Source organism: Nyctereutes procyonoides, unplaced genomic scaffold (genome assembly GCF_905146905.1).
Source record: "Nyctereutes procyonoides isolate TBG_1078 unplaced genomic scaffold, NYPRO_anot_genome, whole genome shotgun sequence".
Lineage (NCBI taxonomy): Eukaryota > Metazoa > Chordata > Mammalia > Carnivora > Canidae > Nyctereutes > Nyctereutes procyonoides.
In genome coordinates this window covers 14933804-15005892 of record NW_026575159.1, presented here as the reverse complement: position 1 = coordinate 15005892, position 72089 = coordinate 14933804, and the positions used below count along the sequence as shown (strand labels likewise).

The 72089-nt window shown below is 38.1% G+C and overlaps 1 non-coding gene and 1 pseudogene across 1 annotated transcript; one reads left to right on the top strand and one right to left on the bottom strand.

Moving 5' to 3' along the window:
- The first annotated feature begins 2760 nt into the window (after window positions 1–2760).
- Window positions 2761–2833, top strand: TRNAK-UUU (transfer RNA lysine (anticodon UUU)). The gene has a single exon. It is a non-coding gene; the product is annotated as a tRNA-Lys (tRNA).
- Window positions 2834–25546: 22713 nt separating this feature from the next.
- On the bottom strand, window positions 25547–70042 carry LOC129502389 (putative tRNA (cytidine(32)/guanosine(34)-2'-O)-methyltransferase; annotated as a pseudogene).
- Between the last annotated feature and the right edge of the window lie 2047 nt (window positions 70043–72089).

The following is a 72089-nucleotide window of genomic DNA, read 5'->3' as shown; positions in this document are numbered from 1 at the left end:
TTTTCTGAAAAGTGAAAAAATAAAAACCCATCATTAATTCAACCAAATAAGTGCTGTCACTTCTAATCTTCTTAATTACACAGGTTGAAAGGCATTACGGGAAGATTTGGCAACATTTGGAAAAACGACCACTCAGAGTTAGAGAAATAAGTCCAAATGATACATGATTTTCAGGGAAATTTCTTAAATCTTTCCAACAAGAATGGACATGGCCCATTCTTCATCCAGGCATGTTGACTATTAACGTCACAATCCATTTGCAATGGAAGTAAACGTTCAGGGCTAGAACAGATTGCTAGTGAAAGCTTAATGACCAGAGGTCTCAGAAAACTTGGCAACCAAATGCTAAGTATGCTTACTGAGGCTGGAGAAGAAAAGCTTTAATTAGTGGTCATCAAAGCACAAAGCAAAGGGTCAGCACACCTACTTAGCCAATGTCTCTTTGAAGTAAAACTTACTGGGCTGCTGATTCCCCACACATCCCTGCAAACAGGTGCCCATGCTTCCCATGCTGCTTTACTCTCCTTTTCCCTCTCTGTGTGTGAATAGTCTGCCAAGTGGAAGGAGACCTGCCAAGATGCTGAGCTTGAACCTGGACATACACTCCCCAAAACTTACAAGGCTTAACCCACCCACTCCAACAGTATGCTGATCCTAAACCAACCTATGGTGAAATAGGCCAAAATTGTTCCTATGTTCTACCTTTAACTTGGTGCCATTTTTTTTGAGACTGAAGGAATTTTATTTCACTAAATTTAAACTCTAGCCCAAGGAGATGACGCTAGATAAGTTTTTATAGATAGGCAGTCCATCAGTGGGATGGGAGTAGCAGTAAGAGTATCTGTCGGTGAAATGGATTGGTCACATAATATGCTAGCAGGATTGGCTAATTGTCCTTGTTTCAAATCATCTTCTCCATCAGCTTGAAACTTCATCACTAGAAATTAATTTACTTGAGTCTTAAAGTTTTCCACTCTTTAGGATACCGCTAGTAAAGTGCAAATACCTCTGAAAGCACTAGCACCCCAGGTTTCATCAGCTGCCCCTTCAGGGGAGTGGGATGCAGGCTGGATAACTGGTTTGGAGGAGGGAGATTACAATAGGAAAGACACAGATATTAAAAGATGTAGTAGAATGACAAAGGCACTATTTTCCTCTGCACCATTCTGTGAGAGAATGGGAGGAAGGCACCACTGTTTCCAACTTAATCTTCTCTACCTCAGTAATTCAGACTTCTGACATTTCTTGAATTCTAATCACCTGGCCTCACCTGAAGAGAACCTTATTAAAAGCAACAAGAACACCATAATGGTGGGAAGAAAATCAGGACAAATTTGAAGCATATTTAAGTTGGAGTCATAATTGGAAACTTTCTTGGAGTGAAGTTAGGGCTGGGAGTACAGGAAGGTAAGAGATGCCATGTGTGATCACTACATGTTTTCGTTTTTCTAGAAACACAGGTTTTAATTTTTCTGGGATAAATGCCCAGGAGTTCGCTCACTGAGTCCTATGGTAAGTGTACATTTAGTTTTTTAAGAAGTAGCCATGGTATTTTCCCCAAAGCTGGTAACATTTTACATTCGCACTAGCAACATATGAGAGATCCGACAGAATTTGGTGTTGTGACTATTTTCTATTTTAGCTGTTCTAACAGGTACATAGTTATATCTCACCATCATGGTTTTAATTCCCATTTCCCTAATGGCTAGCGATGATAAATGTCTTTTCATGTGCTCATTTGCCATCTGTAGTCTCATTTTAGTGAAAAGTCTCTCCATGTCGTTTGCTCATTTTCTAACTAGATTTTTTTAATGTTGAGTTTTGAGAGTTCTTTATATATTATAGTAATAAGTTACTTGTTCAGGTATGTGGCTTGCAAATATTTTCTGTAGGTCTGTAGCTTGTCTTTTTCTTTTTAAAAAAATTATTTAAATTCAATCTGCCAACATGATATAACACCCAGTGCTCATCTCATCATATGCCCTCCTTAATGCCCATTGCCCCGTTACCCATCCCCTCACCCTCCTCCCCTTCTGCCACCTTTTGTTGTCCCTTTTTAAATTCCTGAAATTCTGTGTGCCATTGATGTAATAAAATAGCACACATTATTTTATGGTAGTTGGTACCATGGGTACTGCATGAGGTTTACACATTATTTTCTTTGTATTTGGTCAACATTCCATTTGTCTTCATGCATAGAAAAACCAATAAATAACGTCTTCACTTAATGAAAAAACAATCACTGACTCAATAAAAACTCCTGGTTTGGACTGTGCAAGGCAGGTGCAGCCCCCCAGGGACTAAACACTGCTGCCTTCTTCAGGGTGGGATTTTGTCCCCATGGACTCCCCTTACTGGGCTCCAAAAATGTGTGATGAGCCACGAGCACTGTTTCAACTGCAGGCCACTCCCGTCTCTGAATGAGTTGGATCACTTTGAAACGTGGAGGAGAAAGCAAGAAGTGACCCTGCATCACCCCCCACCCCCTGGGTAGTCCTCAGGAACCCAGTCGGCAATCATTGACACTAGGAATAATCTTCTTCTCCCTGGAGTTGTGCACGGGACGCCTCTGCTGGGTGAACTTACACTGTGACAGTTAGGTGATCCGTGTAATGATTAGATGACCCAGGTCATTGAGCCACACTTTTGGAGGACCCTCGAAGTTCCTGAAACCTTGGATCATTCCTGCCTTTCCTGGTAATCCACATAGTTCATGGAATTTAGTTATTTATAAAATAAAGTAACCACCTCTTGTTGAGGGCCTGGGTAGCTCAGTTGGTAGAGTGTCAGTCTTTTAATCTGAGGGTCAAGGGTTCAAGTCCCTGTTCAGGCAAAACATGCTCTTCTTATTTCAGCCACTAGTAGAAGAGGGACTCTGCACTTGGCCCAGATAAACTCCGTCTTTACCGACTTTTTAAGGGCCTTTAGCTCTTTGATTTCTGGGGTTCCCCAGCTCTTCACCACATAAGTCCTGCAGACTCTGCGAAACATAGTTGATAAACTAAAGTTCAAACATGTTTTGAAATTGTGTTAGCCAACTGCTTTGGACGTTCATTAAAAAGCTTCTCAGGGGCACCTGGCTGGCTCAGTCGGTAGAGGATTTGACTCGATCTCTGGGTTGTGAATTCGAGTTCTTCGTTGGGTGTGGGGATTACATAAAAATAAAATCTTGAGAAAAAATAGCAACACTCTCTTTCTGGGATTTAAATATGCTGTAAACGCTCTGGAAGTGGGGTTCTCTGCATTTGTTCTGTAGACAGTACCATAGATTTTTCTAAGATTTTAAGTGATTTTTAGACAAAAAGTCAAGGTTTTCACCTGCTGGGTACTGTGTGTGTGAAATATGACTATATTTGCTTCATCATTGTTCCACTTGTTTCCACCATGTGATATATCCGCAGGAGAAGAACACCTTGTCTGAAAAACTGTGTGTGTGTTTTTTTTTATCTTCTTAATAGGGTCTCAGAGCAAAAAACAATATTTTAAGGAAACCCATTTTGATTTTTTTCATTTATGAATAATGCATAGATGTTTATGTCTAAAAACTCTTTACCAAACTTTAGATCTCAAATATTTTCTCTATGTTATCTTCTAAAAAGTTTTATAATTTTATATTTTATTATTTTTTAAAGATTTTATTTATTTATTTATTTATTCATACATTCATTCATGAGAGACAGACAGAGAGAGTGGCAGAGACACAGGCAAGGAGAGAAGCAGGCTCCAGGCAAGGAGCCTGATGCGGGACTCGATCCCAAGAGTCCAGGATCATGCCCTGAGCCAAAGGCAGACCCTTAAATGCTAAGCTGCCCAGGCATCCCTAATTTTATATTTTATATTTAAATTTAATCCTATTTGAGTAAACTTTTGTATGAGGAATGAGGCGTAGGTTGAAGGTTTTGTTGTTTTTTTGGGGGGTGCCTGTTGATAGGTAATTTACTCCAGTGAAACTGTCTGGGCTTTGAGATTTCTACCCTGAGAGGTTTTAAATTATGAATTCAATTTCCTTAATATTCAGAGGATTAAAAAATATATTCAGAGGATTATTCAAAAATATTTTTCATATTGAATTAGCTGTAATTTTCAAAGAATTGATCTATTTTATTTAACTTGTCAAATTTTCATGGAGTTGTTCACAGCATTCGCTTACCATATTTTTGATGCCTGAAGGATCTGTAGTGATAGCTATTGTTCCATTCAGATATGTCTTTTTTTCTTTGTCAGTCTCGCTATAAGTTTTCTATCTTATTGATCTTTTCAAAGAACATTTTTATTTCTTTGATTTTCTGCTTTGTTTTCCTCTTTTCAATGTAATTGCTTTCTGCTCTTGTATTTATTATTTCCTTCTTTAGGATTTATTTTGTTCTCTTTTTCCTCTGGTGTCTTGAAGCGGGAGCTTAGATTATTGATTTAAGACTTTCTCTTTTCTAATGTAAGCATTTAGTGATATACATTTTTCTCTCAGCCTGGGGGCTTTAGCTGCGTCTTACAACTTGTAGTATGTTTCATTTTGATTTCAATTCACTTCAGTGCATTTTTGAATTTCCTTTGAGACTTTTTCTTTGATCCATAAATTAATTTTAAATGTGCTATTTAGCTTACAAGTATCCTTAGATTTACCTTTTACTTTCTGTTATTGTTTCTTATTGTGATTCCATTGTCGTCATAGAATATATTCCATATGACTTAAGTTATTTTAAATTTTTTGAAATATTTTTTATGGCCCAGGGGTAGGTTGGGGTACATCCTTACCTCTTAGCAAAGGCAGAAGGCTAGACTCTTCACTTGACCTCTACTAGCAGGGACAGGCTGGAGGCAGTTTTTTCATGCATGTGGCTGAAATAAAGTGGTTATTGTCTAAGAAATGTCAATTTTTTGTCTTTCTAGGCCATCCCTTTCCTGATTCTTTGGCTAAAGAGAACAGATTTCTATAAGGAGATTGTTTTTTGATTGTTTGTTTTTTGTCTATGTTCATTGGCATTTCTGGGTTTCTAGTTTCTCTGGTCTCTAGTATCTAGATATATGAAGGAAATAGAAAGCCCAGGAAACTCACCACCATGTTGTTTCTTGGTTCCTAAGGTACCTCACTGGTCAGCCTTCTCTTGGACTTTTAGTCTTCAAGTCTGTGTTTTATATATAATGATCAGAATTTTCTGTTGTACTTAGTGGGAGGAATAGGAAAAACTATGTGTACTTCATCTTTATAAAAGTGGATGTCTAATTATTATTTTATAATGTATGAATAAATATTTTTAAGTTTGCCTAAATTTCTAATATGTAAACATCAATACATATAACCCCATAAGAAAAAATTTTGAGGTCCTCAAAAAATTTTCAAGTGAAAAGAGATCCTGATCCCCCCAAATTAGGGAACCATTATCATAAAGAAATGTTTTTTAAGATGACTACTGAAAAATGTCAGTGTTTTAGCTACATACAACTCATTGGGGTGCATAAAGGGAGTAGTCTCCATGGAGATACAGAAGAAAATGCCAAATCTAATATCCCTCTTCCCAGGACACTGAGAACAATATGTGATACATATTGTGACTATATGTCCTGCTTTTCCTGGGAAAGTCTATGTTTATACCTTTTTTTTTTAGGTATAATTATCAATTATAGTTCCTTGCATTCTCAGAGTATCCTGCTTTGCATGGTAAATTATATTGTCACCCAGATTATACAGATCAAGACTGTGCCACCATTCCTCTTTACTCTCGGTCTTGAAAAAACTTCTCAAACCTCAAACTTTCAAATACCTTAGGATACAAACTCTAAATATAATATTTAATTTTTAAACCACATGTTGATGCTACCACTTTTGCCAGGCAAGCTAAGTCTTTGCCTCAGGATCACTGCCAAGACAGAACCGCAGTCACTCCCCTCCCTGTCTCTAAGTCTTAACTGTGTGAAGATATCTCTTCTACAATTTTAAGTTTGCCTTAAAGCTTGAGCTAAACATGTCCCCTTAAGTTTACATCGAGGACCAACCCCAAAAGGCATAATATCTTGAAGAACTTCTCAGATCCCTGGCATTCTTTCAGTCATATTTTCTCACTGTTACTGCTAGCTCATCTTCTCCATTATGGGAATCAAGAAAAAAAAATCTCAGCTATGACAGAAATAGTAGAAAAAGTTTCAATGTTTGGATGGCTAATCCTAATGATAGATCCAATTCATTCTTTATCCATTGATTTAAAAAAACATTTAATGGGAACCTACCAAATGCTCCTGTCTTGAATTTTATGATCACAGAAAATAGCAAAAACAAACTGAAAAGTACTTATCTCCCTCAAAATATTCTTTCAAAAAGCTTTTATTTATTCTTTTATAAATTATTTATTTATTCATGAGAGACACAGAGAGAGAGGCAGAGGGAGAAGCAGGCTTCTCGCAGGAGCCAGATGCGGGATTCGATCCCGAATCCCGGGATCACGACCTGAACTGAAGGCAGACGCCCAACTGCTGAGCCACCCAGGCGTCCCTCAAAAACAGTTTTTAGAAGAAGAAAGCAAACATGTAATTTTCCATCTCAACATGTCCTAGAATATCTTCTCTACACTAATTTCACTATGAACAAACTATATTTTAAAAGAACAAAACAATAATCTCATATACATAACGTTAAGAATTTGTGTGGCAATCACTTTGAGGAGTTATGTAGAGGGGAAACATTTTCCTATGAGCATATGAATTTGAAAAAGAGTCTCATTATTGCAGAGACTCTTATCCAACAACTAGATTTTGAGTTTATTGAATCAATTCCTAGACAGTCTCATAAATACAGACTTTCCCTCTCACCAAATTTGAACTCTAAAGAGAAAGTGGGAGTCTAACTTTCAGAATTTAACAAAGGAACGATGTCACTAAGTTTATGTTTCTTTGTTTTGAAAGAGAAATCTCTCAGAGACCTAAGACTAGCACAAACCCTGAAAAACAAATGAATTTCAAATGGTACTAAGTCTCTCACCCCATATCCGATGCACAACATGCCAGTGTTAGGCAGTGCCCTGCTACAAGTCAGGCTCGAGCAACATGGAGGAGGAGGTGTCAAGACATTCTTACCAATAGGGAATATTGCCACAAGAGAAGAACAGGGTCTGAGTGGCTATACTGATCACACTATTAACAAATATATTACCGATATTAAAGATTTGTTTGCCAGTTTGGACAAAATAGTAGTATAAAAGTTTTTCTCTGTCATGTGGTTAACTTAGTTTTCCTCTTTATGAACCAGCTTTTTCTTCCTCTGGATGCCTGTAATTTGCTTTATTTCCAGGAACTTGCTTAGAGTCGTCATTCAACTCCTAGAAATTATTGAAACTAATATGTGGCAAAGAAGACAACATTCATCCTGCTACAGCCTAAGTTGGCATCACAGCATACTACTCCACAGAGCCCAGACTTAGCCTCAGTATCCTCCACAACACAGTATTCAAGATATCCTCTATCATTTGCTCTGGGTTGACACAAAAGCCCCATTTTCCATCACTGCCCTAACATGAGGTTAACCACATAAAAATATTCACACTTCTTGATTGTGTCTCCTTAACTACTCATAGTCATATGCTTCATTACTATCTCACTTCATTTCCCTCTCTCACCTCCTCTCTCTCATCCACTTCTTTCACCACCTACTTTCCTCATTCTCTGTCTTATCTCAAGAAATTTGTCCTTCATTAAAGTCTATCAGTTTTTCCTGACCAACTTCAAAACCTACCACCCCCACCAAGGCTTCCCAGATATTCCAATCAAAGAAATGCAGGAGCCTGGACTTATTATACACAAAAGCACAAGTTTGCAAAAATTTGCCTTTCAGTATTATACTTGAACATGTACATCCTCATGACCCAAATGGAGATGATAGCGTATCATCTATCGAGTGACCCAGTGAATAAGTACACATAAATGTATGAATAATATCAGTATAATGCATACTTTTAACAGCAAATGAAACATTCTGTACAAGTACAGTGAAATCTTTGAATATTTGACTGCTTACCTGCATAGTTTCAGAGCAGGAGAAATAGATTATCAAAGCAACATACAGAAAAACTAATAAAAATGACAGAACCTAAGGAAAATGGAGCAAACCTAGCACTTATAATATGAACCAAACATAAAATATTTACAAAAATATTAAGGAAATATGCAGAGATGGGGCACCTGCATGGCTCATGAGGTTGAACATCCGGCTCTTGATTTCAGCTTAGGTCATGATCTCAAGGTCATGGGATTGAGTCCCATGTTGGGCTCCACACTGGACGTGGAGCCTGCTTAAGATTCTCTCTGTCTCTGTCTCTCTCCTTCTCTGTAAAAAATAATGAAAGAAAGAAAGAAGGAAAAAAATAAACAAAGAGAGAATGAAAATAAAATATGCAGAGCCCCTATAATAAAGATATCTCCAAAATTTTAATGAGGTCACAAAAGAACAAAAGAATTAGAAACATTTCTTATTTCTTATTATGTTAAGACATTCCATGTTCCTTGATAAGAAAACTGCAATAAAGATGTCACTCTTCCAGGCACCTGGGTGGATCAGTGGTTGAGCATCTGCCTTCGGCTCAGTTTGTGATCCTGTGGTCCTGAGATCGAGTCCCACATTGGGTTCCCCACAGGGAGCCTGCTTCTCCCTCTGCCTATGTCTCTGCCTCTCTCTGTGTGTCTCTCATGAATAAATAAATAAAATCTTTTTTTTTAAAAAAAGATGTCACCTCTTCCAAACTTAGTTTTTGATCTTAGCACAATTCCGAACAAACTACCAATGAAGAATTTTGAGAGTAGGTAAGTAATTTGGTGGAATAATTTTAAAGTTAATCTAGGAGTAAGAAATTGATGCAACTATGGAAAAAATGAAAAAGAAAAGTAACATGATGTTTGATATTAAAAATAAATTACTTCTGGAGCACCTGGATAGCTCAGTCTGTTAGGCTTTACTCTTGATTTAGGCTCAGGTCTTGATCACAGGATCGTGGAATTGAGCCCCCCCCCCCCCCGTAGGGCTCTGGGCTCAGTGCCAAGTCTGCTCAAGATTCTCTCTCCCTTTTCCTTCCCCTCTGCACCTCTGCATGCACTTCTCTCTCCCTCAAATAAATAAATAAAATCTTTAAAGATAGATTACTTTTATTACTGAAAACATTAAGATAATAATAATAGTGTATAATAATATTAATAGCAGTTATTGGAGGACTATTAATTGGTAGGCTTTAGAGTAAACACTTTACAACATTATTTAATTTCCACACAATTCTCTGTTGAAGACAATATTGTGCCAATCTTACAAATGGCTAGGTTAAGTCACTGGCCCGAGTTCAGATGCAGGGGTAGAACAGACTATTGGACAAGAGCATAGGCTCTGGAATCAAAGAGGTCTGTATTCCAATCCCAGATGTACCCCTTGCTAGCTGTGAGATTTGACCTTGTGATTTAACATCCTGAAGCTTCAATTCCTAATCTGCATTTTGAGGATAACAATAGCCATCCTCTACGAGCAATATATGCTGAAACATAAATCTCCTTGACAGAGTCACTGTCACATAGTTGATGCTCAATAGATGCAAGCTTAAAAATACAACAACAACAACAACAAACCATGTTGGAACAAGTATTGAAATTCAATAATAATAGCTAACACATAGTGAGCAATTACAATGTTCTGGGCACTGTTTTTAGTGTTTTCCATGCATAAATTCAAAGATTAGAGTCAGTCACTATTATAACCTCCATTTTAGATATCATGAAACAGAGGCGCAGAGAGTTAAAATAATTTGCCCTGGGAGTACAGCTAAACTGAGGCAGAGCTGTGATTAAGCACTGGGGTGCTCTAAGCCACCATAATCTACAGCACTTCCTCATATGTGATCCCACTGATAGAGGTCAGAGAGGGAGTACGATACAGTGGGAAAGCCTGAACACAGGCTGTGGTTAGGACCCCACTCAATACCCTAGGTTTAAGTAGTGAAGACATGGACAAGAGCAGAAACCACAGAATTAAAAAGGAGAGAACTTGGGGCACCTGGGTGGCTCAGTGGTTGAGCATCTGCCTTTAGCTCAGGGCATGATCCTGAGGTCCAGGAATCGAGTCCTGCATAGGGCTCCCTGGCAGGGAGATTGCTTCTCCCTCTGCCTATGTCTCTGGCTCTCTCTGTGTCTCTCATGAATAAATAAATAAAATCTTTAAAAAAATTAAAAAGGAGAGAACTAGTATGGCACCTTTATTTAAGAACAAAAAAAGTATCAGGATTGAAAAAAGCAACCAGTTGTAGATGAGAGAAGAGTTCAATTTCTGAGTTTGAGAAACAGGAGAGTGATGATGTTCTTGGTCAAGACAGTTGAAGCAAAGAAGAAAAAAACAGCCTTAAAAGAATCTTGCTCTAATTGGCCATGCTGCATATGCTACAAAAAATCAATAGCAATATTTTATTTAATATTAACTATGAGTCATGGGCAATTTCACAGCAATTAAATTCCCTCCATTGATGTGTGATAAATAAAGGCAAGTTTAACATGAAGACAACATGATGAGTACAGACAGTGAAACAATGCATTTTGGAGATTTCTTGGTTTAGTTTATCCAAGCCAAAGTCTTATTTTGCCGTAACTTACATACAAACAAGGTTTGCAAGTCTTTGGGAAAATTAGGGGAAAACCAAATATAATTGCTTAAAATTTTAAAGAGCCAATTCTAAACAAATTACACTCAGAATCTTGTCATATTTAGGCTATTCAAGAAACTTTAAATTCTCAAAAATGTAGGGTTTTTATTGGTTAACACATTATGTAAAATGGGAATATTATGGCACAACAGCTTTCACAGGTATATTATATTAACTAGAAAGTTTCCTGTACAGGCATCATTATGGAAGTCATCCTTAAAATCCCAAATAACCCTTTTTCCCAATCCTTCTTGCCTTTTCTTCTACTTCTATGTGAATATCTGAGAGTGAAAAAGATGTTACCAGCTTCTTGACCTGAGAGATTCCAACTCTAACTTCTCCAAAGAAAAGAGGCTATGATTTATAAAGGCATTCCAGTGTTCTAGGCCAAGGAAGAGGCTGTGTTGGCTAACTGCCAGCTGGTGCTTTAAAAAAAATCATGTCACAACAGAACACAACATCAACTCTCTTTAGCTTTATCCCCATCAACACTACCATCACCAACAAGGCAGTGTCCCACACAGCCTCAGACTACCCTGAGAGTTCTTGAATTCTGTTCTCCAACAAAAGACAACAGAAAAAAAAAAAAAAGAAATAAAAGACAATGGAGAAAACATCATGAAAAATGTCATGGTATGGGGTAAAAATGAGTACCTACTGTACTCAACTTCTGAGCCTTGGTTTATCTAACCAAGTCACTTAAAGTCTCTGAGATTCAATCACCTCATCTATGAAATTGAGAGCTAGATGAAGAGGCTCTCAAAACTAAACACAACGGGGGCGCCTGGGTGGCTCAGTCAGTTAAGCATCTGAATCTTGGTTTTGGCTCAGGTCATGATCTCAGGGTCGTGGGATGGAGCCCTGTGTGAGGCTCTACATTCAGAATGGAATCTGATATTCCTTCCCCTTCCTCCCCTCTGCTCCTCTGCTGCTCTCTCTCTCTCTCTCTCTCTCTCTCTCTCTCAAATAAATGACTAAATACAATATTTTAAAGTTTTTAAATAAATAATAAAACCTAACACAATGGTGACATTTACTTAACTGCTCCTCCATCTCGATGTGGATTAAAACATTTTAGATGAGAGAAGGACCCAGAAAGTAAGCCCTGGACTGTTCTCTTTAAGGTTGACCCCGGATCCCATGACTCTCTCTCTTAGAGTGATCCTACCCCGAATGAAAGTTCTAATAATACACAACAGCACTGTTGCTGCTGCTATTTTTCTAGAATCCCTCAACATTCTGAACTCTTTTATCGTTTCTCTATCTCTGTCTCTCCCTTTCTCTCTCTTCTTTCTTTTTTTTCCAAAGATTTTATTTATTTATTCATGAGAGACACAGAGAGAGAAGCAGAGACATAGGCAGAGGGAGAAGCAGGCTCCCTGCGGGGAACCCGATGTGGGACTCAATTCCAGGACCCTGGGACCACGACCTGAGCCAAAGGGAGATGCTCAACCACTGAGCCACTCAGGCATCCCTCTCTCTTCTTTCTTTAAGTGTGTCTTCAGCATCCGATATGAGCAATCACGTCAGCCCCGAGGGAAAGAGTGGTGCATAAAATGGACACAGAACCAGCCCACATGGAACCTAGGATCTAAGACCAGTTGGCTCCTCCAAGCACAGCATAAGATCAACATCATACCACAACAGAGCTAATGTTCAAGGGTGCAAATCTGAGGGGAATTCTTGCCAAAATTCATAGATTCATTGGTACACAGAGAGTGGAAAGGAGTTTTAGACTTCATTTATTCTAACCTCAAGTAAACACACTGGAATCCCTGACACATGGTTACCCAGCTTCTCTTTCAGCACTTTAAGTGACATGGCACTCACTTTTCATAGGACAATCCATTCCACATCATCAGTACCATATAATACATGACACATGATGTCCCTTTTCTCCAAGAAATACAGAAAAATCCCTTTTAAACTGGCCAGCATGCCCCTGGGAGAGAGAGATTTTGTAATGTTTCCCCAAGTGATTATTTTGGGAGGTCATCTAATAATCTTGATAATTAAGAACACATAGTTTGAACTGATTATCATCTTGTATTGGCACAATAAATATTTCAAGCACAGCAAATATCTTGTGAAAAGACTTTTTTGTGGTTATGTAACAGTTCAAGTTTAATATTTGTTGTTTAAAGAAAGAGAGACAGGATTTAAATGTTTTGTTTTCATTGTACTGTTTTAAAAAGAATATTTTTAAAATATGTATACATGGTGGGCTCCTTGGAAAAGATGGAAAGTTGAATATACTTATCTACTTTTGATCTTTTCCAAAACCTCATTAAAATGACAATAAAAGATTTTTTAATACATAAATCCACAAAGATTGAGAGAAATCGGAGAGGAAAAATAACAAAATATTAGAAAATGCAAAGTAGATGGATTGGTATCAAATGACTTAGCAAATCCAAGAAAATTAAATCTTAATATAGAACCGAGTAAAGCCATGTCCAATTTAATTTTCCCTGAATTCCCTAATGTAAAGGAACTACGAATAGTTTTGAAAGTGGAAATAAAAGGGGTAGCATAATAAGGAGAGTTGATAGAAAGTCAGTTAGAGGAACAGATATCCAGATCTTGTCCCAAACTGCCCACAGCTGGGGACTGGCCAGATTTCAGAAGTTTAGTCTCAAGAAAGGATAAGGAGTCTTTACATGAGAAACCTTAGGTACATTTGTCAGCAAAGGTATCACTCTCAAAAGAGGAGGAATCAGTGGACTCCCATCAAACAAGCCTTCGAGAGACCCAGAGATCCACCCAATAAACAAATGGGCTTTTCTAATCTTAGAGGCAATGTGTTGAGCCTGAAAATGGTTCAATACATGTCCTGGAGTGGCCAATTTACAGATAAAGAATCACTCAAGATGAGTCATCACCACAGATCAAGGTTGATCCTAACACAGGAAGGAGAAAAAGGGCGTCCTTCCAGGGATAGTGTAAAAATTAGGCTGAGGGAGCACCAGCCTAGAGAGGAGCAGAAAGAATGAATACTCTGGCAAAAATTCCATCAAGAATAGAAGCTGGTAGAACACCTAGTATTTAATCTGAGTTTGCGTTGTGCTAAATACATAAAAAGCGAAGCAAACAAAATACCTCAGGAAGAACAAAACATTTTCCAGAGGGGAAAAAAAGGTTACCATAATACAATGCAGAAAATTATGCCTGCCTTCATCTCAGATAGTTCTTAAAATTATATATATATATATATATATGGAACACACAGAGGATATCAAACCCAAGGTCAGCATGACTATTCTGTTCATGTCATAAAAGGAAAATATTAACTATTAATTGGACTAAAATATAATATAATTATATCAAGAGGCAGGTAGATGGGAAGGTAGAGGAAGTAAATGAATAAAGAATGCAGGGGAAGGAAATCAAGCTAAATTCTCATCTTCTATGGTAAAAAACAAAAACCAAGTGACAATTTCTAAAATGAAAACATCAAGAAGTAATATATAAGCAAATTATTTAGAGATACGGAAATAAATACAAAAAATATTAGTGAAAATATTTGAAAGATCTTGCCTCTGAAGAGGACAACATGGGAAGAGAGCAGAATAAGGATATTGATTTTCATATCAATGGGTACTTTTTCTCAGGATCAATCTGACTTTTTAAACTATATAAATTATGAACTGTATAAATGAGATATTAAAATAAGAAAAATTAAAGGGCTCTCTATAAAACTCCAGGGCATCTGTTAACAGCCAGAAGAATCAAAAAGGAAAGTGCTTTTCCCAGACCAAACTCAGAATTGATTCAACAAAACCTTGCAGTCTAGTGCAATTGGCAGAATCCATACTCACCAGGCTGGAAAGAGACAACACATCTGTCTTCCAAACACTGAATCCATGTTTTACCTCCTTCCTACCTGCTCTGTCAAATATCTAGAGGCTGTAAATGTACCGTACTGTGGATTGAACTTGATTGCCTATTCTTATTTTTAGCACATGTAGGCAGACGCCAAGATTTAATGCAAAGAAGAAACGTGTCTCAATATTTTGCTTTGGAGATCCCTAAAATACTGTAGAGTCTATAGTTATGTCAGATTCAGGTTAAATGGCTGACAGGGGGGATTAAATTAAGGCTACTGCTGTCCAACCAAATAATCTAAGTAGCCCCAGAGACCAGCTGTCAATCTGACGGTCTTCAAAATGTCATGAGATTCTCTCTGTCACACACACACACACACACACACAGAGAGAGAGAGAGAGAGAGAGAGAGAGAGAGAGCTGAGATTGACTACAGATTTTTTTTTCTTAGTATAATTTAGTTGGCTCTGTCCAATCCTATTGGAACTAATCAAAAGGAATCTGACCTGTGAAAACAGTATGGATATTTCTCAAAAAAAAAAAAAAAAAGAATAGAACTACCAGGGATCCCTTGGTGGCTCAGCAGTATAGCATCTGCCTTCGGCCCAGGGCCTGATCCTGGAGTCCTGGGTTTGAGTCCCATGTCGGGCTCCTGCATGGAGTCTGCTTCTCCCTCTGCCTGTGTCTCTGTCTCTCTCTCTCTCTCTCTCATGAATAAATAAATAAATAAAACCTTACAACAACAAACAACAACAAAAAAAGAATGGAACTATCATATGATCCAGCAATCCCACTTCTGGACATTTATCCAAAGCAGAGGAAAGCACTCTCCTAAAGAAACACCTGCATTTCCACATTCACTGCACTGCAACATTATTCATAATAGCCAAGAAATGGAAACAATCTAAGTGTCCATTGAGGGATGGATTTTTAAAATGTAAACACATATTTATATCGATTGCTAGAGAAAAAACCCTATCTATCTACATACCTAAACATACACTCACATAATAGAATATCACACCAAAAAAAAGGAAAAAAGGGGGGAAAAAGGAAAATCTATTTGTAACGATGGGTAAAGATGGGGTTATGCTAACCTAAATAAGCCAGATAAAGGTAAATACTTCTATGGGAAAGAAAGAGAAAGAGAGAGAGAGAGAGAGAGAGAGAGAGAGAGAAGAAAAGAAAGAAAGAAAGAAAGAAAGAAAGAAAGAAAGAAAGAAAGAAAGAAAGAAAAGAAAAAAAGAAAGAAAGAAAGAAAGAAAGAAAGAAAGAAAGAAAGAAAGAAAGAAACTGAAGGTAGAATGGTGATTGCCAGAGGCTGAAGGGTGGCAGAGATGGGGGAAAGGATGGTCAAAGAGGACAAATCTTTAGTTATAAGGTGAGTTTAAGTTCTGAGACTCTAATGTATAACACATTGTGTCTACACACTAATAGTGTGTTGTATACCTGAAATTTGCTGAGTGTAGGTCTGAAGTATTCCCACCAAACAAATAAATTTAAAAAGTTAACTATGTGAAGTAATGGATGTTTTAATTGTGGAAATTATTTCACAATGTACACATATAGCAAATTATCGTCTTGTACACTTTAAATATATTATAATTTGTCAATTATATCTCAGTGAAGCTTAGGTGGGGGAAGGAATCCCCACCAATTCATTCCCTCTCAGGTTTAAAAAGGTCCAGGTGTTTGCTTGGATCAACAGGCAAATTACAAACCATACCTAGGCTTATAAGGGAATTTCAAGTGACTCTAGCAAAACAGCCAACTAAAAAGTAATAACAAGTACCAGCAAAACTTGTTCACAGGCCTTTTTAATGTTGTTTCCTGCTTCTTTAGTTCTCCTATTTTGGGTCTCTGAATCAGATACGTTAGAGGAAGCTAATCTTTTCCTGGAGGTGTTTTTACCTGACTGAGAACAGGTATTAAATAGAGCCCCCAGGATTCCATTTCCTATTAAATCACAATGAGCCCAAGTAAATGATTGTGCAATTGATGGTGCAATAGCATCTGTATGCAAGATAATTCACTCATCTTGTCAACATTGGCTCACTAAGGTTCAATTTGAACAAAGCAGGAGGCCCAGACTCCAAGCTACTGCTGAGTTCCATGTGTACTTCTCTAAAGCAGCATTAAGTGTGTCCATGAGAGTGTAGATATGCTTCTGAGACCATCATATTTTTATCCTGTAGTGCCTCCCACAAGTATGCAGAATTTGCTCATTCTGTTTTTGTATGAATTATAATTTTTGAGTAAAATCTGAAGATTTATTTTAATGTTTGCCTCTTTACTTTTAGTTTCTTGTTTATCCAGAGCACAGGAATTTCAGTCATTAGCATGGTATCAAAAGTCTCCCACCAGATGAATTAGACTCTAACCAAGCAGAGTCCATCATTGATCACTCCATTTAATATCATTTTTTAAGATTTTATTTATTTATTCATGAGAGACACAGAGAGAAAGACACACACACACAGGGAGAGGGAGAAGCAGGGTCCACACAGGGAGCCCAATGCAGGACTCGATCCCAGGACTCTAGAACCACGCCCTGGGCCGAAGGCAGGCACCAGACTGCTGAGCCACCCAAGAATCCCCCATTTAATATCATTTTTAAATTTAGACTTGAAATTAGATTTGAAATATATCATAAAATAAGAATACACATATAAAACTTGTATATCCAAACTTAATGATTGGGAACTGGTCTCTTAAATCAGATAGAACTGACTTCATATCTTTGTTTTTCACTTCTTTTCTCTATGACCTAGGTCAAACTTCAGCTTTCTCATTTAAAATGAAGTTTAAAAAAATAAATAAAATAAAATAAAATAAAGTTTAAATGAAATTAAAGACAGTATCTGGATGAGGTGCCCAGGTGGTTCAGTTGGTTAGGGAGCTAACTCTTGGTTTCAGCTCAGGTCATGATGTCAGGGTCATGAGATCAAGCCCTACCTCTGCACTGCAGCAGTCTGCAGTGAAACAGTCTGCACTGCGTGTGGAGTTCGCTTGAGATTCTCTCTCTTCCTCTCTCTCTCTGCCCCTTCCCCCTTCATGCTCACACTCTCTCATGCTGTCTCTAAAAAATAAAACAAAAGACAGTATCTGGAATAGTAAACACTCAAGAGACGTTAGTTACTATAATTACATTAGTAGTAGTAGTATTTTTACATAGTTCCACTTAGAGATATTTTTCAAATGATACATTTCTCAACAAATTTGACATTGTTTATCAAGACTTCTGAAAATCAGATTAACATTTTTTGTCAGCTTATACATTGGTATTGAGTACAGGCACTATTTTTTTTCAGAGATCTTGATATATATTTTCTTAAATGAATAAATTACTCTTATCTCAATTGTTTTTTTTTTTTTTAGCAAGAAAAAATCAACATGTCCTAATAGAGAAATAAAAAGTCAGTATTGGAAAGTTGATAAATGTAGTAGATTTTATTAGTTTTCATGTATACACTGTCTTCTCTATAAAAAGAATATATAATTCTGTCCCATGCCCCCAGACTTGGTTATTTTAGTTACTTCAGCAAAAGAAATGTAAAAGGAACATAAGCTACAATTAAGCAAAAACTTTAAGAGCCATCAGGTTATTTCTTTATTGTTCTTTTTCCACCTCTTCAAGATTAGTCTGGAATTTCCCCTTCAATTCTATAAATCTAAAGGAAATACTTGTGAAACATAAATGCAGTCAATCCATAAGTGATAGCATCAGAGATACAGGCAACTTTTGATATATGTGAGAAATAAATGTTTATTGTGTCAAGCCACTGATGATGGGGGATTATTTGTTACAACAGCATAACCTAGAAAAAGCTGGCCAATACAGAAATAGTCTGGAGTAAGGTACTGCCGTGATAGGAAAGCAAAATAGAGGGCATTGATCTAATGGGTAAAAATTTAAATAAATAAATAAATAAAAAGACAAACAGAAAACAAAAAACAAAACTTATTGAAGGCTAGAAAAATGAGGAAAAAATATTATGCAGTGATAAACTGATCTGCAATAACTTGGAAGATAATAAATAAAATATCCTGTAGCTTTAAGGAAAGACATTGAAAAACAGAATGCTACTAGATTTACTTAATTGCTTTTAGTTGCATTTGATAAGTTACTGAAAAAATACGAAATCAGAAACAACTGGAACTGTTGGCAGGCAGTTGCCATATGAAACTGTTTTCCCTCTCCTACTAGCCTAAGATCAATTTGAGAAATACTTTGAAAAACAGAGTCCAATGAAGACTCAACATCATGGCAATGTCCAATCCAAGGGTTGGGAAAACATGTCTATATTTGCAACCTCTCAATTCATTAAGGTAGTGTTTATTAAGATATTTCAAGTGATAAAATGGCTCAGAAAAAAAGATATGAAAGCCATGGTTCTCTCATGGAAACATAACAAGCTTGATTTACCTTTAAGCAAATCTAGGAAACTATAAAGATAGGTTTCAAAAAATTGTATGTGTGGCTTCCTGGAGTAAAATAAATTAAAACAGTTGTAATTCTAAAGGAGCCAACAACCTAAATTAAAAGAGACTGACCATTTGAGGCTTAAAGTGTGTTTTGCCACTTCCACCTTCTGTAAACAAAAGTAGAATGAGAAATCTGTTAAGACCCCAAATAAGGCATTTTCTCCAATGCCTCACTTGGATTGTGCAATAGCATCTGGAAAAGAAAGACCATAGAAAAGGAGGAACCTTCCAATAAATGTAGCCAGAGTCAACAAGAACAATGGACTAAGGAGCTAATTCCAAGGAGCAGGAGCTGGATCTAAAAAGACGGGGTTTTATTTTAATATTCTTTCACAGGAGGCCCTCTGATTGTCCACCTAGAGGGTATTATGCTAAGTGAAATAAGTCAGACAGAAAAACAAATACCATATGGTTTCACTTATATGTGGAATCTAAAAAACAAATGATTGTCTACTCGGTATGATTTCAGAATTGCTATGAAAGAGTGACTCCTGTATATCACCATATGTTCCCTTCCCAAATGGAAGAGCCCTGTCTGCCTTTATATGTAGCCCACAAATGTGTGACCAGATATTTTTTTGGTCATGTGGTAGAAATTAGCACAATATTTTAGATTGGGTCACTGCTAGTATTGGATGCAAATTCGGTGGGTATTCCTTATAGACAAGATCTGTATAAGTAAGGCTGGGAAACAGCTATTTGAAATGATGAAAGAGAATTGAAATAGTTCCTTATTATTGCTCTTTATTCACTGTCCCCTCTAAAAGAATATTTCACTTTCCTACCCAAATGGTATGAGGCTTAACAATTTCACTTCATTTGCTTTGACCAATGGGATTGTTAGTAATGTAGGCCATATTCAAGCAGATGCTTTTAGAGTGATTATGTGGTTCTGTTGTTATTGCTATTATTTGGTTTAGTTCTCTCTCTCTCTCTCTCTCTCTCTCTCACTCTCTCTCTCTCTTTTCCCCCTCTTGAATGGAAACAGCATGTCCATGATACCAACAGCTCCTTAGCCTGGATCAAACAATGAAGAAAACATATAGAATGTAGAATACAATTATGGCCATCGCAAAGTGAATGGTAATAATATTACAGATAACCTCACAAAGATGATGTAACATGAGTAAGAAAGAAAACTCGATTGTTTTAAGACACTGAGATTTGGGAGTTATTTTTATCACAGCCTAACTTGACAAAAATTGATTAATAATATGTAGGAGTATTGCATTTAATAAGATATACATAGATGTTTCCAAGAGTGAAAAAGAACATTGCCTAATAATGATCTATTCGGGTGTATTATCTTACTTATGAATTACTAATATGCAATAATATTTCATTTGTGGATTGCTAATGCATAATAATATAATAATATATAATAGTATTATGTGTTTTGAACAGCCTTGTTATACTTTGACATTTCCCACATTATGAATCCTGCTCTTCTGGAGTAGAATTCAGGAAACATCCTTTCAATGCAAATGTAAACATATGACTTAATCCTTCCAATCTGATACAACTATATGAAACTTGAATTTGGAATGAAGCAATAATCTATGGAAGCTTCATTCAGGGAAATTGATCTTTAGCAAATTTGGGACAGAAATATTTAATTATTTATTGTTTTTAGATTTATTTATTTATTCAAGAGAGGCACAGAGAGAAGTAGAGATACAGGCAGAGGAGAAGCAGGCTGCCTGCAGGGAGCCTGACGCAGGACTCGATCCTGGGACTCCAGGATCACGACCTGAGCCAAAGGCAGATGTTCAATGGCTGAGCTACCCAGGCATCTCCATATACTTGTTTAGAAATGGCATTTGGGGGCAGCCCTGGAAGCTCAGCGGTTTAGCGCCTGCCTTCAGCCCAGGGTGTGATCCTGGAGTCCCAGGATCGAGTCCCATGTCAGGCTCCCTGCATGGAGCCTGCTTCTCTCTCTGCCTCTCTCTCTCTCTCTCTCTGTGTGTGTGTGTGTGTCTGTCATGAATAAATAAATAAAATCTTAAAAAGAAAAAAGAAATGGTATTTGTTGGGATGTCCTGCATGCAGCCCTGAGTGTAAGCAACTAGACAACAGTGACTGAAAAGATCCTGCCATGTTGCTGTATATTGTACCTGGTTTCATCGCTTTGGAGTCCATATATCTTTGTCTTCTAAATGGCCATTAATAAATTATTTTAAAAATTAAGCTAGTAAGGGATGGCTGGGTGGCTCAGTTGGTTAAGTATCTGATTTCAGCTCAGGTCACGATCTCAGGGTCCTGGGATCGAGCCCCACAATGGGCTTCACACTTGGTGGGGAGTCTGCTGAGAATTCTCTCTCTTCCTCTCCCTCTGCCTCTCCCCCACATGCTCAAGCTCTCTTTCTCTCAAATAAATAAATAAATAAATAAATAAACAAATATTTGAAAGATTTTATTTATTCATGAGAGACAGAGAGAGAGAGGCAGAGGCATAGGCAGAGGGAGATACAGGCTCCCTATGGGGAGCCTGATGTAGAACTTGATCCCAGGAGCCTGGGATAATGAATATTTTTTAAAAAATTAAACTAGGAAGAGATAGTTCTGTTGTTTGCAAGCAGGTCTCCAAACAAATACATATGTAAACAGAGAAATGCTGTACTTTTCTATAATTTGTATATGAGGGGAGAACAATTCATATTCCCCTCATAAGCCAAGTTCTCCTGGAACATAACATCCTCTACAACTTTCATAGGTCGAGCTTCAAAGAGAGGAACTTCATTACAGAAGTGGATAGTCTAAATTTCTTCTCATGATTCCTGCACCTCAGCTATAGACTTCTGAAAAGTATCCCCTGTGTCATCTTACACCTGAACATCTTTGTTTCAACACACCACCAAACATACCTTCCCATGCTTGCATGTGCAGAAAATTGGGAAGAATAAAAAAGAAACTCTATCATCTTTCAAAAGAAACTAAATACTACCTGTGTAGAGAGTTTTTCTGATCTCTGTGGGAGAATTTATCACCCTCAAAGCACTGTGTACCTCTCTTGGAGTGTTTGTTTTTATTTGCTTGTATTGTTTAATTTCTTTGCAGATCTCTACATACACACTACATGGTATGCTCTTATAGGGTCATGATTGAATAATTCTGTAAATTCAGAGCAGCAGTAATATGTTTGTCTTTTATAAGTATTCCAAAAAGTATACAGATAGAAAAGAAATAGTTCTGTATAGAGTAGAACAGATAATAGAAAACAAAATATGCATTTCCTCAAAGTTTGAATTTCTCTTCCTAGGCCATAACAGCAGCAACAAGTTTTGTTCCAACATGATAGGGGAATCTATAGAAAGTGATGAGTTAAAAATGTTTTCAGGAAAGATCAGATCACTGTGATATCTTTAGGGGAGAAAAGACTCAATTTTGATGTGCATGTTTTTATTTATTTATTTATTTATTTATTTATTTATTTATTTATTTATTTATTATTTTTTATGTGCATATTTAGACTCTAGATCACCAAATGACCTAGAATGTGTGGAAATGGGAAAGGAGCAAATTTCAGCTTCTTCCCTAAGTGTGATTCCATCAGTGTTTGATTATGGATTGAACTATTGGTATCATTTTATTTTTTTAAGATTTTATTAATTTATTCATGAAAGACACAAAGAGAGAGAGAGTCAGAGACATAGGCAGAGGGAGAAGCAGGCTCCCTGCGGGGAGCCCGATGAGGGACTCATCCCAGGATGATCATGGCCTGAGCCCAAAGCAGGTGCTCAACCACTGAACCACCCAGATGCCCCTATTGGTTTCATTTTAAATACCTGAGCAAGAATACACTCAGACAAGCTTTTCTTTCAACAGGGAGGAAAAGTTGATGTAAAAGATTCTAATTGCTCAGTGAATCTGGACCATGTGAGGACAGCCCTAGGAGTCCAGATAGAGTAAAGTGTGCTATAGTGCGATTCTGTAACTGACATCTTTGTCCCAGGTAACAGAATTCCTCTGCCATCTTCTAACAAAACCAATTTCTTCTAACGAAATCAATTTGTTTAAAACTAAAACTTCCAGCATAAATTATTTATTTAAAAACACTAATCCCAGTAACTAGCAAAAGGTGTAGAACATAATAAGTGTTCGATAAAGACTTGCTGAATTGTATTGAATTGCAAATGAATGAATGCCTCTTCACACTCCTCCCACCCCATCGCAAAGGATAAAAAAAAAATTAACCTGCTGCTCTAGTTATTTTATAAATGTAATCATCTTGAACTATCTCTTATATCCCAAGTTAAACTCTATGTTTTTATGATGCCAAAATATTTAATTTGTCAATCAGTCCATCATCTGGTTTGATTCAAAGTATTAACTCAATTGACTATATTTTACTGACATTAGTCATGGTCCATATTTCCTTTTGTTGACCTTCTCTCTCTCTCTCTCTTTTTATTTCTTCAAATTTGGCTTTCTACTCAGATGAGGATATATATCCTTAATGTTTTTTAAACTATTCCTTTTCCAAATCAGTCAGCTTACAAATTCTTGACTTTGATTTGATTTTGATTAATGCTAAAATATAAAGATTAAATCTCCTTTAATTTAAACTAAAATCTAACTGTCTAGAACCTAGAACAAACTGAAGAAGGCTTCAGAGTCTTATAATGCAAGCAATTGTTCTTTATACTAAAATTAAATGCAACAAAGAAGAAGCAATGAGTTCTCAGATACCCACAAGGGGGGAAAGAGGGCATTAATTGGTGTGTCTCAATCTGAAATAAAGTAATGTTTTTTGGGGGACAATAATTTTCTTTGTGAACTTCATTTGTAATTCATCAGCTTGGCAAAATCAAAATGCAACATAAGGGAACAGTCAAATAAGAAAGTTATATGTTTTTGGAAACTAAAAGAAGATATTGAAAGAGCCATGATTAATACAGTGATTGAGAAGAAAGAAATTTAATGAAACAGCTGTTCTGGGGGGTTTGTGTTTTTTGGTGGTTTTTTGTCCATTCTGGACACAAATATGAAAGTGTACACTCCTGCAAAGCAGAGTAATTTTTGCTTTCCCTAGAGTAAAAGAATCTATGTTTATAGTTACACAAAAATAACAAGTAGCGATTCATGTGCTATTATTCAGTTTTAGATCATGAAAGAGATTAATTATCATAAAAATATTCATCCCTTAGTAGTAATATGAAAAACACACCCAGATATAACTGAAATGGAAAAAAAGCTCCAACTACTCTTCATAAATATTTATGAATATTAATTTTTCCAGTCTGCATAAAATAGAATTATACTTTAGTTGTCTATCAACTAAGTAGTGTGTACCTGTTCATCTGACAAAAAGAAAAAATGTGATTCAGTGGAAATAACAACAGGTTGAGAACAATTAAGTTCATTATGTTCAAATCCTTGCTTCTTCACTGTAAACTTCATTGCATTTTTGTTGATAATTACTGAGCAATACTGCATTTAGAAAATGTACCTATCACTATACCTACACTATATCGATATACACGGAATTATTTTAAAGATTTTATTTATTTATTGAGGGAGGTGGTAGAGGGATAGGGAATCTCAAGCAGATTCCACATTGAGTGCAAAGCCCCACTTGGAGCTCCATCTCATGACCCTAAGCTGTAATCAGGAGTCCAAGGCTAAACCAACTAAGCCACCCAGGAACCTCTCATATTGAATATTTAAGAAAAAAAATAAATCTAAGCACGTGGGTCGCTCAGTGGTTGAGCATCTACCTTTGGCTCAGGTGGTGATCCCCGGTCCTGGGATGGAGTCCTGCAACAGGTTCCCCACAGGGAGCCTGCTTCTCCCTCTGCCTATGTCTCTGCCCCTCTCTTGTGTCTCTCATGAATAAATAAATAAATTCTTTTTTTTTTAAAAGAATCTGTTGGAAAGGTTTCACTAAACCATCGAGTCAAAAGCCAATTTTGACTATTTTTATAAAATAATTTGGCCCCAAATCTCTCTTTGGTATAACAAAATACAATGCCTTTTTTTAACATAGAGTTTTTTATTAGTACATCAAAATACAAGATCTTCCATTATTCAAACTAGTGACAAATGTGAACAGCATGTCAAGATGCCTGCAAAAACTATAATGTCACGTAAAAAGTAACTGATTTGTAATACAGGGAAGGTAACAGGCACTGCTTTTACTAATGTGATTTATTGTCAGCATTTGAATTTAGGAGTAAAGCTAAATTTCAGCTCTATTAGTGAGATTTCTGTCATATTAGTGAAAATGAAGATGCAATATTTTCCCCCAGGTTTACAGATACTCCTGATTTCTATCCAGTTTAAGTTAAGAACCTCTATTTGGGGGCTAAATTCTAGACACAGTCAGGACATCCCTGGAAAGATTTAGAGAAGAGGCACAAGCTCGCTCAGCAACCCTCTCTACAATGCAGACAGGTCTCTGTGCTGTTGCTTTCCATGCTGTGTTCATAGTGGTTGTTGCAGATTCCCACTCAGGAATTGAATGTTCAGGACCCATTGATGAGATACTTGAGAACAAGTTCATCAATCTAAGTTTTCGTTTTCCTGACAGCAAACAGCTTCCCGGTTGTATCAGATTGCCAGCTAACTGAAAGTATTAAGGTATTAAGGGGAACAATTAGTTTCATTGTCTTCCAGCTCTGAGGCCAGCAGGGTGCAGCGCTGTGGAGCTACCAGGGGCTGGGGCAACGTGTCCCCTGTGCGGATGGGACAGTCCTAGGGACCATCTCCTTGGCCAGCCACCCTTTCTTCTTCAATGTGCAGGCTTCCTTATATGGTGTTGAGATGGGGGAAGGGATGTGGATGGAGTGGTGGAGTGTACTTGTGCTCTGATCCTTCCTCTAGGTCCAGTGGGTAACTGCCTCCCAAACAATAGCTCAGGTCCCTCCCAATCACAAATGGCACAGTGATGTGAGTAGGACCACCTAACTTGTTGAAATATGGATCATAAGAGTAGTCCCGCAAGGGTTTGGTCCAGAAGGTCAGGTCTAGAAGGAAGGCCTCAGTGGGGTCATAACCCTGACAGACAGTGAAGGCCCCTGTGCTGGAGTGGGGGCTGCTCCTGGGCTTGGCACACAGCACACTGGAGATGAAGAGACACAGATGGCTATAGCTCAGGGTCACATCCTGACCTCCGAAGATCTTGGCTATAGAGCATCCCCTTGGCTGCAAGATGTATATAGCAATGTTCAGAGGGACTAGGGGGATCTAGGCCTACATATACTCATCCACATTATGGAGCTGGTTACATTGAGAGCCCCATCACACACCATTAGGTCCACAGGGCAGCCCTCAAAGTCTGGATGATACTAGCAGTGGATGACTGGGTGATGTTCCCTTGGATCTATAATACACCTAGTAATGAAGCCATAGCCTGATGATCCACAGCCTTCAGGAACTCCTCATCCAGTTGTAGCAGCTTGACAGCACTGTGGGCAGCCAGCCATCCTCCTTGCCCAGGCAGGTAGTAGACACCTCACTCGTCCGATGTCCATCCCATCTCACATGCTGTTTGCCCAGGGGCCTGGCAACAGTAAGCTCAGCTTTTGGAGTGAGGAGAAGGGGATGAAGGAGACTGGTCTGTGAGCTGCTTGAGCCTCAGCGAGGGCACAGACCAGTCAGAAATCGTCAGGCTTCAGGTTGTGTTCTTTGTCAATCTGAGTGCCTGTCGCACATGCCCAAGGGCTCCCACAGTGTGGGGAGCCTGTCATCATGGGACCCCAAGGCTCGGGCGCAGCACAGACCCCACCTGATCATAGCACAATGCCTTTTTATTTAAGTTGGAGAGGGAAGAGGAGTGGGAGGAAGGAAATTAACTTTTGACAAATTCCTCCTGTTTGCTAGATATTGTGGTGTTTCACAGATATTATTTATCTATTCAGCACAAGGCAGACATTATCATGCCAAAATTATACATAAGAAAACTGAGAAGATATTATGAACATATCAAATGTTTTATAAGTGGCATAATAGAATAATATCATTGAAGTTTCACTGGAGACACCAAGATAAACAGATACCGCATTCCAAAGTGCCAGACCAAAACAGAAACTCAATATTAGTGGTCTAGACTGTTTTCCCCAAACCAAATTGAGTATATAAAAGTCTGATGGAGTGGAGAGAGAGGATTTAAAGAGACTTATGCCAGCTCTGAGTCATGTAGGAGCCACCATTTCACCGTTGGCCTGGCAAGCAAATGCCCCTCCCACCAGGTCTCTTTGTAGAGACTCAGATGAGTTTGGTAGGCATGGTGGGCTGAGCTCTGACTCTTGCTGGAAGGCTGGAGGAAAGGATACATGAGTGAGCAAGCTACATTGTCAGCTAAACTTTGGTCGGGTGTCTCTAGAAAGAAATTGCACTTCCCCTTTGAGGTGGTACAAAAGTATGGCATGCTTCCCATGGACCAGTTTTGGGGCCTTGAGGGAGAGAAAACTAGCCTAGAGCCTTTTTTTTTTTAAACTTCTGCCCAAGAGAGTCTTCTAGAAGGAATATTGTGTTTCCAAAAGTGAAGTACCCATGGTAAGGTCCGCTGAAGAACCAAGGGCTGTGAGGAAACAACCAAAGAACGGGCATTGCCCTCCGAATGGAGGAGCTGTAGCTGGAAACGTTCAGGAAGAATGGTACCTAAAAGTCCACAAAAGCTCAGAGAGAGAAAGTGAGTTCCACACACCTGCGAGACTGGAGAGGAGACAAAATCATATTCTGAGGGCACAGATAAAAAATCCACTGTTTCCGTACCCCCCTCCTCCCCCCAACCCCCAGATTCCTGATTTAGATGGGCAACAGTAGAAGTAGAAGCTAGTTAGTTGAGTGAAGTAGGAAAAGAAAGTGTGACCACACCCTCACTCCCAACACAAGTTGCCAGACACTAGTCCACTCCAGCTGGGAGGGCAGAAAAATTAACCTTCACTGAAGTTCCATATTTTGATGATTTTCTGGGCTTAAAAACCCATATTTAGAAACTGAACTGAGTTTATAATTTGAAGTAATATTGGGATATTCTAGGTGACCTGCAAGATGCGCATTTTCTTTTCTCTCTCTGGTTTCTGAAGAAGTGTTATGACTTCTTTCCTGTCTCACATCACTGCACTGTGCAGATTGACAGATGCCACAGCAGTAAATACCAAGGTGTTTCCGAGACACCCCACCCCCACCCTAGGGCCACCTAAGTAAATCTTCATACAGCTTGGTTCCCACCAACTGCCAATTATTTGACATAATGTGGGAAGATGTGGAAAGGCTGAGAAACAAAGCCAGCGCCTAAGGGAAGAAGGGAATTTACACAAGGTAAGGTGGTAGGATAAAAAAATGACACTGCTCCCTGAGAAACAGGGAAAGGAAATAAAAGTGCATGTCTTCACCTGCCAAGAAATGCCCAGCGTGCAAATGCCCCATACTGGTGTCAGTCCTAGGTGTCTTCCTCAGCTGAGAGGAAAAGAACAAACTGTGGGAGATCCACCAGTGTTAAAAATGTCTTGGCAGCAAAATTGCTTAGATATTGACATACTCTGGTCTTCTTCTGTTACTTTAGAAAGACTATTCACTTTGTTTTTTCTCCAAACCAACAAGCTAGAGGTACACCAGGGGTAACTTGAGAGACTGTTGTGCACCTACTATGTAGTAAATATTCTGCATTTGTTGAATGAATGAATGAATGAATGAATGGGAATGTAGATCTGTCAATGACCATAAGAATATTCTTTTTCATTGCAATATAAATAGAGCCTCTAGATTTCTGTTTGGCTGCTGGTTGTTGTTCTGTTGTGGCCTTATTATTCCTGTTCTTGTTTTTCATAGTTTAAAGGACAAAAGAACACACCTGGCCCGTGGCCTTAAAATTCTCAGGCTTAAAACAAAAGAAGCAAACGCAAAGCCAACCATGGTCTGGGGAAGAAGGAAACAGTTGAACATGGGAAAATCAGACTACCAGAATCCTAATCAAACTTTCTTTACAAATAATAAGTAGTAGGAGAACCAGAGTAAATCAAGGCATGGGAGCTATGAGAATAACCCCCCCTTCAGATTCCTGTCTGAGGGGAGCCAATGAGCTAAGCCCCCCAGCAGCAACGTTCTGGAAATGCATCAGAGGCCTCCCACAGCTTGCTCCCAGCCTCTGCTGGCCACAAGGGTCCCAAAGAAGGCCCTTTACTGGGTGTCATGGGACTATGGGCCGAGTGAATTTCTTAGACTTCCCATTGGCCTTGCTGAACGCTCATAGAACAGACATTGTGGTCTGAGGCTCTTCCTCCTAACCAAACTTTCTTCATTCAAAGGGTCAGATCAATCTCTCAGCTGACTGAGAGAGCTGGCACTCTTGTGACTTCTCACAGCTCTCTTCTCTCCACTCTGGGTTCTCAAAAATCTGACCTGAACTAGCAACTATGGAGAAGCTAGAACGCTAGAAGAGTGTGTGCCCAGGCTACTGCCCAGTGGTAAGGCAAAAAGCTCCTGGCAGCTCTGTAAGAATGAAACCTAGAGTTGCAAAATATTTCTGGAGACAAGTCCACATTTTCTTTGTGTCAAAATCAGGAGTTTTGAATATTGGTTCAAATTTCTTTTAAAAAATCATATGCAAGCCAAATAATACATCCACCATTTCGATTGAACCATTGCCAGCCAGTTTGTAGCTTCCAGTCTATAGCATAATTCCTCAGCAGTGTAATTTGTTATCTGCCTCTGCCAGGATTGGCTTTATTTTGCTTTTTGCTATTCTAATTCCCCTGCGGAGGGGAGAGGATTCTAGACGTTCAAACAAAGGCAGTTCTTACAAAGCCTTGAGCTGAGTACCTCTCAGGACTTAGAGAACCCTTGAGACGTGGAGATGCTTGGAGGGACCTGTTGTCTTTAAAGCCACAGAAGCAGAGCGAACACTCATTGTTGTCCATGAGTTCAAAGACAGCACAGAGACAGCCCTGCCTCCATCAGGGACTGCTTCTGACCTAGCATTTAAATGTGCCTTCAAATGGCCTTTGAAATTTGAGAAGGCCATATAGTACCCCTGCTATAAAGTCTACTTAGCCCGGAAAGCAGGTCTTTAATGGCAGTCTCATATCCTCTGGACAGCTACTGTAAGCCTTCTCTGTAAATCACTACTGCTTATGGGTTTAAATTCTATCATGGTCCAGTTAGTCTTCATCAGGATGAAAAGTCTGATTTGCTTAGTTTTCAAATTCAAAGTTTCTGTCTTGTTAGAAGACAAAATCAGTATTTATTTGCCTTCTGCAAATGTTAGGTAATTGGAGGTCCCCGAATGCACATTCATTTTTGTTGTGCAGAGACAGCTACAGAATACCATTAAAATCGATTTCCAGACTACATTTGTGGTAAGGTTGCAATGACAGACGGGAGTTAGTAAAATTTCCTCTCACTGTCCAAGCTCTGAAACATCCTCGGGCTTCCCTTGTTGTATTATTCAGAGAGAATTCAGCCTTAGGGACTATGAACACGGGCCATGTCATTGCAATCAGTAACAAATGAGTTTTACATTATCTGGTTCTTTCCTACTTTATTCAACGATGCTGTTGAATGTCATTTGCGCGTGCATCTCTAAATTTCAGAGTTGCCTTGGATGAGGTTTCTGGGACTTTCTAGCTGGTAATAATTGGCAGAACCCCGAAGTGATCCCCTCCTCATTTCTAGCCACTTTGACAAATGCTTTTTTCTCAAAGAAATCCATGCACAACTGCTGACATTTTTTTCCTCTCTCTCTATGGACTTTTAGTCTAGAGTTCAATTCTACAATACTGTTTTCCTAGCCAAAATTCTAGCGCAGATTCATATACAAAGAAAACTTAAATTGTTCTATCCATAGATTAATCATGAGAGATTTAGCTCACTGCCCAGCAGCCTGGATTGTTATTACAATCCTGCCCATAATAGTTGAGTCCGAGAAGTAAGAAATTATCTCTAGACCAGTGTTCTCATGTTTATAATAAGAGTGTTATACCAAATAATATCTAAGGCCAGGGACAAATCTGATTTTGTGAGGCCTGAAGTATATACAATTTAGGGACTCTTGGTAAGAAAAGAAAACTCAAGATTCAAAAGGTAGATATAAAGGAATGTTAGAAGAAAACAAAACATTTATTTATAGTAAGAAATAACAAACTATTAATTTTAAAAGGATGACCACCAATATCATACACATCACAAAATAGGGGGTAATGAAAAAAAACAGTTTTATTACCTGCCTGGCACATATCTACAATACTTTTATTTACCTATTTTGGCTGCATAGTCTTTACTAATTCTTCCGTTGACAACAATTTTATAATATTATTGCCTACAGAGAAAAGAGAAACACAATTCAGTCTTTCCTCTATCAGAGCTAATCAAAATCTGTATTGTTTATAGTTCATTATTTCGAAAAATTTCTTTCAGTTTCAACACACATCATTAGTAATCTCATGTAAACATTTAATATGTTAATAAATTTGGGGAAACTTGTATCCAATATTCTTTGTATATGAGCTATAAGATTCAGAAGAATCTTCCATAGAACAGCTTCTGCTTCTCAATTTTTGAAACTTTTTATCTTCTACACTATCCACATACTCCCAAGCCAGATGCCAAAGACACATTTAAAATGCAGCATTATTTCCAGCACCTTTGAGACATGACCCTAAGTGAGTCAGAAAAAATGGTCAGTAGGAATATTCCTGAATGCCATTTCTATAATGAGATGGCTAGCAATAATTTAACAATGCCTGGAAGAGACCACAAATCCCATAAATATAGCCCATGAAGCTCAAACTACAATTAAATATATCTTACTGTTTTCAAATTTTATAAAAAAATATATCACCATGTGACAGTATTCCCGGGATACTCCCAGGATATAAGTGAGGAACCCTAATGCTTATACTTAAGGTAAACCATAAATCCATTTCTAAGACCTTCCTAATTCCAACAATGGTTCTGAAAAATTAATGCTGCTAAAACTCAACACAATGTGTTTAGCTGAGAAAAAAAGGGAGAAAGAATAAAAAGAAGGAAAGGATAAGGAATAGTGAATGCACAGGCATATGCTCTTAATTATTTTGAGATAATGCATTGATTTCAGTTGCATCTAGTCCATTTCTACTAGCCATGAGCAAACAAGAATTGGTTGTAAAGTCCTCTTGTCAGTTAAACTAGGTAAAGGTATAACCTGTCTTGCATTATTTAAGGCCTGAATTGACCCTATTCTGAATATAGTGTGGACATAGCTTACATTTAGTAATTTAATATTATTCACTGGAGTTACTACCTTTAATTCTGATACAAAATTGGGTTTAAAAATAGGCATCCATCTGGCAAAAAGAGTGTCAGTGATTCTTCTTGTCTTTTTTTATTTAGAGTGTTTGTTTTTTAGTCATTATGGAAACTTACAAGTTTTATGGTAAACTTTGAAATGATCATAGATCTAAAAATAACAACACAAGTATAAACTGAAATGCTTGTCTTTACAGAAACTTTATTAATGAGAAAAGCCCTAGTCTCTTATTCATTCATTTAATGAACTTTTATTAATACTTAGAAATAATATATGATGGCAGGCACTGTGCTAGGCAGACGCATGCGTATAATTTGTGACTTTGACAGTCATTTACCAGTTCTCTGACCATGTTGATTTCATTCTTGCCTGTCTGCAAGTCCTCAGAGAGTTGTGGGTATGGGAGTGAGGAGGTAAAACAATGATGCTTCCTACTGCTGTGTGATCTTCTTTCTATTGAATTATAACAGATACAAAATGCTACAACCTCGAGTAAAAATCTGGCTTTAAATGCCTTCTTTGGGGGCACCTGGATGGCTTACACAGTTAAGCATCTGCTTTTGGCTCAGGTCATGATCCCAGGCTCCTGGGCTCGAGCAGGAAACCTGCTTCTTCTTCTTCCTCTGCCTGCTGCTCCCTCTGCTTGTGTTGTCTCTCCCTCTCTCTCTCTGTCAAATAAATAAAAATTTTAAAATAGATAAATAAATGCATTCTTTCTCTATTTCCTATTACCTGTGTGAATTAGGCTGATGGTCTTCAAAATGTTTTTATGCTCCCTAAAATGTGCAAAATTTGGGTTGAAGTCTCAAATTTTTGAAATCAAATGTTCGAATAGGTAAAATGTCTGTGATTTGGGATATATTATAATATTGATATTGTAAAATAATATGGGTATATCACCTTTTTAAGTGTGTCCAGTAAATCTAAATAACCATAATGCTAGATACTTACCATCATACATTTAAAAAAAATATAAACAAGATCTTTCTTAATGATTAGGAATTTTACCTCATTTCTTTTCTTCTTGCACCTAATTCCCCTTGCACTTCACACACACACACACACACACACACACACACACACACACAGTATCCTAACATATTTTTATATCTAAAAGTTCACCTTACTATACTTGACATACTAATCATATTCTACAACAAAAATGCTTATATACGGGGATCCCTGGGTGGCTCAGCGGTTTAGTGCCTGCCTTTGGTCTAGGGCATGATCCTGGAGTTCCAGGATCGAGTCCCATACCGGGCTCCCTGCATGGAGCCTTCTTTTCCCTCTGCCTGTGTCCCTTCCTTTCTCTCTGTGTCTCTCATGATAAATAAATAGAATCTTTTTTAAAAAATATGTATATAAATTTAAAACAAACATTTTTGCTTTAATTAAGAAATTTCATCTAGATTCTGTCTTAATTATCAGTTGTCCACAATTAAAAGAATATATTAAAATTTTGAAATTCGAACAAAAAAATAATTTTTAGAATTCTATCTCTTAAAGGTTGTTTTTTTTTCTGCAATTAGCTCATGGATCCATGGATGAGTATGACTTGTCACTAAAATGAGACAGTTTTCCGTATCATGTCTGTTTTTCTTCTTTTCTTTTCTTTCTTATTTTTCACTTTTATAGGCATAAATTCTGAAAATAAATGTGTTCTTACCACAAGCTGAATGGGATGCAAGAATTTTTTATTGCAATATCACCCATTTCTTTGAATTTCCCCCAAGTTATATGCCAAAATCCATGTAGTGATCTATCATCTAAAATTATTTTTAATAGTCTCTCAACTGACAATTTAGTTATTTCCTTCTTCAATTTTGTTGAAAGCCAAGAATTGGAAAGTACCTGACCTGTGAAATGATTTGTTATCCAGTCATCAAAGTCATTCACTTTCTTAGTTTCTGGGAAATATACCAAAAAGGTTTTAATAAGTCTTGTTGAATGACTCTTGGTCTTCCACACAGTGGTACTTTGTTTAACCCAATACCCTCAGGAAGTTTTGAGAATATCAAAATATTGTTATTTTCAATACATTTTGGCAATACTTATTTTTAATAAAATAATTTTGTCTTATCAAATGGCTTAAATATATTTTCCACCAAACCTTGGCACTACAATTGAACCTGTACAGTTTTTAGAAACTATCCACTATATAATCTTACTGGCCAAGTCTGTCCACATTGTCTAACCAATGTATTGATCCAAGACTTAATGCCTATAAAAAAAATGTTTCATTTTAGTTATCAATTCAAATAAATTTATTGTGTCCCTTTGACCACCAGCTAACTTCTAAATTATGTTCCTAAAACAAATACACAAACTATGGCACTTTGCCATGGTTTTTCTTTTTAAAGACTTTCTTTTTGCTTTATGCTCATGAAACTCTCTCTCAACAACAATGAATATTTGACAATAACCAGGTACATGGTAGACTAACAAAAGTTAGAACATTGACTAATGCTGAGGGACAATGGGGATATAGAAGTCCTTGAGACTTGCTGGCATAACTATAAGACTAGTATAACCATTCTGAATGTAAGCTGGCACTGCTGAGTCATATTATATAGACATTCCCCCCATGAATCAGAATCTCCACTCTCAGATGTATATCCCCAAAACATTATCACCTAAGTGGGACTGCATATGAGGATGATCACAGTCACATTGTGCTGGAGATAAGGAGCTAGGAGCTATATCAGATTGTCACTGGGAAAATAGATAGGTATAATGTGGAAAGGGTCACAGTCCAATAGATGGATCTTAATAGCATTGAGAAAGAAAGAAGAAAGAAAGAAAGAAAAGAAGAAAGAAAGAAAGAAAGAAAGAAAGAAAGAAAGAAAGAAAGAAAGAAAGAAAGAAAAGAAGAAAGAAAGAAAGAAAGAAAGAAAGAAAGAAAGAAAGAAAGAAGAATAAATTTTATAATACTTATAAAAATGTAAAATACATTAGACAATACATATTTACAGGAACACACAAGAGATGAGAGATATTAAATACATTAGAATTACTATTACAATTTATTGAATGCTGAAAGGTTGATGTTTTATATATTTTACAAATATATATATAAGAGATGATCATCATTAACACTCTGCCTTCAGATACTACTCCACCTGAAACAGGATCAGCATCTACACTTAAGAAAACTCTTTTGTACTTTCTTGAATCTTTCCAGGTGGGATGATTGAGGAAGAAATTTCCAAGGTAAAATAAATTATCCAAGGGGAAGAAGTCAGCCCTTCAGAAATGAATGTGGTCTTAGAAGAAAAGAGGGGAGTTAAATCGAAATCAAATCCTCAATGAATAAAAGAGGAAAGACTAAAGGAAGAGCCAGAGAATCTCCCTCTCTCCTCTTCCCCCAACACAGTTTCCTTTTCTTTCCTTTCATACATTCACAACTTGAGGACTTTACCTGGGACCCTTGAGGTAAATACAAATGACTAATAAAGAAAAGAAAAGCTGTTAAATCTTGTTACAGACTGAATGTTTGCCCCCCAACCCCACTCCTGCCAATTCATATGTTGACATTCCAACCCCTTGTATGCCTCTATTTGGAGATGGGAGCCTCTAAGGAAGTAATTAAGGTAAAATGAGGCGTAAGAATGGGGCCTTGATCCAATAGGATGAATGTCCTTATAGAAGAGACACAGAGAGCTGGTTCTCTGCCTCTGCATTTCTCCTCCACACCCCTCCTAACACTTGCATACACACACATGTAAAAGACATATGAGGACAGAAGGCAGGACCAGAAGACAGCCAGCCACCTGCAGGCCAGGAAAAAAGATCTTACTAGAAACTGAATCAGCTGGAACCTGGATCTTGGACTTCTATAGCCTCCAGAACTGTGCAAAAACTACGTCTGTTGTTGAAGTCACCACGTCTGTGCTATTTTGCTATGACAGCCTAAGCAGACTAATAGAAACCTCAAATGTACTCATGGAATTGGAAATTAAAACAGTAACTATACATTTTGAAAAGTTTTAAATAAGAGACGGGTATGAGTCAGAATACTTTTGGAAGAGTCGTTTAGTGATGGATAATTTGATTCCAAATTTTAATTTAATATACAACTCTCTAGCTCCACTTACAATGTAAATGATTTAACATATATATGTTTTAAGAATAAAAATCATGATGTAACAAACAACAAAGATGCCAGTATTTAGTTATTTTAAAATAGCCTGTTAGGTCAGTAGACCAAAAACATATGGAGCCAATATGGCCATATCATAACCCCTAGTGACTTTAAAATAGGTTATGTAACTTCTCCATCATGGTGAGTAGAAACTGGAGGACATACAGTCAAATCTGAATCAGTTCATTAGTGCCAATGAAAGACTGAATTCTTCTATTAGAAGTAGAAGGGAGCAGGGCACCTGGGTGGCTCAGTCAGTTAAGGGTTCAATTTTGATCTTAGCTCAGGTCTTGATCTCAGGGTCCTGAGTTTGAGCTCCACATTGGGCTCCATGCCCAGCTTTAAAAGAAAAAAAAGAAAAGTAGAGGGGCAAATGGGCAAAAGTTTTGTACAGCTGTTTCACAAAAAGACGTATATGAATGGACAATAGACTCAGAAAAACTGCTTAACACCATTCGTCATCAGGGAAATCCAAGTTTAAGGAAAAAATCACATACTACAATATACCCTCCAGAATGGCCAAGATGAAAGACTGACAATATTGATTTTGGCAAATATGGGAAGCAACCTAAACTCTCAAACATCAAGTGGTATAGCCGCTTTGGAAAAATATCTGGTGGTTTCTTTGAAAATGGAACATCTACTTCTCCTGTGACTTCTGTGTATCTACCCAAGAGAAGTGAAAGTATACATCTATGAAAATCCTAAATTTTATTCAAAACAGCCAGGAACTGGATTAATAAGAAAATGGATCGAGACATTGTAGTACATTCACACAATGGAATTCATAGCAACAATAAGCTATGGATTACCAGGGGCGCCTGTATGGCTCAGTTGGTTAAGCATCTGTCTTCGGCTCAGGGCATGATCTCAGGGCCCTAGGATCGAGCCCCACATTGGGCTCCCTGTTCCGTGGGGAGCCTGCTTCTCCCTCTTTCTATGCCTGTTAGTCCACTTGCTTGTGCTCTGTCAATTAAATAAAGTCTTAAAAAAAAAAAGATATGAGTTACCGAGTTACCGATACAGGTAACAATATAGCTGAATCTCAGAAATGGTACACTAAGTAAAGGAAACCTGGAACAAGAGTAAACATGTATGATTCCATTAATATGAAATTCTAGAATACCAAATAAAAATCTATAATGAAAGAACTAAGAATAGCAATTGCCCCTTAGGCAGACGAGGGTAAAGCTTGGCTACGAAGGGACACAAAACCTTTTGCTGGGATGATAAGGTTCTGGGTATAGTTTTGTTTATGTGTTGGTCAAAATTCACTGCCTATTATAATGATGATTTATGCATTTTGCCAAATTTAACTCTTACGTCAGAAAAGCATCTATAAACAAGTACCTAAATTAGTAATAATTTGTGTCCCAAAGTTTTTAGTGATGATGATGATATACTGATGTCTTAAACTTATTTGAAATTCATTTTAAAAAATGGTGGATAGATGTATACAGGCATGGAGGTAAATAGATAACCTGATAAAGCAAATATAGCAATTGGTTAAGATATAGGAGGGAGGATCTAGGGCAAATATGACACAGTATCAAGTCTGAATGGTGGCACCAGATGGTGTCTTATGTTATTTTTATACTCTTATTTTTTCTGTACGCTTGAATGTTTTACAATTGCTAATATATTTGCATGAAGCTTATGTTACTTATGTAGCATACAGAAAATATTTATGCAGACATGGTATCAGAGATCTTGGATTGCAACGACTCTGTAGACTATAGGCCCCATCCTTAAAAGTCCCAAGGTGTCATTTTGGAAATGACCTTATTAAGTCTTTGGAGTCCTGCTATTAACTTCCTAGGTGTGTTGATATATATGCTTAAACAAATCGTAAGACAAGAGTGACAAGTGTATAAACATATCCATTCTTGGGTAGACTGTACTTCTATTCCTAATTGTTCACTCCCTCCTTCTGTCAGAGGATTACACCTCCCCCATTATCATGTGACTTGCTTTGGCTGATGGCATTTGAATAGACATGATCTATGCCATGTCCAAGGGAAAACTATGAGAGTGTTCTAGACTAAACCGTATTCCCTAAAAAATCATATATTGAACCTCTAAATCCCCAGTTTGTTGGAAGGGGACTGTATTTGAAGATACAGCCTTTAAAGAGGTGATTAAGTTAAAATGAGACCCCCGAGGGTGGGTTCTAATCCAAACTGACCAGTGTCCCTATAAGAAAAGAAAATGTAGGCACACAAAGGAACACTAGGAGCATGTGCTCACAGGGAAGAGACCATGTGAGGACACACTGAGAAGGTGGTCATATAAAAAAACCAAGAAGAGGGACACCTGGGTGGCTCAGTCAGCTAAGTGTTTGTCTTCAGTTCAGGTTATGATCTCAGGGTCCTAGGATCAGGCCCCTGGGCAGGGAGCCTGTCTCCTTCTGTCTGTTCCCAACTCCCAGCCCCACCCCCTTGTGCTCTCTGGCTTACACTCTTTGTCAAATAAAAAAAAATGAAATCTTTAAAAAATAAAAAAATTAAAAGCCAAGAAGAGAAGCCTCTGGGAAAAAAAAAAAATCAATACCAATACTTTGATGTTGGACTATACATAGTCTTGGGATACAGGAAGATCAATAACTGCGTGTCCCACTTCAGGTCCCCACTTCAGTCAGGGTCCCAGAATTGCAAGCCAGGTGGAGCGACATCAGCTAACTTGTAGTTACCACCATATACCAGGAGAGTAAATGCTTACTGTTGCAAGACAAACACATGTGTATGCATGTATGCAGGCATGCACACACATAGTAGAGGTGTAGGAAATATACTTTTTGGTTGAGCGCCAAAGGGCAAAAAGTTAAAATTTGTATTGGACCACAGCCTACCTAGAGTTGAATCACCATCATGGAAGAAACCACTGGAACATAGAAATAAATCTGAGATGTCATTTAAATTTATCATTGTTGCTATTATTATTTATTAAAAATCGCACTGGTGGCCAAATTTTAGGACTTTGACCTTGTAGTGCAGGAACAGTGATTCCTCAGCCCTGCCAGGTGCTTGACTGCACTCATGGTTACTGAATTGCATGTCAACAATACAAAATAGAAACTTGGTTCAATTGCCTTGAGAAGGAGCAATTTGGCTGGTGCTATGGTACAGAGCATGCTAACAGTAAGTTGCCACAAAGTTATTAAACTTTCCCTCCCCCTCCATAACCAAAATAAAACCTCCCTAGGCTCAAAACAATAGGGAGTTTTCTTCTAAAAGCATTCTTGTAAAGCCTGCTGTTTTGAAATTTGAGTGAACAGAATGTGTTTGGTGTGGGTTTCCTTTAACCCATTTCCTCTAACACTGGCAGATTTTATAATAATGAATATACATTTATATTTCAATGGGCTAATAGAATTTCATGAAATAAAGAACATTTCTCTTCCCGCCCTTAATTTTTTTTATTATGTTTGGATCAAGGATATATATCCTAGATGTTTTAGGAAAGAGTTTGAGGTCTTTCCAACTCTTAAAATTTTGAGATACTTAAGTTGATATTCATTTTTATGCAGAATTCCCAGATATTCCTTTTCATTAAGAAATCCATACTTAAGAAAAAGAAATCATACATAAATAAAATAACCAAAAATTAAGTGAAGTTCTCAGTAGATAATTATTTAACATTAAGAACATTAATCTACCTGATAATTTTACAAAGTTTAAGAAGTAATTTAATCAATTATTTAAATTTTACATACACTTTTCATACAAAAATAGTATTTTTCCAAGTTGTACAGCCATAATACTCTCAATATTCATATTAAGTGCCAATATTTTTTAAGTGATTTTAAAGTTCTTAATTTTAAAAAATATTTTATGTATTTATTTGACAGAGAAAATGAGAGAGAGCACAAGCAGGAGGAGTGGAGGCAGAGGCAGTGGGAAAAGCAGGCTTTATCCCAGGACCTTGAGATCATGACCTGAGCCGAAGGCAGATGTTTAACCAGCTGAGCCACCCAGGTGCCCCTAAGGTTCTTAATTCTTTTAACACAAGATTAACATACTTCAAAATCATCATGATCTATTCACAGTATTTTAGTTTTGCAACAATGAACATACAGTGAACCTTACAAATTTCAATTACTAGGGCAGCCCGGGTGGCTCAGCTGTTTAGTGCCACCTTTGGCCCAGGGCCTGATCCTGGAGACCCGGGATTGAGTCCCACATCATGCTCCCTGCATGGAGCCTGCTTCTCCCTCTGCCTGTGTCTCTGCCAATCTCTCTCTCTCTCTCTCTCTCTCTGTCTCTCATGAATAAATAAATAAAATATTTTTTAAAAAATTCAATTACTAGAGCACCTAAGAATTTTTACTACAAGTTTATATTTAATGTGATAATTTATTATTTGATTGAAACATTATATATTTAGATATTAATATTCTGTATATTTAGATATTGACAACAATTTAAACACTGTAAGTACTTACACTCCAAGGAAGGCCAACTGAAAGTTTTACAAACAGGAGCCCTGGAACTCTTCCCAAGAGGCTTTCTCTAATCACTGGAGCCCACTCAGTCTGTGCCCAAGGTAGACACCAGAAGAACCAAGGCATTATGACACTCTTCCCACCCTCAGAATCCCTCTATCAGTAACTAATAGGATCTGATGGATAAATTCTTCAGTTTAACCTCTCAGCTGGGAAAACTCTGGGCTGTGATCTACTCTAGCCACCAAACTTCAGCAGCATTGAGTCCCAGTTGTCCAGTAAGAATAAATTCAATAACATACCCTTCTTGGTTCTGTTTCCTTTCCTGTATCATTTCCCACTCAGCTGCTAGAGTTTTATGGACTTACCTTTCAAATAAACAACTGACACTCACATCCTTTTCTCGGATTTGGCTTCTGGGGGAACCCAACCCAAGAAGTACACAATCATGAAACCACACACACACATCAGGAACACTGGAAAGGGCACAGAAGTGGGATCTGTTATAAGCCACTAGTTTCAGGTTTACAAAGGTGGACTCTCCCATTTTGATCTGAAAATTTTCAAATCTGTATCAGTTGCATATTGCAGACTTGAAATGACAATGATTTATTATTTATCACAATTCTGTCCATTGGTCGTGCTCATTTCACCTGGCTCACTCATATAGTCACCCTCAGAAGATTCAGCAGGCTTGAAGATCCACTCATGTATGACAATTATGTTCACAGTTGGCTGAAGTGACTTGATTTCCCTGAGCATGGCCTCTTATCATCCAGGAGACTAGAGCTAGCTTCTTCACATGGAAGTCCCAAGATAGCATTTTTAAGAGGACAAAGACAGAAGCTACAAGGCCTCTAGAAAACAAGGCTATAGAACTAGCAAGGCCCTCTTCAGCCACATTCTATTGGTAAAAGCAAGACATCAGGGCTAGCTAGCATGGGCTGAAAATGTGGGGTTATAGCTTTCATCTCTTAATGGAAAGAGATGGAAAATATTATTGCAATGTTTTCAGTCTACCATAAACCCAACTGTCCTTGTGGAAGAAATCAGTTAGAAGCTCACCAAGCCTACTTCTACTTTCTGGATATGAAAGAGTGCCATACTTCCCAGCATCCCTGTAGGTAGGTTGAATCCGAGTGCTTGCATCACAGCACTTCCAGCTACAGCAATATACCTATGGTCTGTCTCCCCTGCTCCAGAAATAGCATGTTCTAAAGATGGCAACATCACAAAATGGAAGGAGCAGGGATGATCCTCTCAGGATTTTTTTTTTAATAAAAACTATCTGATTTTCATTGAACTTTGACAGAAACAAGAAATAAATTTCTTACTACATTAAATTACTGCAATTTAAACATAGTACAATTTAACCTACCCTAACTAACAAAATTTTGAGAACTGAAAGAATGACTCTCAAAGAATGGAATTTAGGGCATGGCAAAAGTCCAGTGATACAAGAGTTTTTTGTTGTTGCTGTTTGTGTTGGGCATTGGGAAAGTTTCCTCCTCATTTTAGACCATGTTAGCATGGTCTACTTTTTAGATCATCTTCCCTGATGATATCTTGGACTCTGTTGGTTCCAAGGCAAATACAGATGAACAGACTTCCTACCATGGCAGAGATTGCACTTGTATGGTAGAGAATTCACTCTCAAAATTAAATTACTGCTATTCATATGGAAGAGGCAGCAGCTAGGACCATATGCAAACATCTGGGGGATCCCTGGGTGGCGTAGCGGTTTAGCGTCTGCCTTGGCCCAGGGCGCGATCCTGGAGACCTGGGATCGAGTCCCACGTCAGGCTCCCGGTGCATAGAGCCTGCTTCTCCCTCTGCCTGCTTCTCCCTCTGCCTGTGTCTCTGCCTCTCTCTCTCTGACTATCATAAATAAATAAAAATTAAAAAAAAAGGACAAACATCTGGGAAGTGAGATCATGACTCACTTGGGAAGACACTATCTTCAGAATAGTGTCCAAAATTATTCTCCTTTTTTTTTTCTACTTTTGTAATATCCTTATCTCTCACCTCACCTTTTAAAGATTTTATTATTTATTTGACAGAGAGACAGAGAGCAAGAAGAGGGGCATAGGGAGAGGGAGAGAGAAAATCTCAAGCAGACTCTGCACTCAGTACAGAGCTCAATGTGGGAATCTATCTCATGACCCTAAGATTATGACCTAATCTGAAATCAAGAGTTGGACACTTAACCTACTGACCCACCAAGGTGTCCCTCATCTCACCTTTTAGATACACTCCTCTCTCAGAATGAAATTTGTAGAATTTTACTCTGAAGGATGTTGCTAACTCTTTCAGATGCTAGTTTTACCTTTGGTTCACAGCTGAGGTGACTCCATCATACAATAAAGGATCAAATGGGTCACTGGGAAATTTTTATCCACTTTCTGAAGGAAAAACTCCTCCCAAGCATTTTAAAGATGTAAACCTGCCCCTTTTCATGTCTGGCAATGATGCTGCTGATGAGAAAACCCTTCCCAGACCAGGGTGATCTATCCAAGATCTATTTATGTTTCCATAATCCCTCTGTTTATGTGTGTTCAAATGACTAATGAGGCCAATCTGGAACTGGCAGATTTTGCCACAATTTAGACAGATGGTTTCAGTATATGTGCATAAAGAAAGTAATGTTGGAAATGTGAAAATAAAGAATATATTTTATACTATTCTGAGTTTTTCTAAGAGAACAAAGATAAAATGACCAGGGGGCATGGAAAGGTTTCAGTGTTACTAAACCACACAACATGATCTTCTTAACTTAGGAGCCTCTTGAATAACTACTGAGAATCATTGCACTAATATATAGATGATTTTTTTTTTAGCCCAAACACTCGGGAAAGTCTAAACATATGTTCTAGTCATTGCTTTAGAAAGCTTGTATAAGCAATATTAAGTGAACTGTTGCTGATAAAAATGTGACCTCACTCCAAACCTGAGCCCTTCCTAGAACTGAAGCAAAACCAAATATTTCTGGGTAATTTGAAATATAAACAGGACTGACCATTTTTTAGGTCTTTCTTTGCACAGATGACGCATTTCTGAACCTTCTACTCTAATCCAGTTTTCCAAATTTTAGTATGGTCTCTCTTAGATGAGAAAACTTAGAAGTCTTGGTACATTTCCAATTTATTGCATAGATCCTAGCAATCTGAGGACACATTCATTCATTCACATATTCTCAACTAATATTTGTTAAACACTTATGTTGTGTTAAGACAAGATCATTGATGCTGCAAAATTCTGACAAGAGTGTACCCATAAGCCTGGTCTTCAAGAAACACAGATTTCAGAGGCATGTAAACAAATTGTTGTAACATCATATGATAAATGTATACAGCTCCTCAGAGAAAAAAATGCATTGTTCTTGCTAATAATACCTGTAGTGATAACAAGAAAGAAGAAATAGAATGGAAGAGATAGAAAGAGGAAGAACTCAAGTATAATAGGTTGCCCTGAGATATGTTACCCAGAAATGTGTGCCACACCAGCACCATTAATGGTAAGTTGCTAAGCAATTAAGCTGTTTGGCGGTGGTGGCAGAGACCAGGGTTGTGTTGGATCTTGGATGTAGGAGTAGAATATCTACATGTGTGACAAGGCCCTTTGATGCAGGTTAGAAATAGGACTAGGAAGGAAAGGCAGATGTGCACTGGGTCACAGGCTGGCTACCCATGGCCTGTTGCAACAAAACTCCAAATTTCAGGATTCTAAATTTTAACTTGGATATCCAGGTCATCATGAAGATATGTTTTTAAAGTAAAAGACAGAAAAAAATATTATTTACTATTTTGTTAGCTACATGTGTAATTTTTAAATGTCTTGCATACTACGAGCCTTTATTTCTACACTAGTCTCAATCCCACCCACAGACTGTGGGTATTTGGAAGCCTAGGCATCAAAGAGTCACACAGGATCCTGCAGGCCAGGCTTCTGGTTTCTTCGGTAGTGGTATGTCCTCCTGAGCTTTGTAGACATTTGACCTATTTATTTCCAGTTAGTTCCTTACAAGTAACCACAGCCAAAATTTTCCTTCCCATCCTTCTTTCCCTCAATTTCATTGTATCTACCTTGAGATAATTAGAAATACTGGGTTTAAAGGGATAGACGATGCTGTTTCACTGATCTTTGGCACTAGGCTGTCTCCCGATTTCTGAATAACATATGATAGGAAGGAGGTGATAATGGCTTAAGTAAAAATGGCTTCATTAGCACTACCCCTAACAACTCGACTGATAACTCAGAGAATTTTGCTAAATTTGGCAAGGAGAAGGCAGAACACGTTAACACTGTAACTTTTTTCAAACAAATTTGGCTAGATAGTAACTTCTACTGGCATATGACCTGCCCTACAAGGTATTACAAAGGAGTTTTAATAAATGTCTTATTAAAACACATATGGATCACTAGCTTTCCAGCCTACAATATATGTGCCCTACCCCTCAAGACCAGATGCTAAGTTGGGAAAGCAGGAAAGGGGCAAAACAGCACAGATGCATTCATCCTTAGGATAAAAGACATGTACTTTCTCTTTCCATCCAGCTGGGCAGGACTGATTTACATGGCCACACCAGACCACAAGGGTAGCTGGGAAATGTAGTCCCTACATGTATAACCATAGATCCTGCTAGAATGGGGGCATTCTATTCCTAAAGAAGGGAGAATGTGTAGTGATGAATAATCAGCAGTCCTCCCTTTTGTCTGCTAAGAGGGTGTTTCTCCAAATTATACAGAAACCCATCTGCCACTTGGAGGTTTCAATGATTAGTCTCATTCTCCATTGTTTATTAGACACATTCAGTACAAATAAGCAGGCTTTCCTGTGAATATGAGTAGGAGTTCAGAGGAGCTCACAGAAGGCAGATAACTAATATAATCTAGAATTGTTTTTTTTTTTTTCTACAAAAGTGATAGAACCTCAGTGACTGCAAAAGGAATACAGAAGGGCAGATGAAGGGAGTCAGGCTTCTGTGAGGAGTGATCATAAGTGATGCCTCCACTACTCAGAATTTGCAGGTCTGCATGACCTCAAAGGATGCTCAGAGTTGGGTGACTGAGAAGGACCAGTGTACACAATAAAAATCCTAAATTGAACTTCAACTAGTTCCTTAACTTGTCTGTTCCTCAGTTTTCTCATCCCTGAAATGTGGACATTTACCACATAGGATTATCGTGAAGATTTCAATGAGAGGACATATACAATGTGCTAAGGCACTGCATTCTGCAAATGGTGAATGTTTAATAAATATTACCAAAAAAACATCGTGGTGCTCTTATTTAAATCATTATAGAGAGAGGATATAAAAGATAGTTTATCCATAGTAATATTTTTTACTGCCTCTAACACTATGCCTGGAACACAGCAAACATTCAATAAATGAATGAATGAGTAACTGAAAACATTTTGAAATCCGTGAAAGTAACCACCCTACACAAGGTTTCCCTAGCTTCTCAAGTTTCTTAGTGGTTCTTAAATAGTGGCTCAAAAATGAAGAAGTTAGGTTAGAAATGTGAGCCAATGTATATAATTCTATCTGAACAAAGAAAGTCAAAACTGCTTATTAATTCACAGTGAAGCCTTCGTGTCAGTCTGGGAAAACCGAATGTACAGCAGCACTGAGAATTTCTAGAACACACACACACACACACACACACACACACACACACACACAGTAAGAATACTTAAGTTTCTTTAGGAAAATGGAGCCATCTACCGGCCAAATCAATTTACTATCAAACAAATGCATTTCTTGGGAATCATAGAACAGGAATGTTTTTCCTATCATTTCCTATGTCTCTTATTTTTATTTCTTGTTACTCTCATTCTTCTCCTTCCAAATATATAGCTGTATTTCTAAAGTATATCCAGAATATGACCAGTTTTTACTACCTCCACTACCAGTTTGTGCCACTATCACTTTTCCTGGATCAATGTGATAACCTAACAACCAGTCACCTGCTTCTGCCTTTGCCTCATTACAGTCCATGTACAACAGAGTCAGGAATTCTTTCAAAGTAAATCCCTAAAGTATCTGTCCACTGAATTTAAAATTAATGAATGGTCACTGTAAATCAAACACGATTCCATGTATGGAATGGTGATAAAGTGATAACAAAGACATGGAACCCATTTTACAAAGAAAATAGAAAACCTTATAGAAAATCATTAAATCCACTATAATAAGCACAAGAGCAGAAGGACTGTTGAATAATGATACAACTAATTCCCTTAAAATGAGAGAGCATTGAAGCTGGTTCTTGAAGGACAAGTAAACTGACTTCTTACCGTTGGTCTTTTCAACCAAGTAAGAATAATTTAGGAATAATGCAACAGCTGCCATTTATTAAGGATTGACTACTTACAAGATACAGTGCTAAGTACTTAGATGTAGACCTCACTTCATCTCTGAAACCATCCAAAATATTAGGCATGTTATCCCATTTCCCTTATGCAGAAACTGAGATTACAGAGGTTAAGTAATATACCTAAGTATACATCTCTAGTCAATAGTGGATTTGAAAGCTGAATCCAGCCTGTTAGGGGAGCCTGTGCTCTTAAGGACTAGGCAATACTCCCTCTGTGAAAGTCAGAGACAGAGATTCTGGTGCCAAAGCCACAGCAAGAGCAAGAAGTTTCTCAGTATCTATTCAACAGGCCTTTCACTGGGCATAGTTCTGGAGCTTTAAGATGACTACGATTATTTAAGATTATTTAAGTGAATGCCCTGCCAATCTCTGCCCCAACATAAATTTTGGACATTGCAAACACACATACACACAGAGAGATATAGCTCCTGCATGAGAAAATGACCCTAAGAGCTTATAACTACAGCATGAGCCCCATATGGATGGGCACTATGTCTTGTCACCATTCTGTCCCCAGCGTACCATGGTAGGCAAGAAGTGGATGCTGAATAAATGAACAGATGAACTGAGACTTTAACTGCATTTTAAATATCCAGTTAGGGATCCCTGCGTGGCTCAGCGGTTTAGCACCGCCTTCAGCCCAGGGCCCGATTCTGGAGTCCCGGGATCGAATCCCACGTCGGGCTCCATGCATGGAGCCTGCTTCTCCTTTCTGCCTGTGTCTCTGCCTCTCTCTCTCTCTCTCTGTCTCTCATGAATAAATAAATAATTAAAAAAAATAAATATCCAGTTAAAAATTGAAGGTAAAAAGTACCGTCAGAGGACAGATTGCACAACAGATTGTACAGGATGCCCAACAGTTGACTGCTTTTATTTTAAAGGATCTGAGCCTTAAGCAGGCAATTGAGTGAGGATTTGGAATTAACGAAATTAGGTTAGAGTTCAGGTGAGTCTTGTTCATTTGATTTTTTAATCTAAAAAATTTTAGATTTTTTGGTCTAATTTTATAACCGTACCTATCAACAACTTCAGTCAGGGACCTGCATAATAAATATTTGCTTTGCTGGTCATCATTCAAGTAGAGCATTTTTTTTTTACCAATAGAGCCAGTAGCTACCATACCCAAGGGCATGGTATAGTGACAGCAGCCGGCCTTGAGTTCCAAAGGTTATGGTGAAGAGAACAAAGGCCTCAAAATGAGAGGAAATGGGGCATTTCAGAGTTCAGGAACACCAGCCCACCAGTTTGGAGTCCCATCAGGACTCATCCAGTTTCAAGTAACAGCAATTCTTCTCAAACTGGCTGAAATAATGATTGCCTCCTGTAATTGATATGTTCAAGGGATGTGGCCAACTTAGGAACCACTAGGCCTAGTGCCTCCAAAAAATGTCATCAAGGCATTGCTGGTCTCTCCAGCTCCTGCTTCAGCATTTCTCTGCATTTGGCCACATTCTCAGATAGATTCCCAGTAGAGCCAGCAAAAGCAGTTTCCAGCAACTTCAAACTTAGATCCATTCACTTAGCAAGCTTGGTGGGTAAAAGGGCCTTTTTTCTAATCATTTTAGCTGATAAATTCTTGAATTCCCTCTGATTGGCCCCACTGTGTCACTTGCACATCCCTGAATCAATCACTCTGGCCAAGATCTTGCAGCCAGCTCTCTGATTCATCAGGATAGAGACATGTATATCTATGGCTGGAGTCCAAGGATGGGGTCATCCCTGCCCAAATGATATAGAGTGGAAGAGAACTCATTCTTTAAGTAAAACTTGAGATTTCTTTTACTAGAACAAGGGATGCTGGGGGTATGTGTGGAGAGGGAGCAATAGACAAAAGGCTATGAATACCAGGAGCTTAAAATATGCAAAAGTATGTTGAACATGACCTGACTATGACTAACTCCCTGAGTTGGTTTGGGAGTGGAGAATGGGAGAGGGAAAGGGGGTATTACACCTGTTAAACCACAAGGCAGTTACTAGGCATCACATTAAGGAGGAAGTTTGAGTAAATTGCAACTTAGTGACAATGCTTCAAAAGGGCATTATTCACTCATTTATGCACGTAAAGGATGGAATGAAAGAATAAACAAATGCAGAACAACTTTTTGTGGTAGGCATTATTTATCCCATTTAACAATTAAGGAAAATGAGGTAGAGAGGCTGAATAACTTAGTTAGGTTCTCATAAGTCAGCAATCAAGAATTTTAGTGGAGGACTCAACTTTGAGGTCACCATTCCTATATACACCCTCAAAATGGGGTGCATTAAAATAGAGGCTTATTATTGTGAAATTTTTTTAGGGAAAGAGAGAGCAAGGATGAGGGGCAGAGGAAAGAGAGGGAGAGAAAATCCAATGCAAGACTCGATCTCACAACCCTGAGATCATGAGCTGAGCTGAAATCAAGAGTTGGACACAACCAACTGAGCCACCCAGGCACTCTAACTGTGAATAATTCTCAATCCTAAAATTCAAAATGGTGGCAGAAACGTTCATAATAAAAATAAAACTTCAATCTGAATTCGTCTTTTACTAATCAAGGGGTTCTAGGACAAACTAGTTCATCTCTCTTAGCCTGTTTCCACAGCTGTAAAATAATGATAGCAACCACCCTTTATTGTGGAGATTAAATGAGATAACCTATGTAAAAGCACCTAGATAACGTCAGTACAATTAAATAAATAAGTTATATAATACTAATTAAATGAATGTGAGATTCTTTTTTAAAAACAAAATAAAAACCACAGTCAATGCTTTAAAATAAAACAAAAGAACACCAAAAAAACAACAAGTAAACACCTTTATTTGGGTTTTACTGTATCCCAAGTCCAAATCATTCCCATGCTGTTACTCAAGTTAATATAATTATATACAAGGTAATGAAGAGGCACTTCCTAAGCATTCAATGCATAAAAACAGCCCCAACTAACTCATTGGATCCTGAAAGCAATTTGGGTTGCGTTTTACACCATCTGCAACCTCTCAGACTTCAGAAGCTTTGAATCAGCACTGTGCCACCTTGCCATAGATTGGACACAAGTATAAAAAGAAAAAGAAAAATCAAACCATAACCTTGGACTCTATCCAGGGTCTTGTCTTGAGGTTAAAGTCTTAGAAAATGTCTCTCTTCTGTGAAATAAAGGAGTAATCATATCCTTGCCCATGTCAGACCTCGACACTCTTTTCACTGTTTTCCTGTTCTGGTGTCAACTCCCTGACCCCAAGTCATGACCTGTCTAGCCTTTGTGACAGCCTCACAAATAAATTCTCACTCCCTTCAGTCCAGTGACTCTCCTCACCTCCCTTTTCCTCCTATCGCCGATCAGCAGCCAGAGCTGCCCCACACATGTCTACTGCCCAGCATGTGCAACAGGCAACAGGACAAATAAACACCAACATAGGGAAATATTGATAAACCGAATGTAGTAAAATTAACTATTTCTGTTCATCCAAAAGTATCATGAAGAGAGGGAGAATGCTGGTGGATATATCTACAACATAGAAATCTGACTGCGAACTTATATTCAGAATTTCTAAAAAAAATCTTTTTTTACACTAATAAGAAAGGACAACCCAATTTTTAAAAATAGGTAAAAGACTTCAGTAGATATTTCACAAAAGAGGAAATCTAAATGGCAATAGGCACATGGAAAGGTGCTCAACATTACAAGACTTTAAAGAGCTGCTGATTCCAACCAAAGTGAAAACATTGTGCATAGCCACAAAACTAGTAAAAAATTTAAAATAACAGCTGAACCGATCAGTGTTAGTATGCCCAAAACTGAAACTTTCAAATCTTGGGAGTGAAAATTGGTACAACTACTTTAGAAACTATTTGATGCTATCTATTAAACCCGGTCATAACTTATGACCCAGTGATTCTTTCTAAGTATTTTCCCAAAAGAAATGCACTGTGTTCACTGAAGTGCAAATGGCATATATATAAGAATAGTCAAAGCGGCATTATTGTGATAGCCAAAAACAAGAAGCAACATAAAAGTCCATGAATAGTGGAAAATAAAATTTTAGTAGTATGGTCACATAATAGAATATAAAACAATAAAACAGAACACATTCCTGCTATACACATGGCATGAATGAATTTCAAAAACATAACATTGAACACAAATACATATTATAAGATCCCTTTTATGTAAAATTTAATGAAGGAGGAAAACTAATGCAGGGTAACAGAAGCTAGTACAGTGGTTACTTCTGGTGGCATAAGGGGTTGACTGGGAGAAGCATGAGCAGATATAGTTTGGTGCTATTTTCTCTATTTTATCTGGAGCAACACTAGTATTACACAAGCGTGTTCACTTATTGAGTTGTAGCTTGAGATCTGTTTAGTTTACCAAATGTTGGTCATACACCCATAAAAAGTATACTAAGAAACCCACATCCTTCTTGATCCCTCTAATTGAGGCTCATGAGTTCCATACAACCAACTCTGTGACTTTAGAATAAACTTATAAATATGTTTGGAATTTGCCCATCTGCACAGAACATTTCCATACCCACAAAAGCACTGTAAAAAAAATACATCTATTTTATTGTGGCAATTCAGCTTTCTCTGAGCAATGGTTTATGGGAATCATGATGTGCAGAAATGAGAGGCAAGAGGCCAAGAGTTCCTAAAACAGTCAACATAATAGTAGCAAATATGCGTGGATTACTTACTACACCATTAGCAATGTGTTAAGGACTCTAGGTGTACTATTTTATTTAATCCTTACAACAAACATTTGAAATGAATACTGTTAGTATCCCCATTTTATAGGTTAAAGAAACTGATCCAGAAATGTTAAGCATCTTGTCTAGGTCCACACAGCTAATGAGTGGCTATGCAGCATGAATGAAGTTTTTTACAAAGTCAAGCCAAAACATCCAGCTTGAAGAGATAACTTAGAACATACAAATGTAAAAGCTGCACAGGAGAATGAGAACCTGATTTATATAGAAAGAGTGTCTGATTAAGAATCCATACACCTGGGATGTTATTCCATGTTTGCCATTCCCTAGCCACAGAGCTATAAAGGTGTAATTATACCCTCAGAACTCTTAAGACTCGATGATGTCTGACAACCTTTCCAATTTTAAGGCACTAAAAGGCTTGATCAAGAACAACAAGCTAATGTGCGTGTTGGCCATGTCTATGTCTTCCTCTGTGAGATTTCTGTTCCTGTCTTTTGCCCATTTCGTGATTGGATTGTTTGTTTCTTTGGTGTTAAGTTTAATAAGTTCTTTATAGATCTTGGAAACTAGCCCTTTATCTGATACGTCATTTGCAAATATCTTCTCCCATTCTGTAGGTTGTCTTTTAGTTTTGTTGACTGTTTCTTTTGCTGTGCAAAAGCTTCTTATCTTGATGAAGTCCCAATAGTTCATTTTTGCTTTTGTTTCTTTTGCCTTCGTGGATGTATCTTGCAAGAAGTTACTGTGGCCGAGTTCAAAAAGGGTGTTGCCTGTGTTCTCCTCTAGGATTTTGATGGAATCTTGTCTCACATTTAGATCTTTCATCCATTTTGAGTTTATCTTTGTGTATGGTGCAAGGGAGTGGTCTAGTTTCATTCTTCTGCATGTGGATGTCCAATTTTCCCAGCACCATATATTGAAGAGGCTGTCTTTCTTCCAGTGCCATCAGGGAAATACAAATCAAAACCACAATGAGATACCACTTCACACCAGTGAGAATGGGGAAAATTAACAAGGCAGGAAACCACAAATGTTGGAGAGGATGCGGAGAAAAGGGAACCCTCTTACACTGTTGGTGGGAATGTGAACTGGTGCAGCCATTCTGGAAAACCGTGTGGAGGTTCCTCAAAGAGTTAAAAACAGGCCTGCCCTACGACCCAGCAATTGCACTGCTGGGGATTTACCCCAAAGATGCAGATGCAATGAAACACCGGGACACCTGCACCCCGATGTTTCTAGCAGCAATGTCCACAATAGCCAAACTGTGGAAGGAGCCTCGGTGTCCATCGAAAGACAAATGGATAAAGAAGATGTGGTCTATGTATACAATGGGATATTCCTCAGCCATTAGAAACGACAAATACCCACCATTTGCTTCAACGTGGATGGAACTGGAGGGTATTATGCTGAGTGAAATAAGTCAATAGGAGAAGAACAAACATTATATGTTCTTATTCATTTGGGGAATATAAATAATAGTGAAAGGGAATAGAAGGGAAGGGAGAAGAAATGGGTAGGAAATATCAGAAAGGGAGACAGAACATAAAGACTCCTAACTCTGGGAAATGAACTAGGGGTGGTGGAAGGGGAGGATGGTGGGGGGGGGGTGAATGGGTGACAGGCACTGAGGGGGGCACTTGACGGGATGAGCACTGGATGTTATTCTGTATGTTGGCAAGGTGAACACCAAATAAAAAATAAATTTATTATTTGAAAAAAAAGAAGAACAACAAGCTAACAATGACTGAAGACTTTCTCTGCTTTGGTCAGAGTTAATTCATATGCTAATAAAGATCTGTCATACACAAAGCCTTTTCCTCAGGCCAGGAAGAGAAAGCCACAGCATTTCTAAGAAACAGTTTTAGGGACACATGAAAAATGAATATTGGCTCAGAAGCAAAATAGAAAGGACACTCTCTGGATGTCTCACTCTCTGTGAGACAAACCACATGAAGTAAGTAAGAGAAGATGCTTTTACTTACAAGAAGAGTCAAGCTAACCCCCCCCAAAAAAACAAAACAAAAAAACAAAACAGGACAAATTAAAAGTCCATTTCAATGCAAAGCAGTTTTATTTAGGGGCAGTCAAATGGTACCAAGATCTTGCTGAGAAGTTCCACATGCAAAATAGACAGGAATTTTAACTACATGTGTGGTTTTCTATTCCCAATTATTGATATTTGTAATTAGCCTTGGTTGTCCTTTCTGGCCTGAGTTAGAACATTTTTTGGTTTCAAAACCAGGAATTCTCTAGTTTATATTTTGGAATGGGGGAGGGGTGGCATTGAAATAATAAGTAAAGGAAGGCTGATGAGGATGGTATCTGTGCTATCAGCATTAGGGAGAGGAAGGGACTGTGAAAGTCAAGTTTCGTAGGAACCCTGGAACCATTATGGCCTCCCCAGGATGTTAACTGGGAACACAATTTCACTTAGCAACACCTCTAATAGTCAAGTAAACTGCTTGTATCTTTGGCAGCCCAAGTTCTTTAACCTATACCCTATTGTCCACTGTTAGCATGATTGAATTATATTTTTTGCCCCTTTTTCTGTGTGACTTTCAACTTCTGAAAACTCATGATGCTGTCTCCTTAAGCCCCTTAGATATTTTCTAAAGGGAGGATCTGAACGCTGCTCCAGTGTTGACATCCTCTCTGATCATTAGAGCATTTACACAATACCACTAAGTGGGTTGCTGGCCAGCCTGTGGATTGTTCACACTTGAGTCTCCACCCTGGTTCTATCAGCTTTGGCCAGAGTAGAATGGTTAAATGACTCAACATTGATATTCACAAAAGAAACCCCTTGAAAAGATATTATGGGTGAGGCAGCCACTCTTGAGACTTGGCCTGTCCAGGACATAATTAAGGCCTCCTTGGATAAAACGGCTTTCCTGATTTTAAACTGGAAGAGGCTACCAACAACTCCAGACACCTCTAGGCATATCTTCAGTTTTCAGCAATTCCTCAAATGCCTCAGTGACTTCTGCCAAAAGAAGGTTACTTCTCCATGTGTTTTCTACATCTGTCAGCTGTATTGGTTAAACTTCAGTATCAGTTGGCTAAGTTGTATTATACTAACAATGTTCCTCTAAATCTAGGTGGCTTCCAAAGGGTGATTTCTCTCTCGTGTGTGTCCCTTATGGGTTGGCTCTGCTTCTGCTCCATGTCATCTTCTCCCCAGGAGCCAAACTGACAAAGCAGCCTCTATCTGAACTACACATTCCAGTTTATCCAACACAGTTCTACTCATGCCTGTTGTCCCAGATAAATTATTAATAGCCTATCTTTTCACCCTATCACTTTAAAATATTCCTGGTTTGGACAATAAGTTACACATCATCTTTCCTACCAAGATTAATGATGATTTCCTGGCAAGGGAAAAAAAGATGTGGCAAAAACACAAACTGGCTCTGAAACGTTTCTGATCAGGAGTGACTCAAGTCACCTGTGTCTACACTTCATTGGCTAAAATCACTCCTGCGTTCAGTATGGTGAGAATGTATAATTGTCCCCAAGGAGGGGAAGAAAATATTTTGAGCAAAATTCAACCTACCAAAGAGAACAACGGACATGAAGACAAAATGAAATGATATAAACAATTTGCCCAAGGCATGTGTGTGGAAGGGGTAAAAGGGTGGACTTAGAGTCACTGCACTTTGGGGCTTTTACAATTTTATCAATTTTCTAAGCTTGTCCAATGTCTTGATTTTACAAGATGAAAAAAAAAAAAACTGCCCAGGAAGGGATGTAACTTGTGCAAGTTCCCAGAAGTCTGTAGACCAGTTCATGTCCTGCTAGTGTGAGAGTTTAGGTGTCAGTTGGAATATAACCACTTATGTCTCTATAAACCATATACATCTACATCTAAAGCAATCCCAAGCCACACAAATTACATAATATTGACAGAGGTAAAATTGGCATGGCACAAAACACAATAAATGAGAGAGTGCCCAATAACACAAGAAACTTTGTAAGAACTCAAAAATAATTTATTATCTTTCATTAGATGATTTCAGAGACTGTTCTCACTTGCTATTGAGACATTTATGACAATTATGAGTCTCACCTCCTTGTCATTAGGTGACCTGACTCCCTTCCTCTGTCCCAGGGCCCAACTTCACGGAGATGAAGTAGTCCTCAACTTTGGCTGCAGCCCCCATCTCCACCTCTCCCCAAAGATTCTGATTCAGTTGTTGGGAGAAGAGGTGCTGATAAGTGGTACTATTTAAAAGTTCCCAGGTTATTCTAATTTATATCCAGGATTGAGAATCACTGATGGAGGATTTTTTTCAACAATCCATGGACAGGATGATAGATTTTTGTTCTAGCAAACCACTCCAGTAAGGAGATTCATATACTGCTTGTTATGGACTGAATGTTTGTGTCCTCCCAAAATCCATGTATTGAAGCCCTAACTCCTGATGTGATGGTCTTTGCAGGCAGGGCTGGGCATCTAACTTAGGGTTAGATGAGGTCATGAAGGTGGAACCTGCATGACAGGATTCATGCCTTTAAAAGAAGAGACAACACACAGCTCTCTCTCTCCCTCTCTCTCTCTCTCTCTCTCTCTCTCTCTCTCTATCTATCTCTATCTCATCTATCTCTATCTCTCTATATATATTCACACAAAGAGAAGGTCATGTGAGCAAAGAGCAAGATGGTGGCAGCCTGCCAGCCAGGAGAAGAGGCCTCAGAGTGAAACTATCTCACTGGCACCTTGATTGTAGATTTCCAGCCTCCAGAACTGTGATAAATAAATATATGTTGTTTAAGGCACCCACTCTATGGTATTTTGCTAGGGCAGCCCAAGCTGACTGCTATCATTTGACTTCAAAACTCCCCAGTTCTATTTCTCACTGCTAGAACTTCACATACATGCATGTGCACACACACACACACACACACATTTGGTTTGTGTGTTTCATTTGTTTGCCTGAAATACATTTTTAAATGCATTTTTAAATAAGGTAACATACCATCCAAACCACTTTGTGAGAAGATACACTATTTGTTCCATACAGTCTTTGGTATTTTTAGTTTGAAGACTCAATGTTTCTCTAATGAATATAATGCTAGAGGTTAGACAAGCTTTGGTCTAAAGCTGGTTCCACTGCTTAACTGGCCATTGGATATTGGCTGGGTCATCACTCTACATATCACTTTCCCAACATAAAGAAGAGAATCAAAACAAATGCTTTTTGAAAGTCCTTCTTCTGGGGTAGGAATCACACAACTGTCTATAAGGCAGAAGTTCTAACCCACTTTATAAAATTGTATTAAGCTTTTACAAAACTGAGAAGGCCCAGGGACTCTCCTCTTCTCCCCAACCCCAATTTAATTAAGGGCAGGTAAGGTCATTGTAGTGATCTTTTTAAAAATCTCTCCAGGAGATTCTAATGAGGCACCAGGTTTGAAAGCTATGAACTATTTACAAATGTTTACCAATGAGAATATAGACTCAGGTGAAGTCATTTCCACAAGATCACTTAACTTTCAAGTGGCAAAGCCAGAACACAAACTCTGGTTGTCTAGCTATAAAACTCCTTCCAGTGTATGTGGTACAAGAGCTCCTGGCATGTTATCAGCTGCTTGATGCTATTTCCAGAACTCTGGTTGCTCCTATTTGAAAGTCTACTTGGCTGACAAATCAGCCACACTCACCCATCAGCTGCTGCAAGGGTTGGGTGGAGCTTGGTTTCATCGTGGAGCTAGGGTCAGGATATTTTTCCATCTGTGCTGAGCAGGATACACTGGTCTTGCATATCTGAGGTTAAAAGAATAAGATGCATGGAGATTAATTGTGAATTATAAATAGGCACGTTTATAGGTCTTTCTGGTTTGCCTTTCCACATAGAACTGTTTTCTGGTGCACAACATTGGCATTTTGATTAATGTTACATTCTTGGCTTGTTCTTCAGTTGCAGCAACACACAGATTTCTGTCTACATGTACTATTAACTGTCATCTGAGCTTCCCACGCAATGCAGCTGATAATTACACATTCTGGAAGCCGAGTGTCACAACCAATTAACTTGACAGGCTCCACTGATTTGGATGGAAATGGAGGCTGTACAAATCTGTTTTGTGGTGTCTCAGTATAAATAGAGAAGTGATTAAGTGAAAAGATGACAATAAAGTAGTACTGGCTCAAATCCAGGCACATAAGGAGTGGGTAGAAAGATTCTGGGTGTTGAAATCAAAGAGACCAACATTCAAATCCCTGATCTTGCCACTTACTAGTTGAGTGGATTCACACAAGTTACTTAGATCTACTTTTATTTTTTTTATTTTTTTTACTTTTATTTTTAATCACATATTTACCTAAAAAGTACATTTAAAAATGTGTATGCTTCTTAAAAAAATAATAAATATCTTTGTGGTCAAGACAGCCTAAGAAGTAGAATTGACCAGTACTCAAAGCTCCTGGAGCTATACTGGTTCTCATACCCTCTTTCTGCCCAGTGGTAACTTTGAGACTCTCTTCATCACCGTCTTCCCCTCTTGTATATTTTCCCCACCTGTATATGTATCTCTAAATGTATTTATATTCTACTTACCTGTTCTGAACTTCTAAATCATAGATGTATCTTCTGTGGCTTACTCCATTTATCCCACATTGTATCTAGGACTAGTTCACACTAATGTACCTGGCTAGAGATCATTTTGTTTCACTACTATACAGCATTCAACTAATTGACTATTAAACAATGTATGTAACCATCCTGCTGGCAATTGCCATTTCAGATCCTTGGTATTACAAATAATATTAAAAGAAAGATTTCTGTACAAATTATCCCAGTGTACCATTGTCAATTTTTCTAGAGTAGGAGTTGACAAACTACAGCCCATGGGCCAAAACCAGCTTGTCATCAGTTTGTGCAAATAAAGTTTTATTGGAAAATAACCACATCCCCTCATTTGCATATCTCTTATGGCTGTTTTCCCACTACTACCCACAAGATCACATGTGTTCTCCTGAATGGCCTCTCCTTTCCCCAGTCCTCAACACAAAAAAACCCTATATCCCTCCACTCTTGTTTTGCTTTTTTTATTTTTTAAAAAGTCCTAGTCTTCTCAGTCTCTTAAAGAACGAACCTAAATTACTAGCAACTTCTTTTACAAAATAACTGCCTTTTCTTGAAAGCAAGAACATTACATTTCAAACACTCTGAAAGGTACAGGGAAATCATTGGGTCCATCCTGGGGACTGTGGTTTAGACATGACAGTTGAGAAGAGTAAAGAATGCTGTTTGGAAATACAGGCATTGCTGCTTTTACAGATTTCTACCCTCTGCTTCCTATAGTCCATGCTTGCTCTCACTTAGGGGCAATCATTCCTAGAAACAATCCCATTCCCTCTCCCTGTAGCAATTTGGTCTAGAAACCACCAAAAGATGATTCCTTAGGAAACCAGATGTGTGGGCAAGTCTGGCCAAATGTGTGGCTACTATGAGAAGAATGCCAAGAATCTCACATCATGTGAGCTCTGGGAAGGGAATTTGCTGCCTCCTATCTTTACAAGAGATTCTAATCCCATGTCTCAGAGCATCACTGGGCAGTCCCAGAGGTAGCTTCATCTCGAAGCCTGTTATTTGCTTCCGATAGAAATATGTTATTCCTCAATAAGTAGTTAAGTGTAGTTTGTGGGAAATCTTTAGAATTTAATGCCATAGAGACTAGACCTTGGGAAATCTTCTATCCCTGATACCCAGACTTCTCAGATAGGTACAATGCCTAGTTCTTGCTCTGACATGTTTTAATTATGTCATTTGGTTACTCATTTCCATTATTTTTTCAGCAAGTACTTTGAAATAAGCAGCCACTAGGTGAAAGACATAGTGCTGGTATAGGTAAAGATGAATCTGAAATAGTTCTTGTCCTTAAGGACAGCATAACCTATAATATTTGTAGAACTTGGTACAAAATGAAAATGCAGGGATACTTGTCTGAAAACTCTTAAGATTTTCAAGATGGTGATAGGTGATGGCATAGCATTCAACCAAGTATGAAGTCCTTTTAAACATGGGCTACTGTGTAATTCATGCCCATGATGCAGCCTTCATAATCTAGTAGATAAAATTAGATACACAAAAGTAGCTCTTTGTAAAGCAAGAAAGAATGACAATAATGTTAAATGTCTATACAAGTAATATGTTATAGTCATGTATTTTTAATGGTGAATCGGAATAGGCAACCCACAGTATGAGTATTTAAACTGCACCTTTATAGGTAGAGAGTATGACCAAATGCATTGTTAACTGGGAAACATCAAAATAAATTTTGTGATGTGATAATGTTCACTTTGACAGAATAGAAACCACAAGGGTTAGAATGGAGAATGCTGTAGGTGATGTGGTAGTGCTGAACATATAGAAACGTTACTTGAGGTCAAGTACAAAGGTGTCCTGGGACCCTGAATTCTTTAAATTTGGATTTTATCTTAAATTGTATATGCTGAAACCTCCACAATTTTTAAGAAGAGGAATAACATGATCAATTCTAGATTCCAGAAAAAAAAATAACTCCAGTTGTAATGTAGCAAATGGATCACAGAAGAAAGGGACCAGAGATGGAAAAATATTAGGAAATAGTTAATAATATCCAAGGCAAGACAATGATGCTCTGTGTTATAGATGAAAGGATAGAAAAGAAAAGGGGGGAGACCTCCAGGAAAGATGTCAGATTCTAAGTTCACCCCATCCCATGGATACAATTACATACATCCATATCAGTGTATATAAACCCAAAAATAACTCAAATTCTGGCAGAAGAGACTCTTCGCAGCTAACAGGGACCAGCACCACCTAAAAGTCACTCCTGCCCCAGGACAGGGGGGAAGATAACCACACACACCAATCCAACTGGCTGCAGCAGTGCACTGAAGACAGACATCAGGTCTGACTGCAGTCTCCAGCCAATGAAAGCTTGTCAGGAGACAACACAGGGAAAGTGCCCTGCAGTTTGGTGCTACTGCATCTCTGCTAAATGCCTGGTCTGACTCATCTTGAGCCCCAAGTGGCTCCAGACTAGCCCACTAATAACACAGGAACCAAACCCACAACATGCAAAGAGAGCCTCTACAGAAAACTGGACTGAAGGCAAATGTGGTTCAGTCACAACAGTAGGGCTCATTCAACACACATAGAAAATACCCCTGAAGCACCAGGTTCTGGCAAACAGAGGATATTGCACTGAAGGGCACTATAGGATCTCTTCTTCATAAGGCCACCACTTTCAAGAGCAGGAGATGTAGCTGACTTTTCTAACACGTAGAAACAGACACAAACAAATGAGACAGAGGAATATGTCCCAAGTGAAAGAACAGGACAAAATCGCAGCAAGAAAGATAAATGAAACAGAGATAAGTAATATGCCTATTGGAAAATTTAAGGTAAAGCCTATAAACATATGTACTGGACTTAAGAAATGAATGAAGGACCTCAGTGGAACTTTCAACAAACAGATAGAAGACAAAAAAAGTAACCAACCAGGGATGAACTCAATAACTGGAAATAAAAATCCACAAGATGGAATAAACAGTAGGCTAGAGGAAGCAGAAAAATATATCAGTAACCTGAAGAACAGAGGAATGGAAAGCAGTCAAGCTGAACAGAAGAAAGAAGAAAAAAATGAAAATAGACTTAGGGAAATTAGTGACACCATCAGGCATAATGACATTCATCTGATAGGGCTCCCAGAAAGAGAAAAGAGAGGAAAGGAAAGGGAAATTTATTTGAAGAAATCATAGTGAAAAACTTCTCTAATCTGGAAATGGAACAGAAATCCAGATCCAGGATGGACAGAGAGTTCCCAACAAAATCAGCCCAAGGAGGTCCACACCAAGACACATAGTAATTAAAATGACAAAAAGCGATAAAGAGAGAATTTTAAAAGCAAGAACAGAAAAGAAAACAGTTACATACAAAGGAAACCCCATAAGGCTATCAGCTAATTTTTCAATGTAAACTTTACAGGTGGAAAAAGGGGCATGATATATTCAGAGTGCTTAAAGAAAGAAAAAAAAAAACCTGCAGCCAAGAATACTCTAAACAGCAAGGCTATATCATTCAGAACAGAAGTAGAGATAAACAGTTTCCCAGACAAACAAAAGTTAAAAGAATTCATGAACACTAAGCCATCCCTACAAGAAATATTGAAGATGACTCTTTAAGTGGAAAGGAAAAACCATAAGTAGGAGTAAGAAAAGTAGGAAGGACAAAAGCAGTAAAGTATATCTATAAAAATCAGTCAAGGGATTCACAAAATAAAAGGATGTAAAGTATAACATCAAATAACTAAACCATGGGGAGGAGAAAGGTAAAGAATGGAGTAAAACTTAAGCAACCATCAACTTAATATAGACTAATATATGCATAACATGTTATATATAAAACTAATGTTCACAAATCAAGTAATAGACATGCAAAAAATAAAGAGAAAAGAATGCAAGTATATCACTAAAGAAAGCCAGCAAACCGTAAGAGAGCAAAAGAAGAAAGGAACAGAGAAAAACTACTAAAACAACCATAAAACAAGTAACAAAATGGCAATAAGTACATACCTATCAATCATTACTTTGGGAGTAAATGGACTAAGGACTTCTTTCACATACACATGGAACATTCTCAAGGACAGATCACATATTAGGCCATAAAACAAGTCTCAACAAATTCAAGAAGACTGGATTCATACCATGTATCTTTTCTGACACCTCTCCAAACCTAGAAATTAACTACAAAAAGAACACAAATACATGCTACTAAACAATGGAGGGGTCAACAAAGAAATAACATGCTACTAAACAATGAATGGGTCAACAAGGAATCAGAGGAGATCAAAAACTATGCTGGAGACAAAGGGAAATGAAAACACAACAATCTAAAATCTTTGAGATCAGCAAAAACCATTCTAAGAGGAACACTTATAACAATACAGGCCTACTTCAAGAAGCAAGAAAAATCTCAAACAACACAACCTTACACCTATGGAGCTAGAAAAAAAGAACAAACAAAACCCAAAGCCAGCAGAAGGAAGGAAATAATAAAGATTATAACAGAAATAAACAAAATAGAAATTAAAAAGGAAATAGAACAGATCAATGAAATCAGTGGCTGTTTCTTTGAAAAGATCAACAAAATTGATAAACATTTAGCTAGACTCATTAAAAGAGAGAGCGAGAACTCAAACAAAATCAGAAATGAAAGAGGAAAAATAATAACTGATACCACAGATATACAAAGGATTATAAAAGAAAATTATAAAAATTATATGCCAACAAATTGGACAACCTAGAAGAAATGGATAAAATCCTAAAAATGCATAACCTCCCAAAACCAAAAATTTCTTCTTCCAGACAAAATATAAAATTTGAGCAGACTGATTACTAGTAATGAAATTGAATCAGTAATCAAAACTCCCAACAAACAAATGTCTAGGAAAGATGGCTTCAAAGTAAATTCTACCAAGCATTTAAAGAAGAGTTAATACTTATGCCTCTCAAACTATACCAAAAAACTGAAGGGATAAAAATACTTCCAAATTTATTCTATAAGGCCATCATTACCCTGATACAAAGATCAGATAGACACTACAAAAAAAGACAACTACAGGTCAATATCTCTGATGTGCATAGATGCAAAAATCCTTAATAAAATATTAGCAAACCAAATCCAACAATTAATTTAAAGAATCATTCACCACAATCAAGTGGAATTTATTCCTAAGATGCAAGGGGTCCAATATTTGCAAATCAATCAATGTGATACATCATATCAATAAGAGAAAAATAAAGACGATACGATCATTTAAATAGATGCAGAGAAAACATTTGAAAAAGTACAATTTGGGATCCCTGGGTGGCGCAGTGGTTTGGCACCTGTCTTTGGCCCAGGGCGCAATCCTGGAGACCCGGGATCGAATCCCACGTCAGGCTCCCAGTGCATGGAGCCTGCTTCTCCCTCTGACTGTGTCTCTGCCTCTCTCTCTCTCTGTCTGTGACTGTCATAAAAAAAAAAGAAATTTATATAAAAAAAAAGAAAAAGTACAATTTCCATTCATGATAAAAACTCTCAAGAAAATAGGTTTAGATGGAACATACTTCAACATAATAAAGATGGAATATGATGTTAGCTCATATTCTGTGGGGAAAACAGAGCTTTTCCCCTAAGATTAGGAACAAGACGAGGATATCCACTTTCATCACTTTTATTCAACTATGTACTAGAAGTCCTCCTAACCACAGCAATCAGACAAGAAAAAGAAATATAAAATAAATCCACTGGTAAGGAAGAAGTAAAACTCTATTTACAGATGACATGACACTATATACAGAAAACCCTAAAGTCTCCACCAAAAAACTACTGGAACTGATAAAATTGCATTCAGTAAGGTCACAGGATACAAAATCCATATGCAGAAATGCACTGCATTTCTATAGACTAATAATGAAGAAGCAGAAATGGAAATTATGAAAATAATCATATTTATAATTGCACCAAAAATAATAAAATATCTGGGAACAAACTTAACCAAAGTGGTAAAAAGACCTGCACTCTGAAAACTAAAATATTAATGAAAGAAATTGAAGACAAGACAAATGGAAAGACATTGCGTGCTCATGGATTGAAAGAACAAGTATTGTTAAAATGTCCATGTTAACCTGGAACATTCTACAGATTTAATGCAACCCCTATCAAAATATCAACAGCATTTTTCACAACACTAAAATAAATAATCTAAAATTTGTATGGAACTAAAAAAGACCGCAAATAGTCAAAGCAATCTTGAAAAAGAAGAACAAAATTGGAAATATCATAATTCCAGATATAAAGATATACTTTAAAGCTGTAGTAATCAAAGCAGTATGGTACTGGCACAAAAACAGACATTTAGATCAATGAAACAGAATGGAGAGCCCAGAAATAAACTCACGATTATATGGTCAGTTAGTTTTCAACAAAAGAGGCAAGAATATGCAACTGGAAAAAGTCTCTTCAACAAATGGTGTTGGAAAAATTGGACGGCTACATGCAAAAGAATAAAATTTGACCACACTCTTTCACTCTACACAAAAATAAACTAAAAATGGATTAAGGACCTGAAGCCATAAAAATCCTAGATGAGAGCATACGCAGTAATTTCTGTGATACTGGCCATAGCAACATTTTTCTAGATAGGTCTCCTGAGGTAAGGGAAACGAAAGTAAAATAAGCAACTGGGAATACATCAAAATGAAAAGCTTCACACAGCAAAGGAAACCATCAACAAAATCAAAAGCCAATGGAAGAAGATATATGCAAATGGCATATCTAATAAAGGGTTAGTATCCAAAATATATATAGAACTTATACAATTCAACACCAAAACCCCAATTAATCCGATTACAAAATGGGCAGAAGAGATGAACAGACATTTCTTCAAAGACATACAGTTGTCCAACAGACACATGAAAAGATGCTCAATATCACTAATCATCAAGGATACAAATCAAAACCACAGTGAGATATCACCTCACATCTGTCAGAATGGCTAAAATAAAAAAAATACAAGAAATAACAAGTGTTTGGTGAGCACGTGGAGGAAAAGAGAACCCTTGTACATTGTTGGTGGAGATGCAAACTGGTGCAGTCACTGTGGAAAACAATATGGAGGTTCCTCAAAGAGTTAAAAATAGATAGAATTACCATATGATCCAGTAATTCCACTACTGGGTACTTACTCAAAGAATAAGAAAATACTAATTCAAATTGCTATATGCACCCCTATGTTTATCACAGTATTATTTACAATAGCCAAATTATGGAAGTAATCCAAGTGTCCATCAATAAATGATAAAGAAAGTGGGAGATTTTATATATATATATATATATATATATATATAATGGAATATTACTCAACTGTAAAGAAGAATGAAATCTTGCTATTTGCAATAACATGGATGGTTCTAGAGGTTATCAAGCTAAGTGAAATAAGTCAAAGAAAGACAAATACCATATGATTTCACTCATATGCAGAATTTAAGAAATAAAACAAATTCACAAAGAAAAAAGAGACAAACCAAAAGACAGACTCTTAAGTACAGAGAACAAAGTTACCAGAGGAGAGGTGAGTTGGGGGATGGATGAAATAGGTGAAGGGGGAAGAAAGAGTACACTTATCATGATGAGCACTGAGTAATGTGTAGAATTGCTGAATTATTACATTGTACATCTGAAACTAATATAACACTGTTTATTAACTATACTGGAATAGAATAGAATAGAATAGAATAGAATAGAATAGAATAGAATAGAATAGAATAGAATAGAGTAGAGTAGAACAGAACAGAACAGAAAAAGAGAAGTGCTGGGAATTTATGTTTATTTTTTTTCTTAAACTACTGAGGTATGATTGACATGTAAAGAACTGTGCATATCTATGTATTTGACTTGATGAGTTTGGAGATAAGTATACACCCACAAAATCATCACACATCATCAAGAACATACATACATATATCACTTCCCAAAATTCCCTCTTGCCCTTCTTTAACATTATTATTTTGTGTGTATGCATGTGGTAAGAACACTTAACATAACATTTGCCCTCTGAGGAAATTTTAAGTATACAATACAATATTGTTAGTTATAGGCACTATGCTCTATAGTAGATCTCCAGGATTTACTTATCTTGCATAACTGAAATTTAATACCCTTTGACCATTACTTCCCCATTTACCCCTCGCCCTAGCCCCTGGCACCCATCATTCAACTCTGCTTCTACAAGGTTGACTATTTCAGACTCCACATCTAAGTGAGGGGTAGATGGGTTATAAATATTCATGCAGCTCTCCTGGAGAACTCAATGCCAAGCTAAGGAAGATTGTTCTGTGCCTTGCCAAGCAATGAACAAGCATAGACCCCCACTAACATATTCTAGGCAGGGGAGCTGTCAGCAAGGTAAACTCATGGATGTCATGGTAGGGAATGGAAGGACCTACCCTGAGCTGCCCATGTCACTGTGTGTCTGTTCCAGGCAAACTGCTGGGCTGATGAGATGCAGACGGGTTTGAAATACGTAATCCTTGCCAAGAGCTGGGCAAGCTCAGGTAAACTCACCCAGAAAATCTTTTTTCATATTTTCCATAAAATACCAGGAAAGCATCTATTTTTAAGATGATAGGTGGGTAGGAACCAGAAAAACAATTTAAAAACTGCCCATGTAGTGGGTGATGGGCATTAAGGAGGGCACTCGATGGTAATGAACACTGAGTATTATATGCAACTGATGAATCACTAAATCCTACCCCTGAAACTGATACACTATATGTTAACTACATTGAATTTAAAGAAAAAAAGGGAAAAAATGCCCATGCAGGATCTGTTTACTACCCAAAGCATCACTTTGTCCGGAAGGAATTTAACAAAAGTGTAATGTTTTTGATACAAAAATAGAGGAAAATATGAAAATATTGGTTTCTGGCCATAATTCAAATCGAGATAACTGCAGCGTATCAGAGCAGAATGGTTGTACAGAAAGAGCTTGGTTCAATTCATGGTTTTGCAACTAACTTTTTTTTATATAAATTTATTTTTTATTGGTGTTCAATTTGCCAACATATAACATAACACCCAGTGTGCATCCCATCAAGTTCCCCCCTCAGGGCCAATCACCCAGTCACCCTAACCCCCTGCCCACCTCCCTTTCTACCACCCCTTGTTCGTTTCCCAGAGTTAAGAGTCTCTCATGTTCTGTCTCCCTTTCTGATATTTCCCACTCATTTTTTCTCCTTTCCCCTTTATTCCTTTTCACTATTGTTTATATTCCCCAAATGAATGAGACCATATAATGTTTGCCCTTCTCTGACTGACTTACTTCACTCAGCATAACACCCTCCACTTCCATCCACGTCGAAGCAAATGGTGGGTATTCGTTGTTTCTAATGGCTGAGGAATATCCCATTGTATACATAGACCACATCTTCTTTATCCATTCATCTTTCCATGGACACCGAGGCTCCTTCCACAGTTTGGCTATTGTGGACATTGCTGCTAGAAACATTGGGGTGCAGGTGTTCTGGTGTTTCACTGCATTTGTATCTTTGGGGTAAATCCCAAGCAGTGCAATTTTTGCAACTAACTATTGATCTGATCTGAGACAAGCAATTTAGTGTCTCTTGCTTCTTATCTTGAAAATGAACATATTATTTGCTTTGCAAACTTCCCAAGATTATTATACAGGGCAGGAGATGAATAGGTACGCAACCATCATTGAGGAGCTCCAAAGCACTCTAGAAATCCAAGATCTTATTAGCAGTCCTACAGACCTTCGTGGTCTAGAATTTTTTACTCCAAAGTTTTAATTTACTTCCTTTTAGCAAATATACTTCCAAGAAAATGCGAAATAGAAACCAGTTAAGACCTTGTGTGTGTTTTGTTGTCGCTGGTGTTTGGGGACAAACATATAACAAATATTAGCAGACATCATAAGAGACTGCATAATACAAGGAGTAAATAGGAAGCTCTGCCAGAAACTTCAGTATGTAAGCAAGAAATATATTCCATGTATGTTGTCTTCTGAGCATATGGGAAATGTTAAAATAAGTGAACCCAACAAATACTTGTAAATCACATTTGTTTCTCGCGCTTCCTCACCCCCCAACAAAAAACACTCATAAATCATCCATTTTATATATAAGCACAGTTGTTACCTCCTACTTGGCTGCTTTTGACTGTATAAACTGGCCGTGTTAAGTCCAACTGTTCCTGGCATGAAGAACTCAGCTGGCTCTTGCTCCCATATGTCTTAGGTTCACTACGTTTCTATGCCTCCATCTCCCACTAGAAAGAAAAGGCCTTGAGGGCAGGGACTGGCTTCTTGGTTGTATCCTTAGCAACTAGTCCAGTGCCTGACACACAACAGGTGCTCAAACAAGGGTGAAAGAAAGAAAAAGGAGTGATGAGTTCTTGGAGCAATATGCACAGCCAGGTTTTCATCTCCATATGACTACCAAATTTGCATGGGCAGATTTTTCCTCTGCCATGAGTATTTCTCCAAAGACAAGAAAGCATCCTTGTGTGCATGTGTATTTTTTGAAGATTTTCTTTATTTATTTGAGAGGGAGCGAGCAAGCAAGAGTGAACAAGAGTGCAAGAGCTGGGGGAAGGAAAAGGCTTCCCACTGAGCAGCGAGCGCAGGATGCTGGGATCATGACCTGAGCGGAAGGCAGATGCTGAACCAACTGAGCCACCCAGGTGCCCCATACTTTTGTGTTTTTTTAAATAACACAACTCTACCTAATGTACTATTTCAATCTTTACATGGTTGTAACGAGTATTAAATGGGTTTACCCCCTTGAAAAGTTTAGCATTTAAGTGCTATGACCTCAGTAAGCTAAAAATTGTTTATTTGTGAGAGGAAGAAGAGTAACTCTGAAGCCAGATTACTTAGAATCATATTCCATTTCTGCTACTATTGCTATGTGATCACAGGCATATAACTTACCCCTCAATGCCTCATGGCATTAGTTCTATGATGGGGAAATGATACTGCTCACTGTCGTAGCACTGCTGTGAGGCTCACATGAGATACTATGTTTGAAGGTAATATAAGAAGATGGAATCCATAATATGGTAGTGGGAACATAGTAAGTACTCAATAAATACTAGAAAAAGAAAAGAAACCCAAGAAACATTTGTTAATCACCTGCTACATACAAGAAAGTCAGGTAACTGCTATGGCGGAAGAAGAGCCAAGACCCAATCCCAAACGTCATGGAGTTGAGATTCTAGACAGAAAGGATCTCAGTCTGGGGAATAATTGAAAACAGGGATAATTAGGATTTCCCTCTACTTTGGATCAGCATATAATTGGGAGAAAAGGGATTTTTTACAGGAGCCATGTAAGTGGAATTTTAAATGCCTCCAAATACTTCAGCTCTTGGATGTAAGTTGGATATAAATAATAATAGCAAGAATAATAACAACAGCCACCTGATTGCATTGAAAATTTTATATTGGACCCTGCTTACCCCTTACAACAAAATTGCAAAGCAAGTATGGCTACCCTCATTTTACAGTTTGAAGTTCAGAGAAGACAAATAATTGCCCAAGGTCACATACCAAGTGTATCCCATAGCCGCGTGCCTCCGTACTTTCCCTGGCCTTTTGCCAGAACTTGGCAGCCACATCAATAAGCTTGCGGGAGGCATATTCTCTCATTATGAACACGTCCTGAGCAGGGGGATGGCCCACTGGCTGGGGTTGTTGTAGCTCTGCTTTTGCTTTCCTTTGTATCGGGGTCAGATGGCTCAGGGCATTTCCTCCTCATCTCACAACATCCCCCTCTGAGGCTCTCCTCACTTTCCCAGGAACCTGTCTTTCCAATCAGAACTTAATCTGTGTCAGTTTGCACCCTTCCGGCTTTGCAAACTGGTGCATTGAGTTCTCCCACTTACCACCAGCTCTCCCACCTTGTCGGCCAGCTCTGAAGCTATGGAGTGATGGATGCATGCACGTCTTTCTGTATCTCAACTCTTCTTCCCACTTTTTAACTGGAGCTTCAGCCTTTAGTCCGGCACTGGTGTCCAGCTGAACTGGCCACAGTAGAGGTCAACCCACCATGCAGCCGTGGTTTCCATTTGCTAGGCATGCTCTGCGAAGGTCTTCCAACAAGCACAACAGACCAGCCACATTTACCCATTCGTAGTTCAGTAATCATATCTTGTCCACAAGCACCTAAAATATGGATCACCTCTCCTTACAGAGAGATTGCCAACCAACCCAGGAGTTCCTGCAGATGCCTCTCCCTCAAGACCTATTTCTCTGTCTCCTGACTGGTTCCCCAGGTGTTGGTTTCCAGCCTTAGCAATTTCCCAGAGCAAATCTGAAATCATTCCCTCACCCTGTACATGTACATGGAAGACAAGCAGAGGCCAAAGAAAGTCAGACCACCCCTGATTGGTGGGTGGCAATATTAGTAAGCAAGGGAACTGACATGTGATGCTTGTCTTCAGTAGCCACAAGACAAGTAGATCTCCACACCCACCTGCCAGGATCCTAAAAGTTTATATAGAGGCCTTAATGGAGTTCAGTCATATACGCTGACCAGAGAGTCTCAACTGCACCTCACTCTCTCCAGGCTGAGTTCTTGAAATGGCTCAGCCCATTGGAGTGGTGGGTGGACTGTACATTACAAGGATGGGAGGGGGGTGGCCCAGGTGGCTCAGCGGTTTAGCGCCACCTTCAGCCCAGGGCCTGATCCTGGAGACCCAAGATCAAGTCCCACCTCAGGCTCCCTGCGTGGAGCCTGCTTCTCCCTCTGCCTGTGTCTCTGCCTCTCTCTCTCTCTCTCTCTCTCTCTCTCTCTCTCTCTCTCTCTCTCAAATAAATAAATAAATAAAATCTTGAAAAAAAAAAAAAAACAAGGATGGGAGGGGATGAGGAGCCTCCGATTGCCCCAGGCCAGCTTATAGGTCAAAAGGCTACCTCCTCTCCTTGACCTCCTACTGCATCAAGTGTAACTGCTCTAACAAACCCAAAATTGTGTAATGGCACAGACACAATGGAAGTTTATTTCTTGCAGGGCACTTGGGTGGCTCAGTTGGTTAAGCATCTAACTCTTGATTTCAGCTCAGATCATGATCTCATGGGTTGTGAGGTAGAGCCCTGTGTTGGGATCCACACTCAGTGGGGGGCCAGCTTGAAGATTCTCACCTTCTGCTCCTCCCCCCTCATTCACCCCTTTTCTCTCTCAAATAAAGAAATAAATCTATTTTTAAAAAGGTTATTTCTTGCTATGCAACAATACCGGTTGGTGAACAAGATAGCAGAGATCCAGATGACCAGATGCTCTGTCAACATGTATATTCTAATAAAAAAGGGAAGAGAAAGAGGATGGAGGACAGGACATGGGAGGCTTAGTGAGCCACGCCTGGGAGTGGCATGTGTCATGTCTGCTAAGTTCCCATAGCCTCGAATTCAGTCACATGGCCTCCCTTAACTCCTGGGAGAAATGGCAAATGTCTTTCTGGCTGGCTTGCCAGCCACCTCCTGGCTATGGAAAGGGGAGCACAAATAGTTGTGAATCTTCAGCCTTCTCGAGACAAAAAAGCAAGCACTAGATCTATGATTTCCATCCAGGTCTCCCTGCCTCCCAAAGTCCAAGCTTCTAAACTGACAATTATAAGAGCCATGTAGGGGCCCAGTATTGCCCCTCAGTGCTGAACGTGTTCCAAATCATTTCATCCTCACAACAACCCTATGAAGG